At 34.6% G+C, this 71140-nt stretch overlaps 6 protein-coding genes and 1 long non-coding RNA gene across 11 annotated transcripts; 4 read left to right on the forward strand and 3 right to left on the reverse strand.

Moving 5' to 3' along the window:
• The first annotated feature begins 4252 nt into the window (after positions 1-4252).
• BZO2H3 (bZIP transcription factor family protein) lies at positions 4253-7162 on the forward strand. The gene is made up of 6 exons (XM_016349927.3): positions 4253-4695; positions 5397-5493; positions 5736-5955; positions 6073-6148; positions 6241-6366; positions 6538-7162. Exons 1-6 carry the CDS (start codon positions 4312-4314, stop codon positions 6934-6936), a joined length of 1302 nt encoding a protein of 433 aa, XP_016205413.1. The 5' UTR covers positions 4253-4311; the 3' UTR covers positions 6937-7162.
• Positions 7163-11552: 4390 nt separating this feature from the next.
• Positions 11553-12749, forward strand: LOC107645810 (Bacterial sec-independent translocation protein mttA/Hcf106). Its single transcript, XM_016349933.3, has 2 exons — positions 11553-12039; positions 12546-12749. The coding sequence occupies exons 1-2, from the start codon at positions 11725-11727 to the stop codon at positions 12687-12689; spliced, it is 459 nt and encodes a 152-aa protein (XP_016205419.1). The 5' UTR covers positions 11553-11724; the 3' UTR covers positions 12690-12749.
• A 287-nt stretch (positions 12750-13036) lies between these two features.
• On the reverse strand, positions 13037-34039 carry LOC107645813 (mediator of RNA polymerase II transcription subunit 14). Of its 2 annotated transcripts, XM_088491259.1 has the most exons (9): positions 33911-34039; positions 20428-20879; positions 19140-20195; positions 18520-18617; positions 18257-18431; positions 17132-18122; positions 16025-17025; positions 14601-15655; positions 13037-14231 (listed from the first exon to the last, which is right to left on the reverse strand). In XM_088491259.1, the coding sequence occupies exons 2-9, from the start codon at positions 20638-20640 to the stop codon at positions 13430-13432; spliced, it is 5391 nt and encodes a 1796-aa protein (XP_088347385.1). In that variant the 5' UTR covers positions 20641-20879; positions 33911-34039; the 3' UTR covers positions 13037-13429. The 2 variants fall into 2 exon arrangements, with proteins under 2 accessions (XP_088347385.1, XP_088347384.1); XM_088491258.1 differs by lacking the exon at positions 33911-34039 and having other exon boundaries at positions 20428-21030.
• On the forward strand, positions 27285-31112 carry LOC107645808 (uncharacterized). Its single transcript, XM_088490459.1, has 4 exons — positions 27285-27381; positions 28603-29042; positions 29645-29736; positions 30857-31112. The coding sequence occupies exons 1-4, from the start codon at positions 27285-27287 to the stop codon at positions 30915-30917; spliced, it is 690 nt and encodes a 229-aa protein (XP_088346585.1). The 3' UTR covers positions 30918-31112.
• Positions 34040-35413: 1374 nt separating the features above from the next.
• Positions 35414-40447, reverse strand: LOC107645812 (mediator of RNA polymerase II transcription subunit 14-like). Of its 3 annotated transcripts, none has more exons than XM_088491262.1 (6): positions 39879-40447; positions 38626-39644; positions 37997-38094; positions 37734-37908; positions 36606-37599; positions 35414-36499 (listed from the first exon to the last, which is right to left on the reverse strand). In XM_088491262.1, the coding sequence occupies exons 2-6, from the start codon at positions 39301-39303 to the stop codon at positions 35514-35516; spliced, it is 2931 nt and encodes a 976-aa protein (XP_088347388.1). In that variant the 5' UTR covers positions 39304-39644; positions 39879-40447; the 3' UTR covers positions 35414-35513. The 3 variants fall into 3 exon arrangements, with proteins under 3 accessions (XP_088347388.1, XP_088347386.1, XP_088347387.1); XM_088491260.1 differs by having other exon boundaries at positions 37997-38091; positions 39879-40435; XM_088491261.1 differs by having other exon boundaries at positions 38626-40446.
• A 4675-nt stretch (positions 40448-45122) lies between these two features.
• On the forward strand, positions 45123-47905 carry LOC107645814 (uncharacterized). The gene is made up of 3 exons (XR_002348371.2): positions 45123-45468; positions 46634-46933; positions 47312-47905. It is a non-coding gene; the product is annotated as an uncharacterized LOC107645814 (long non-coding RNA).
• Positions 47906-49261: 1356 nt separating this feature from the next.
• Positions 49262-52849, reverse strand: LOC107645809 (mediator of RNA polymerase II transcription subunit 14-like). 2 transcript variants are annotated; one of them, XM_088491264.1, is made up of 4 exons: positions 51379-52849; positions 50743-50837; positions 50480-50654; positions 49262-50345 (listed from the first exon to the last, which is right to left on the reverse strand). In XM_088491264.1, exons 1-4 carry the CDS (start codon positions 51610-51612, stop codon positions 49587-49589), a joined length of 1263 nt encoding a protein of 420 aa, XP_088347390.1. In that variant the 5' UTR covers positions 51613-52849; the 3' UTR covers positions 49262-49586. The 2 variants fall into 2 exon arrangements, with proteins under 2 accessions (XP_088347390.1, XP_088347389.1); XM_088491263.1 differs by having other exon boundaries at positions 50743-50840; positions 51379-52840.
• Between the last annotated feature and the right edge of the window lie 18291 nt (positions 52850-71140).

The following is a 71140-nucleotide window of genomic DNA, read 5'->3' on the forward strand; positions in this document are numbered from 1 at the left end:
GCCAATCTGCTGGATTGGGCCTTTTAACTCGATTTGGGCCTGGCTTTGTTATTTGTGCCCGGGTATGAACAAGTGTGTTGATGTATGTACAAGGTGGGATTTAAATTCCTTACACTTATTTAAACAGACGAGTAACTTAACCACTCAACCAACCCAATTTAATTTTATATACGTAAAATTATATGATAATATATTAGCACTATGGGTTTTTTTTTTTTTTTGGTAATTAGCACCATGATTTATTTGTTGGCTACAATACATTTGTTGTTGGATATGTTAATACCATAAGATTTAAGGTGCATTGTATTAATTTGTCTTATGTATTTATTTGTTTATTTATTTTGGGCAGAGGGCCCAACGACCCAAGAACAAGCTTTAACATGGAGTTGGAGTAGAACCATAATCAATTATTTATGTTACGGAATTGGATTTGGATTCCGGAGGCTCTACAAGGCACCTTCCTAATTTAATTTATTCACATGTTTCACCTTCCACACTCAAAAAATGTTGGATTGTGGTGGGATTCAAATTATTTACACTTGTTTAAGTGAGTGAGCTAATCACTCAACTAATTCAATTTGATTTTATATATCTAAAATTAAGCGAGTGAGCTAACCACTCAACCAATTCAATTTGATTTTATATACGTAAAATTATATGATAATATATTAGCACCATGTTTTTTTTTTTTTTTGGGTAATTAGCACCATGATTTATTTGTTGGCTACACTGCATTTGTAGTTGGATATGTTAATACTATAAGATTTAAGGTGCATTGTATCAATTTGTCTTGTATATTTATTTATTTATTTTGGGCAGAGGGCTCAACGACCCAAGAACAAACTTTAACATGGATTTGGAGTAGAACCATAATCAATTATTTATATTACGGAATTGGATTTGGATTCCGGGGGCTCTACAAGGCACCTTCCTAATTTAATTTATTCATATGTTCCACCTTCCACACTCAACAACTCAATCTCGAAAATGTTGGACTGTGGCCCAAACCGTAGCTTAGTCCAAATATTTTGAGAATAGAGCCCAAATAATGGCCCACTTAGTGTTAGTCTATGGTTTTTTGCCGAACTTTCCCTTTTTGGAAAGATGCAGCTAAGGGTTAGTTGGTAGTTGATACATCACCCATAACTAATAGTGTTAGTTAAATATAAAGTTATGTTAACTTGCATAGTTTATTTAACCATAGTTAATTGAATTGGTTTGTTATAACTTATAAGTAGCTTGTCAAAAGCTCCTTTATTAACTTGTATTTCTATTCATTAAAATATGATTCATGTTTTGGGATACTATTTTTATTTTCTAATGCAAAACTTTGGTCTTTACAAATCAACAAGGTCGTTGTAAAATATAAATACACATGTAAATGAAAATAAACGATATCTAAATTTGTTTAAAAAAAATTATAGATTAGATTGATCAAATGTACATGAAATCCAGACAAGCATAAAAAAGGTGAATACTTTCTGAAAAGTAGATACTATTTTTATTTTCTAATGCAAAACTTTGGTCTTTACAAATCAACAAGGTCGTTGTAAAATATAAATACACATGTAAATGAAAATAAACGATATCTAAATTTGTTTAAAAAAATTATAGATTAGATTTGATCGAATGTACATGAAATCCAGACAAGCATAAAAAAGGTGAAGACTTTCTGGAAAGTAGATTAATATATTGTGAGTTGAATACTTTAATAATTGATTATTTAAAAGCGAGGTTTGAAAGGTGGGGGCCACGGAGACACTTGTGTTTATCCATTTGAGTCAGTGACAACGCAACCATGACTTGGACACACGCCTCGCCGCATCGCTCGTTAACCCAAATGGTCAAATCCCAAACTAATTCGTTCCTTCCTTCTTTGTCACCAAAACTGGCTAATCTTTTAACAAATGAAAAAAAAAAATTTGTGTGTAATTTAGTATCATGATTAATTGGTATATTTTTTATTTTAAATAATTGTTTAGAGAATTAAATTTTATAATTTACAAATCGAAATATCTAATTAGTATATTTAAAAAATTTTAAAATAAAAAAAATTAAAATCTACAAATCTAAGAGATATTTTATTTACACCAAAAAAATATATATCAAATTTTTATATGAAAAGTATTAGGAGAAGTAATTTTTGTATTCTGTAACCATCAATTGGCCATCAATAGTATTTTTAATGGTGAGAGATCACTCACTTTTTTTTTATGGTTAAATGTTGGTCACAAAACACAAAAGTTACTTATTCCTAGACTTTCTCTTTTTATATTATTAAAAAATACCATTAAAATTACAACACTAAAATTAAAAAGCACCACACAATACTAAAATAAAAAAACACCAAAACTCGCTCCAATTCCAATTCCACCACTACACATTCCATTCCTATTCCTATTTAGGGTGGTAACATGCACCCTAACCACGGATACCCAATTCGATCTCATTTGGTCGGGTAGGGTTGTCAATCCGATCCGTAGTGAATAAGGTAGAGTGTGGGTAGAATTTTTGTGCGGATCGGATAGAGTGTGGGTTGAGTCTCAATCTACCCGCACCATATATATGTATATATTATATTTTTACATAAAAATATGTTTCAAGTGGATGTTGAACCAAAATCTTTCACTAAATGCAAATGATTCTTAACCACTAAAAGAAGATCGTTAATTGATAATTTAATTTTTTTTATGTAAAAATCAATTCTATGTTAAATTATGATCAAATTATATAATAATGTTACATTTTTTTTATAACTCGCAGGTAGAATTGAGTATCCACAAATTAAAAACGAATAAAGTTAAAATTGGGATATTTTCAACCCACAGATAAAATTAAAATTAACTTAAAAACATACCCTAATCTACCCTACCTATTACCACTCCTATTCCAATTCTCAGTTCCATTTCAATGTTGATACATTTATTGAATCTTCTCTAATGTTTATTTAAGAAATGTTAGGTCTAAGCATGCACACTTGACGTGCACTCTATGTTGGTAATTTTGGTATATATAACGAACAGACGAGAGACCAGAAAAAAAAAATCAGAGGGGAAAAGGAAAGATTCAAAAAGGGAAAGGGGTTTAGGATATTGAAAATTAAAGGCTGAAATTTTGGATAGGGCAGTATTGATATTGATATTGTATTGAAACATCATCCATAGACTCTAGGAGGATTTCTTAGATTTGTTCCAAAAATACAAACTGCTACTAACAAGTTGGTTGGAGAAAGCGATGGATGGAGCCACTGTTGAATTCCATAAAAGGTAGAGATGTGGATTAGGATGCACAAACACAACACCAACCAAAACGGATGAACCTTTCATGCCATATCACCGCCCATTCATCCCCCCAATATTAAATTCTCCTAAAAACTATAAAAATTAAATTTATTTAATAGTGATAGTGGTGCCCCCAAATATCTGAAATTAAACGTGACATTATTTTTGTGGTGATGATTTGATTTACTACACTACTAGTACTACGCTTTTACACATCCATACAACTTATCAATATCAAATAATGGTATATTAAAATTCAAATACTATTTATATCCAAAATTAACTTCTAACATTAGTGATCATATATTTATATATAAATATATATATAATTTAATTTATTTTTAAGATATATTTTATATTTTAATGTATATTTTATTTTAAAAATTTATTTTAATATATAATTAATATAATTGATTAAAATTAATGTGTTATTTTTATTAAAAAATAATATTTTTATATTAAAATTAGTTATTAAAATTAAATATTATGTATTTATATATAAATATTAAATATATATTTATTTAACTTATTTTTAATATGTATCATATATTTTATACTAATAATTAATTTTAGTATATGTTTAATATAATTGATCTTTATAATATATATATATATATATATATATATATATATATATATATATCATTTTTTTTTTATTAACATCCATTGTTAGCATGCTGCCTAGCTACGGCACCCTAATAAAAAATTAAAAATCTCAAAATATTTTTTGATTAATTATTTTTTAAAATTTAGTTTTGATGTATATTACATACAATCATCTAATTACATATATTTTATTAAATGATCATTTACATAATTCATATAAAATGCAATTTTTTTTTGCTAACGTATTAAATTAGATTAGATACAAATATAAAATTAATTTATTTAATAGAGTATTAAAAATTAAATTCTGTCTTTTATCCTTATCCATTATTATTAGTTACCCCATGATAAATTTGTATATCAAGCATATAAATATTGGGAAGAGAGAGAGAGAGAGAGAGAGAGAGAGAGAGTTAAGAATAAGATGGAAAGGGTGTTCTCAGTTGAGGAAATATCGGAGGCATTTATTCTGCCGGCGGCGAAGAGGATGGATGAGTTGACGGCGAAGTCAACGATGAACCGCAGCGCTTCAGAGTGGGCGTTCCAACGGTTTCTGCAAGAAGCTTCTTCGGCAGTATCAGCAACAGTGGCGTCGCCGTGTTCGTCGTCGTCTTCTGTGGTTGAGATCAAACAGGACCTCTCCCAAAACATGGAAACCAAGCCTCTTCAAAACGGCACCACCGTTGCCGTTTTGCCCAATGCCACTGCTTCTTCTTCTTCTTCTTCTGTCGCCGTTGATTCAGAGGATTACCAAGCTATCCTTAAGACCAAGCTCAAGCTCGCTTGCGCCGCCGTTGCTTTGACCAGGGTAACATTCTCCTTTAATTTCTCTTCTCTCTCTTATCTTTCTGTTGATAAAAACTCCAACTTTTCAGGAACACAACTTGATTTTTTTTTAAAATTTATTAGTTGTGTTTTTTTACTGCATAAATGGATAATCAAATTCAAGAGTTCATCTATACGAGTGTAGGTAAAATTTCATGAGAATTTGTTAGGAGTTTACATTTTTACTTGAGAGTTTGATAACAATGGTTTTTCTTTCGGCATAAATCATAAAGGATCCTTTTTTTTTTTATGGAAGGAATTTTAGTAGAAAAAGCAAAAGGTGATTCTTATGTAGACAATAAACTATTTATGAAACCAAAAAGTTTTACTTAAAATGGGCAAATAAGTTGGCTCTTCATGGAAGAAAGAGGCATCTCCAAAAGTTAAAAAGAAGAAAAAGTTTTAGATCAAGTTAGCCTTTTAATTTTCATTTGGACAAAATGAGATAATGTTCTTTTGACTATTAGGTATACAGAAAGCATAATAATTAGATGATGATATTTTAAAAATTAAGGTTATGCATAAATGCATGGATGGATGAGTCTGTACCTACATGAGATTCTATTTTAGATTTATGTATGTCAATCCTAGTCTTTAGAGTTGCAGTCATTCCTCATTTGCATTTCATTCCCTTTGTGATGAATACAACCAGTATCTAATGTTTTCTTCTGCTCATGGTAATAGGGATCTTTGGTAAAATCTCAAGTTCCTGCCTCATTTTCTGAATGTACATCACAGGCAACTAATCTTTCTCAAGTTGCATCTCATGCTACTTTAAAAGGTTTGAATTAGCACATTCATTTGGATTTGTTTATGATAGTTTATGCATGAATTAGAGCATCAACCTAAGGTAGTAGATTACATTTGTAAAGGAAACTATGAGTATGGTGAATGAACAGATCGAGGTTTACAGTTTTGTTTTTGCTAGAATGCTTAGAGGTTGAGTGTTGTCTCTCTGTATACATGTAACATCTGCATCTACTGAAATAAAAAGTTATATATCTCCTTGTATTTTCTTTGTAGGATCTGGCCCTTCTGGAAATGATTCATCTAAAGTACAAAATAAAGATGCCAAAGTACCAGTGGGGATTCCTTCCTTATCTGGTGTGCAAAATAAGCCTGCTGTTGCAATCAGATCAACCACAAGTGGATCGTCTAAAGACCAGTCAGATGATGAGGAAGCTGAGGAAGAGATTAATATGACTGAAAACATGGACCCTACTGATGCAAAACGAGTAAGGAGGTAAACAGCCGTAGAATTCATATATTCTTTATTTAGTTTCCTTTATTGTAAGACATTAATTTTGTGAAATTCAAGGACACTGCTTGTTATTCAACAACTAATAATGTTGTCTTTCAGGATGCTTTCTAACAGAGAGTCTGCAAGACGCTCAAGACGAAGAAAGCAGGCTCATTTAACCGAGCTTGAGACACAGGTATGTAGGTTTCTTGTAGATCTGGCTTATGCTCTCTGTATTAGCCATTGCAAATTAGTATTCATATTTTCTGACCTAATATTCTCTCTTAGGTTTCTCAATTAAGAGGTGAAAATTCATCATTGTTAAAGCGTCTAACAGATATTAGCCACAAATACAATGATGCTGCTGTTGACAACAGAGTATTGAAAGCCGATGTTGAAACCTTAAGAGCAAAGGTAATGCCTTCCATGAGCATCAATTGAAATTATGAAGTCTAATGCTCATTCAAATTTGTTCACTTGGCCTGGTTTTTCTGACAAGCTGAGGATTGAGCCCAATCAGGGCCTCGTCCTTTTTGCCATCTACAATGGCATTTATCATCTCTGCTTACATGCTCTCTTTTTCAGGTAAAGATGGCTGAAGAAACTGTCAAAAGAATTACTGGGTTGAATCCAATGTTTCCAGCCATGGCTGATTTATCATCAATCAGAATGCCATCATTTGATGGAAGCCCTTCTGAGACATCAACTGATGCAGCAGTTCCTGTTCAAGAAGACACAAATCGTCACTTCTTTCAACGCACTTCAAACAATCCTATGTCGAGCCATGATCATGGAGTCAACAATTGGTTGGCAGACGTATCTTCAGACGAAAATGTGCAGCATAACGCCACCGCATCGACTGGTGGGAACAAGATGGACCGAACATCTTCCTTGCCAAGGGTGGCTAGCTTGGAACATCTTCAGAAGCGAATCCGTGGCAATGCAGATTCATCTGCTCCTGTTTCTAATGGAAAGCACCAATAAAAATAGCGATGTTAAACAATCCCTTAACCGCGAAATCATTATTAAATATTAGTTCCACTATCTCTGTGAGCAAGGTTCGATTCTTGACACAAATTTACTTTGTAAATGGATTTGACGTTTCTTAGGATGATTGGGCATATGATGCTTTCAGTTTGGAGTACAAATGCACGCGTGTAGAGTTAGCAGCTTCACTTCAGAAATGCAGAATTGTATATCCGTTACTTCATATGTCTTTAGTTATTGTTAGTTTCTGTGACTGCATCAATGCAACCATGCATAATATTCCCTCTACTTGAGGCAGAAGTAATACTGATTGATACAAAGAAGTACCTGAGGATTAGAAGAATGAGCTATGATGTGAAGCTCAACAAATTAACATAACAAAATCAGAATATTTAGCAAGGAAGAACAATGACTCGAAGTGGCTACAGTTTGTTTTACTCTTAGATTGGGTGCAAATAGAGATAACTACTAGATTGGATAATGACTTACAATAAAATTAAGAGGAATGTTAAAAAAGCATCAGAATTTATTGTTTTTGATTATTAGTTAAATATTAATATTTAAAAATATAGATAATGTTGTAAAATAACTAAATAAATAAAGAAGAAGTAACAAATATAAAATATGAAAATATAATTAGATAACTTTAGGATTATTATTTACTACAATTATTATAACAATATAATTAATATATTAATATTGTAGTAAAGAATATAAGAGAGGGAGAATAGTATAAGAGAGAGAATGAAGAATATTTTTATTGTTGTGATCATATCATGTACTGAGGTTGTCTATTTATACATGCAAGGAGGCTACTATTTTTCACTATCATTAAATGTAAGGACTTTGATAATGTAGCCATTCAGCATGGAAAAGATGATCCGCTCATGGTCATCCATTTAAATGCATCTCCGGTTTGTATCTCAAGATATCTCACTATAGAGGGAGAATTATATCCAACATATATCTCCAATTTTCTTTGGATTTCCATTTTGGTGCGATTAGGTGGTGCAATAGGAACATATATCGCACATCCAAATATTCTTAAATGTGAAACATTTGGCTGCTGGCCAAAAGCTAATTGCATAGGAGAGAACTTATGGTAACTCGTTGGTCTCAAACGAATAAGTGCTGCGGCATGTAAAATAGCATGCCCCAAACCGAAGTTGGGAGATTTATTCTCATAAGTAAGGGTCTAGCAATCAATTGGAGGCGTTTAATAAGTGATTATGCTAACCCATTTTATGTGTGAACATAAGCTATTGGATGTTCAACACTTATTCCATTAGCCATACAATAAGCATCAAAAGCTTGGGAAGTAAATTCATCAGCATTATCAAGACGAATTGTTTTGATTGAATTTTCTGAAAATTGTGCTTTTAATCGAATAATTTGAGCTGGTAATCTCGCAAACGCCACGTTGCGAGAAGATAATAAGCACACATGTGACCATCTTGAAGATACGTCTATTAGGACATAAAATATCTAAAAGATTCACATGGTGGATGAATAGGTCCACATATATCACCTTGAATCCTTTCTAGGAATTCAGTGGACTCAAATCCAATATTTACTGGTGATGACCTTAAAATTAACTTCCCTTGAGAACATGCAGCACAACAATATTCACTAGATTTAAGAATCTTCTGGTTCTTTAGTGAATGTCCATGGGAGTTTTCAATAATTCTCCTCATCATGGTTGTTCCCGGATGACCCAATCTATCATGCCAAGTTATAAATTCATTTAGGCTAGTAAACTTATGATTTACAATGGCATGTGATTCAATTGCACTAATCTTGGTATAATACAACCCAGATAAAAGTGAGGGTAACTTTTCTAATATAACCTTTTTATTTAAATCATGAGTTGTGATACATAAATACTCATGATTTCCCTCATTCATTGTTTCAGTATGATATCCATTTTGGCGAATATCTTTGAAACTCAACAAGTTTCTTCAAAACTTGGTAGACAACAGTGCATTATTTATTATAAATTTTGTTCCTCCGGGAAACAAAATTATAGCTCTTCCAGAGCCTTCTATCACATTGATCGAGCTAATAATAGTATTAACATACTCTTCTTTTGGCACAAGATGGGTAAAATATATATCACTTTTAAGAATAGTGTGCGAACTTGCACTATCCGCAAGGCAAATATCTTCAGAATATGTCCTTGCCATTTTTCTTCAAAGACAAATGATAATAATAATAATAAAATGAGTAGAAGTACATGCACAGTAAAATTATTCACATGAATATTTAACAAACACATACACATATCAAACTATTCCGTCATTGATCAAATAGTAAATATTTCCTTCAGAATCCTTAAAGAAATTAGATACATCATAATGAGTGGTGGAATTTTCATCATTTGAAACAAAAATTGTTTCCTTTCCTTTGTCATCCTTTTTCAAAGATGTTTGATAAAGATCAACTAGGTGCCTTGGGGTACGACAGGTACGTGACCAATGGCCCTTTCCACCACAACAGAAGCATTTATCCTCAATTGATTTACTTTGCACATTGTTTCTTTCTTTATCCCACTTCTGGTGAGATTCTTTCTTGTGAACATAATTTCTTTTCTTTCCATAATTTTTCTCGTTATCAAAATCTTGCTATTTACCTCTTCTAGGTTATAATTTGCCGCATTTGCTTCAGGAAATGGGGTGGCGCCAGCTAGGCGCGCTTCATGATTTCTTAAGAGTAACTCATTGTTGCGTTCAGCAACAAGAAAGTAAGAAATTAGCTCAGAATATTTTTTAAATCCTTTTTCTCGATTGCTACTGCAGGAGCACATTCGAGGCATTGAAGGTCGAGAAAGTTTTCTCTAACATATCGGGCTTAAGGAAGTATTTGATGATTGTACCTATCTTCAAGGTCTTTCCACAAATCTGCAGGATCTTTTAATGTGGGATATTCATTTTCAATCATACTTCAAGATGACGACGAAGGAAAATCATGGATTTGGCTTTATCCTTCTGGGATGTATTATTTTCAGCCTTAATGGTATCTCTAAGATCCATTAAATCAAGATGGATTTTAGCATCTAATATTCATGATAAATAATTGTTTCCAAATATATCAAAAGCATTATATTCAAGATGAGAGAGTTTCGACATAATGAAAATTTGTTACCTGGAGTCTTCCTAAAATTTCGTTAGAATTTCGTGCTGATAACGTGTTGTAAAATAACTAAATAAATAAGGAAGAAGTAACAAATATAAAATATAAAAATATAATTAGATAACTCTAGGATTACTATTTACTACAATTACTATAATAATATAATTAATATATTAATATTGTAGTAAAGAATATAAGAGAGGGAGAATAGTATAAAAAAGAGAGAATGAAAAATGTTTTTATTGCTGTGTCCATATTATGTACTGAGGTTGTCTATTTATACATATAAGGAGGCTACTATTTTTCACTATCATTAAATATAAGGACTTTAATAATGTAGTCATTCAGCATGAAAAAGATGATCTACTCATGGTCATCCATTTCATCCTTATCGCAATAGATAAAATATATTGTTGGATTACTATATTAAAAGAATTGAGTTGATGGTTACGTGATAACCAAAAACGATAAATTCCAATGACTCTTAGTATTTTTCTAAAATTAATTACTAAAAATGCAAAAGTAACAATCAAGGTTTTTTTATTTTTTGTGTTCATGGACATCAAGTTTTTACTCGTCATGACTCTTGACAGTATTAATAGATCCCAAAACGCAAGCCCGTTACCTAAAAAATATGCCCCTTTCGTATGATCTGAAAAAGTCTTTTTTTTTTAAATGCATTTCCACTAAATAAAATTGGAAGCTCCAGACCAAAAGTGGTCTTTGATGTACTAAAATAGTATCTAAAATTTCAATTACACTAATAAATTTTGTAAATTTGTATTGGTGCAATTAAGATATTGAAAACTATTATTTCAATAACCACATAATCTGGTTTAACTAAAAAATTAGACAAGATAATATGTGACAAAAATATATGTGACAAAAATTAAATATATAATAAATTAAGAATGAATTTTTATTTTTTAAAAATTTTTTAAATATGGATTGATATGGATACTAAACAAGTAACAACACATAATATATAAACGTATTGATATTGATAAATTAAAATATTTTGTATTAGTGACTAATTTATTATCTATTTTTGTACCATAAGTTATATTTAATTATCATTAATATATTTTTTGAAAACATGTATTTAATTTTTTATTTTATTTTATTTTATTTTTATTTTTATTTTTATAATTTTATATTTTTATTTAATTATGATCGGGTCAACCGAATAGATCAGTGACTCATTAGTTGAACTAGTAATTCAGTGATTCGTTCGTATGAGTAGGTCAATTGTCGATTCAATTCTGATAACTATGAATTTTGTTAATATAAATTACATTTGTAAAATTTAAAAACTAAATAAAAATAATTGAAATTTAAAAAATTAAATTAAAATTTCCAAGTAAATACTAAATACAATGACCAAATTGAATATTAGCTGAAGATGGTTAAAGTTAGGTAGATATACTATACACGTGAGGAACAAATGATTTTCTTATTGTTAGTTGTGTTATCTAGGAAAGGACCCGCTGGTCAAATGATGCTGTCTTCATTTTAATTTTGAGAGACAGAGTCGTGTTAGGTTACTCCTACGCCCATTCGCATTTCTCATAAAAATAAAAATAATAATAAAAGAAAAAAGAAAATATCTTAGCAGAAAGCAGAGACAGAGCCACCAACCAAAACAAGAAGAAGAAGATGGAGATGACGAGTATGAGAATGAGGGCCGCAATCCCCTTAAGGCCCACACCCTCCATTAATGTTGCTCCTCCTTTCTCCGCTTCCACTTCGTCCTTCTGTTCCGCCAACGTTGCACTCTTCAGGAGAGCTTCTTTAGCTCTCACTGCTCCAACCACCATCAGAAAGAAGAGGGGTCTCACCTGCAACGCCCTCTTTGGCCTCGGCGTCCCCGAGCTCGTTGTTATTGCCGGTGTCGCCGCCCTGGTCTTCGGCCCCAAGAAGCTCCCCGAGGTTGGTCGCAGCATCGGCAAAACTGTTAAGAGCTTCCAACAGGTTCATCCTCTTTCCTCTCTGTCTCTCTCTTGTTCATCGATTCAATAGAGTTTAATTCAATTGTACCTTTTTGGAAGTTGGGTTCTGATAAAGTTCGTATCTTTGGTCGTTTCTCACGGGATCTGTGTTCCTTTCTGATGTGAGCTTATTAATATGCCTTGAAGTTAGGGTTTTGGGTTTTCATATTGATGTGTCCTGATCTAAACTAAACAAATGTTAAATGTGATGATTTACTCAATTGAATGATTTGACTTGTTCTGCAATATGTTGATACAACTCAATTGAGAGCATACAGAACACTTAACCCTAAATCTATCAAACATTATACAAGGGCCTTCAAAGAACTGATCCCATAGTAGTTGACATCTTCATATGGCTATGGATAAACTCATACTGATTATGCATTGTTTGAGATTGCCCCATGTTATCATTTGTTAACTGTTAAACATTTTTCTTCATTGTATACAAGATTGTTTATTTATTCTGTTTTTTGTTAATCTTTGTAGGCAGCAAAGGAGTTTGAGTCAGAGATTAAGAAGGATCCTGAGTCCCCAGGAGAGGGTCCATCAGAGGAAAAGCCTGTTGCTCTGAGTGAACAGGAGGAGAAGAAGCAAGGCATGGAGGTGTCTAGTTCTAAGGATAGTGTGTGAACCGTGTAGTGTGTATCAACATATTATGATTAAGTAATGCACCAAATTTTCACCATGGCATCAATTGTGCGTTTTGGGAACACCATTCTTATCTTATTGAGACCAAGTCTTAGTTCTTCATTTTTCACCTCGCATGATGGAAAAGAACTTTATAAAGGATAATATTAGCAAGTAGATAGAGTTTGGTGGGTTGATTTATTTAAGAAACCAATAATCTTGCCCCTCGTTTCCTTCTAATATTATCACTCACCATGGTAAAAAATGGGATGCAAAGAAGCCCACCTATTTTCTTCGCACAAAATTATCATTCAAATTCTAAAAGACCAAAAGCGTCACATGAGGTGATGGAAAAAAAAGTAAGAAAACTAAGTTTGGTTTACTGATCTATTCATTTGATATTGTCATCTGTACAAGAAAGAAAATCCACCACCCAAAAGCTTATACCATGACTACACTATCACCAAAAGATATTGTACAACCTAATTCCAATCTTAAATGTTCTGAAGAAAACTTCAAATACTGATATTATGAACCTCTGTTAGTAATCTAGTATTGGCGCCTGGAAAACGTCATTCTTCCATAAAAAAATCGGCTGTTATTATCACCTGTGCCCTTTTTCTCCATTACAGCAAAACCTCATTTCCAACGGAAACTGCACAACCTATAACTTAACCCATGCAGTATTGACAACACTACCCCGAAACTATATGTATAAAACACTGCTGCTAGCAGCAAAACAATCATGTTGCTCCAAAGTTGGCTGGAACCCCACTACCATCTTTTAGCCCTTGAAGGCACATGTGCAGATTCCTTTGCACACTGTCTGCAACCAATTTTAGCCTACCTTGACTTGCATCGGCTGGTGAGCTCCCACTAACCTCCACAGTTCGTGCCACCCTCTGTTTACACTTATCCCAATCGTCGACACGCAACCAACAGGCCCTACCTCCATGGCTACCTTCCATACCAAGAAAGGATACACTGGGACTTTCGCCGAAAGAATATCTCAACCTTACTGAAACACAGTACGGTAACCAAGCAGCACCGCCGGCAGCATTGACATGAGGGATGTGAGCAGAATCAAGAACAACAGTCAGTGCAAAATCAACAGAATTATGATTCCGGTCATAATGGATGTTGCTTCTGAAAGCAGATGAGCTCTCAGAGTTGTCATCTGTGGTCAACCCTGCGTGATTTTCAAGACATAATTCAATTCGTGGTTTTTGAGCTGAAACCATGTCCCCAATTTGTGCCTGGGATAATCCCTTTTTCCAAGCTATTAATTTCAAGAATTCTCTAAGAACTGAGACAGGTAAGGTGAGCATAGTTATGAATGATGCAACACGAGAAGCATCATAGGGCTCTGATGCAACCCGACGACTGAAGTAGTCACATATTTCACTTATTTCTGTTTGACTTAACTCTTCTTGTGCAGGATTTGAGTTTTGCTGCTGTTGCTGCTGTTGGTGATGAAAGCGTTTCACACTTAACACCTGAAGAAGCAGCTGAACTCTGTGGACACTGACAGCAAACACATAGCCCCTGCATATGAATGAACACAGATGCCATTTAGTGCACCCATTATGAATAGCAAGAATGAAACCAAAATATTAAAATGCAAGTGATTATGCTTTTTCTTTTTGGAATTTAATCACAATTTGTCATATATTCACCAAACTTGATTTTGGTTCCTCTGGTTCCAATTGCATATTATCCCAGTCGTTGAACATAAGAAATTAATAGGTGTACTGTATGAATATATGTTAGTAGGACTATGACCACAAACCCCATTTAGACACAGTAAACGTGATTCTTGTAATAAAGTTGAGCGATACACATGTGAGTAAAACTACAGCAGAAAATGTAGCACATAAACGAGTGAGATAGTATGGTAAGGCAAAAATTACTTACCCCACAAAAAAACGCAATGCAGGTTGCTCTGGGTCCAAGTTCAGAAGTGCACCTTCATTTTCCTTCAAAATGGATCCTAGAATCTCTTTCAAAAGATCTGGCAACTGGGCAAATAACCATAGTACTCCAAGATACTTAAGAATACCTCTGAGAACCTTCTTAAGTGCAACAAGAGGAACCCAGCCACCCCCATATCCTCCATCATCACCAAGGCCAATAATGGCTGTGTTCAGCTCACCTCTAACGTGGGCAGGGACAATTGCTCCAGGTGGCCTACGTAGAGAGACAGCAGAGTTCATCAAAGCTAAATTTGATGGCCCTGCCAATGCATTTCCCACACGATTTAAACCAGCTGCTGGATTTCCTGTCCTAGACATTGCAGCAGAAGCTGGCAAGTTTATTCTACTTCCATTTGCACCCATTAACTGGGAACTTGAACTAGGATTTGGATTATTTGAATTTGCCAGTCCGCCTGCCTGTTGTGCAGTGAAATTAGGATCTAATCCATTCAGCTCCTGGGCAACATGTTCCATGATGAAAGGGCGAAACTGGGGGCATGGTAATGACCCTCCAGAAAGACGACCCTCTTTAGGCGGTGTTGCAGGCTGCAACCACACCTGATCACCGGCAAAGCAACGCATGTCAACAGCAAACTGTTTCCTGTACATGATTCGTATCCAATACGGACCACGGAGCACAACAGAGACGTCGATAGGTAAAAGTGAACTTGGAACAATGCCCGGGCCACCTCGCCCAGCTGCAGCTAACATGGAAAGGGTTTGATTGGTAAGGCCACCAGGAGCAGACATGGCAGTGTTTCCCCCAGGACCAGAGGTAGGCTGGCCAACGTTTGAAGTTGAGCTACCAAGAAGTCCTTGTGGTTGTATATAACCAGTCTGTTTAGGTATGGAAGATAGAGCAGCTGCTACCCCTGGAACAGGACCAGCTCGAGCTGGCCTGGTTGCAGCAGCCAGAGCATGCAAGGGACCCGCAGTCAGCCGAATGCAATCCAAAAGCGATGAAACTTCAGCACCATTTATGAAATCTTCTAGAAACTGTACAAAGTAAAAGCATAAAAAACATTCTGATCAAATGATATTGTTGTATCTACACAAAAATACAATTTCACATGTTTCTGAAACCAGTTACTTCATGTAAGTAACTGGTTTTTTATCACCACTGAAATAGCAGAAAACAGATGCCATTTAAGCATTGCAAGTTAAAGGAAAGGAAACTGATAAATAAACTAATTTCAAGTATTTTCTAGTTCATACTGCAAAAATCAGCCAACAAAGCACAAGAAAGATGCTCCACAATAATGTCACTCAATAAGTAGCATAAATAATCAGAGTATGTAAGAAATCGACCAGCTGTAGTCAAAGGAAAGAAACAAACAGAAATCAGTTCACGAAAAACAAACCTACCTTAGTATGGGGCCAAAGTTGGTCTGGAGATACATGCATTGTGCAACCCTCTTTACCAGATTCCCACTCAACAACAAAACGAGCAAGGACAGCTGAACCAAAGCTAAACCACAAGCTCATCAGCCCAACTGCCTCAATCTTGAATGCTTTTCTCATATGTTCTGTAACTTTCTCTGCAGTGTCTGAAGCAAACTTTGTACCCGATACTTTGGCATCAGAACTTGTCTCTTCTGACTTCTCATCAGCTCTTACCCCAAGCAATTGCCGCATGCCAAGGGCAAAAGTTCTTGCATTAGCAAGCCTTTGTATATCAGCCACTAGTTTCTTTATACTATCTACCTCAACTGACTGATAGCTCAAAACAACACCATCTGGATCATAATGTATGTGTGAATCAATGTCAGCCGTATTGGCGATTCGAACACCTGAACCCCATGGCGTAGCACTGCTCCCTTTCTGAAGCTCCCATAAATCCCTGAAGTGCTGATCATTTATTTTAACATCCCAATGCATGCAACCAGGTCTGCCAAGTCGCAAGCATATATGTTGCCATGAATCACCTCTGGCAAATGGAAGTCGGAACCAAATGTTAGAGGATGCACTTCTTAAACCCACTTCTTCAACGTATGAGATATCTAATGAATCCATTTGGCTCGTCAGCCTAGCATGCTTAATGCAAAGTGAACAGTGCCTGACCACATGAAGCAGGGCTGCTATATAAATGCTAGATGGGGCATTCCCTTTATTTGCTTCTGCAATCAAACTTCCATAGCTGTATCCTTCAGCCCTAGATATCATTTCAGTAGGTACAACCCCTTGTGGCAAAGACAGTTGAGAGCCAGATGAATCCAAAATCTTTCTCCTCTTGCAAATTGCTGAGTTGTTTTCAAGACCCTGAAGAGATGGAATCAAATTCAACATATCTGAAGCTGTTCTCTTCCGAGATCTTTTATCGTGTTTGGGTATAACATCTTCATTGCCTGTGGATTCCATTGCCTGGGCTGCAAATAGTCATTTCGGCAGTGATGTGTGTTTTTAGGTAATATATATCACAGCATTCAAAAACATTATATGATAAAGTTGAAGAGAAGAAAGCAAGTATCTTACATACGGGAGTTGAAGCACATGAATTGGCTCCAGCAGCCTTGAGTGATTCAGCTTGAGGTCCATTAGGTTTGGAATTAGGAACAGATATGCGAGAACTAGTTGGTAGAGGAGATAAAAGTCGAGATGACCGACTTCCACCAAAACCATCATTAGAGGAATCACTCAGTACTCTAAGTTGATCTTCATCCATAGCAGTTGAGGACACAATGTCAACTGAATGCGGAGATTTAAGAGAAGCCAGATCCTGTTCAGACTTTGAAACAAATAACCTTTTCCCAGCTGCGCTCCTTCCTTGTCCTGTGGAAATCGATCCAACAGAATTGGATTGAACTGGGCCCTTCACACTGCCTGATGAGAACATGGAATCACTATAGTGGTTTGTAACACCTGAAGGTTTTGTTACATTGTTAACCTGAGATGTTTGCATGCCTCCTTCCCACTTTGGAGATGGGGTCCCAGCTTTTAGACTATGGAGGTTCATTGGGACAGAACCATAATGTGAAGGTAGGGATCCATGATTTTGAACAGAGAATGGAGATGCAGAAGAACCTTTCTCGAGTCCAAACACTTCATCAACAAGTGATGAAAAACCTGAAGGATGACCTTTTGCATTCTGTATGGAACTCTCAAGTCGAATATCAGAAAGAAACTCACGTACAGATTCTTGATTTGGACAAGCAGCATTGGGCAAAAGAGAGTGTAATTTTCCCCAGTCAACCAGGCTTAAATTCATTTCATCTTTAAGTGCCTGCAGCTGTCCTATATCAATTCTTTTGACCCGCAGCACCTGATTAAGGACACCAAATAAAGTATCTTTTCCAGAAGAATCTGGCTGAGTCTCTAACAGCTTAAACAAAGGTTTAAAATCCTTATCAAGTTCCATCATCAGGAAATAAGAGCTCCCACAGTCTGGAAACGCCATAATTAGCATTGCTGAACCGTTCAAAATGTTTTTGGGTACTTTAACTGTACTGAATCCATGCTCGAATACCTACAAGAATGCCCAATAAGCCAGTGGTCTTAGGTAAGTCATTTCTGAATAACCAACTTAAACTCGGTCCAAAATAGTTTGGGAATTTGTCTTTTTCTTTTAACAATAAAAGGAATGAAAACAGGGAAATATACCTCTAGCCCTAAGACACTTCCGATAGATGCAAACAAGTGCAATAAACTTTTGCTTCTCAAGCTTACAAATACATCAGCTGCAGTCATAGATCCCTGATTCAAAGCTTCTTCACATTCTAACAATGATGAAGAAGCAACTATGTTTTGCGATGATTGAAGAAGGAAACGGCCATTTCTGAATAACATAACAGGGACATAAATTTGAGAAACTAAACTCAAATGCCTAAGATATTAGGAAAAAGCATCTTAGAAAAGTAAGGTACCTGATATTAACTCCAAGAGTAAAAAAACATGAGGCATAGGCACGCACACGCAACACTTCATACCCTTCAGATTCCTTGCTGAAGCCTTTATCATCCTTCTACAGACAAAAGCAGCTTCATCGTTTAAAATTTAATGAATGGTTGAATGGGAAAGAGGTAGGATATAATATTACAAGATTTGTAAAAGGGTATCACAAATTCAGCCACAAATTGTATCTTAGCTTGCAAAATTTAAAGGCCAACTGTGTTTACTGGAAGATCAACTACATGTCAAAAGTGTTCAGCAGCAAAGTATTTACCAAGCAGCGGAAATTCCACACACACACACACATACATACATAACAGACAGAAGATATCAGAATCTAGCTACAGATAGTCCATGCAAGAATGATGAGAAGTCCTTATGGTGGCAAAATACGAAAGTAGTCAAATACCCGTAATTCACAATATAGTTCTCCAAAGTTACAAGAATGTTAACAAAGGAAAACCCCAAATTGGGGTGATACCAAACAAGAAGCATCAAACCACATATGCCAAAACCCAAAAGAAACAAAAAAAAATTGCCTGATGTAGCATATCAAATTGATACTCCAAATGTTCCCTAACAAATGTACACTAACCTGTTTATATTCAACATCAGGTCCACCCAAGTGAGACTGGAGTACAACATCATCTGCTGCTCGATAGACGTGGTTATTTTTTTCCAGTTCTCTTTTAATTTCCAGTAGACGAGTATACCGGTTGCAGCTAATAGCTCTTAACAGCAACCTCTCAACATCAATACAACTCTGGTCCAAGAAAAACTCTGCCTCCTTGCCTGTTAGTGGATCTATGACAAAATTGCTGTGTATGCACTTTATCTGAAGATCTGGCCCAGGTTCAATTTTTATGAATGGGCATGCACCTGAATCAGACATGCCAGCATTTTTATCGGACTCCAGCCAGTATATGATTTTTAAACCAGGAGTTCGAGGACCGGATGAATCAGATTCCCCGTCAGGGTTCTGCATGGAACCTGCCGCATCGGATATGAGCTCAAATCGAATTGCATCTTTCCATCTTCCCTGTCGAAGAGCTTGCACTTGCCTGATGACAGTATCCATAACAAGTGAAACACATAGATCGTGAAGAACCGAGTACAATATTGAAAATGGATTTTCTGCTGCCGCCATTCGTCTCTCTAGATCATCCCCGAGAACATGGCGTCGCATTAATTCTAGTTTGATAGGTTTATTCTTTTCACCAACAAGCAGCTCCAAATGTAATATCCTCCACATGGACAAGTGTCCCCTGTAACCAAGAGTCACTAAAACCTTAAACTCTCCATCCACTTTAATCAATGCCGTACCATCGGAAACTTTTATCTCGGAAATTTCCTTAGGAAGAGAAACTTCTAGCAATTTCGTCCGCACAAGAGCGTCCAGCTTCTTCAAAGCAGGCTTTTGCTGTTCTTCATTCAAGGTATACTGAGTACCAACATCCTCTATACATTTAGGCAACCGCTGGTAACTCCCCGTTAAGAGAATGTCAATGGCAGAGGGCACATCATAAACCGGAGCACGGGCTTGCTGAAGCCCCTCGTGCATAAAAAACAAAGAATCCGCAGCTTGAGTAAAACACATATCGTGATTTGAAACAGTCGAAGCTAGCTGCTGGCAGTGCTTTATCAAAGGAACCTACAAAGCAAAAAACCTATAAGCACATCCCATCCAACAAAGAAAGAAAAAAACTTCCTTTCCCTAATTTATATTCAACTCAACCAGTGCCCCAAACCACCCCGTAATTCTATTCATTATCAATTATGTATCTCCCAAATACAAAGTTTTGGAATTTGTAGAGACCAATGGATTGAATGAAGAGTATGCTATGCAAGAAAAAATAGCAAGATTTGATTTTTGGCGGGGTAACCTGTTGGCACCACTTGGAGAGCACATTGAGGCGGATCATGCGCTGCTGGGTCTTGCTGAGGAACTTGAGGATACTGATCTTCTTGTCTGTATCGGACAATTCGGTGGACCTGCATTTTTCAACCAGTTCTTTCAGGTTGCTGTATGAATCTTGGGCAGCTCGGGAAACCAGGGTCGTCAGCTCCACCGTCTGTTGCCCTAACTCCGCAGCCATGTCTGTCTCTCAATCCTCAGAAATTAGGGTTCTCTTGTCCGATCTGTGTTCCGTTCTATTCCGTTCCGGCATTAAATAGCTTCGAACGCTAGGGTTTTATGTTAGGTAGGCCGCAAATTTCCCCCAATTTGGTTCCAATTAGAGCGAGAAAGGAAGCAAGAAAGCAGGTATGAGTAGGAAGCAGAATAGGGCTTTCCCTCTCTCTCTTTCTCTCTATCTTGGTATATGGTTTCGTTGGACTAATAGTTTAGGAAGCGATTCGGGTATCCCGTTGTACTTGAGCGAAACTTCGATGTTCCGTTAGTCTCTACCATTCAGATATAATATAAATAATATAAATGGATAAGATCATCAAATTTGTGTTTGAGTGAACATGAAAAGAAAGACCTCATGGTGAGTGCGAGACCGGCTGTGTAGTTAAGAAGTTTTGATGCCCAAGATTTGTCTTCACTTACCATATATACTGATAGATAGGTGTGCACTGTGCAGAAGCTCAGTGTTCAACCAACCGTGGTTTAATAAAAACCGTGGTTTAATGAAAAGATTCTTTTTTTTTTTTTTTAGAAATTGTAATTTATATTTTTTTAAAAGATTTTTTTTAAATATTTTTTTACATAATAAATAAATAAATAAGTATTTTTATATTATTATATCTAAATATAATTGATAAATAAAAATTTTTTTATATGAAATACTTAAATATAAAATTACTTTTATTTTTTTACAAAATCTTTTAAAAAAAATAACTCAAAAAATTTTTTTTTTAAAAAAACTCACCCAAAATAAACCTGAGAGTTTTTAAGTTTGGTCTCCTCTGACCAAATCTCAATTCGATTCTTTCTTTCTTTTCTTTGTAGTCATGTGACCTTCCCCTTCTTATACCTTTCACTTATTTTTGTTAAAAATAAATATTTTAAAATTAATATTAAAAAAAAGAACAATTACTAAAACTTTAATTATATATTTTTATTTAATATAAAAATTTAATTACAAATTTTAAAATAATAAATTTTTATTAAAAAATAAAAAACTACAGAAACTAATAAAAAAATTAATAATTTACTTGCTCATGTGCTTTAAATCCATTTTTTTTTAGTTTTATTTCTAACATCCAAATAGTTCTAGCTTTGGTATGTGGTACTGGTAAGCAGTTGTGTTTTCACTTCAATGTGGAATCTTCCCTTTACCATTTCTGTTTCTTTTCTCCCTGGAATAAACTAATTGTTTCTTAAGATTGTTAAAGTGCACTGCAAAAACTTCATAAATAGAAATAATTAACAGAGTCCCAAAGTAGACATACTATTTATGCATTTAGCTGTCAAGAAAGTCACGATTGGTGTCTTTTCTTCTTTCCTTCCATATCTGAAAAGAATAATGAATATCGTGTGCGTTTTCATAATTAACTGGGGACAGAATGTGATGGGTAACCAAATAGTTAGAGCGTGAAATGTGTTGCTGAAATCTTTTTTGCTGAAAGTAATTTGTTACTTAGTTAATTTGTTACAACCAAATAATGGGGATTTGCAAGATTGAAATTCATAGTTTGATTGTGAAGAAAGGAAACCAGGAGTAGAAAGGAGAAGACTTAATAATAAATAAACAGAAGATAAAAAATTAGAAACGAATTGACAAGGAGATAATAGAGTCTGATAGCTGCGTAAATAATAAAGGGTATACACGATCTAAAACAAATAAAATGCAGTCTTAATATTAATTCAAAGCAAACCCAACATGAAGCATGAAATAAACCAAAGGAGAGGAAACATAGCCATATCGATCTCATAGAAGATATTAAACTATTAATTTAAATGCTTAAGATGGTAGAAGCATCAGGCTAACTAGCTAAGAAAATGCTCGTGAGAACCATCTGGGACTCCATGGATGCCTTAAGTAGCTTAAAGCCATGTACGTAACACATTAAAGGTTATATTACAAAGTCGGAATAGGTTACGTTTAAATGAGATGACGGTAAGAGTTGAGATACCTTGGTAATGCCCTATATACTTATCTAAATTTTTTTTGGTTAATGTAATCACATAGAAATTTTACGTCTAATATATCTTCATCGCCATCGCCTGATGAGGATCCCAGAACCAGGACGAACAATCTCGCGTGCTCCATGCCTCCCTCACTCATGTTGTTCGTACTCTCTCTTCCTTCTTTCATTTCATTAATTCATTTATGTTGCGAATTAATTGAGTGGGAAATTGCGGTGGTTCTAATTTTGCAGATAAAGTTGGTACGGACTGAAGCTGCGCTAATTGCAGGAGCAAAGGATGTTGGACTCTCCCCTTCCATCGTTGGTTCTTTGCCGAGGAAGGAAGTCGCTCTGGTTGAGGTACTCCATTATTTACTATTTTATCATCATGATTACATTAACCGTTACTGTTAAATGTTGTCACGATTGGTTGCCTGAAATTGTTTCACCCCTTAAATTCGAAATAGGATTGTGCTTAGATAATACTGTTTTTAAGCTGCTTCACAATATTTTTAATTATAATAAACATGGCCTCAAGCTCTTAGTATCCAGGTCTGCCAATGTAAAATAAATTTAAATTTATTCTTTGCACTTAATTCACTAGTGTGTAATTAGACTTCCAAACAAAGAAGTCTTTTCTCTTGGATTGTACTGCCTGAACATTTAATTTCAAGTCAGTTCTTTAATATCATTGTTTAGTATTAATTACAACTAATGACGTTCTCCCTATTGTTTGGTAGTTTATTGTGGAGCACTTCTGAACTAGAAGTAGTTCTCTTTATGTCTAATGTAACTTTGCTTTGCATATTAATGAAGCAGGTGCTAAGTTTTCATATGGTAAAGTGGCTGAAACAAAAGTTCTCAAGCGTTGAGAAGGAAGAATAGCAATACCAGAAATAATCTATCTTGACAGAGTCTAAATTTTATGCTCTCATGTTTGTAGAATAATTCTGTTAATAGTATCTACTTAGTGTTAGTGTATATATCACTATATAAAACTGAGATTGAGACAAGTGTATTCACTCAACTATATTGATATGTTAGTTGGTTATTTTAATCACAATTTATCTTAATTGTTGATTATCATTTTTTATTTTTAGATTTATTTTGTGATTACCATCATTTTGGGATGTGATTATGTTTTAAAAAAAATTAATTCTCATAAAACAAAATAGATTATAGTCACGGTAAAAACCGTGACAATAGATAAAGCTATGGTCACGATTTTAAGGTGAGGTGATCATAGATAAGTTATGGTCACCGTAAAAACCATGATCATAGATAAGGCTATAGTCACAGTTTTAAGGAAGGGTAACCATAGATAAGATTATAGTCGCGGTTTTAAGTTGGGGTGACCATAGAGGCTATCGTCACAGTGAAAACCGTGACCATAGATAAGACTATGGTCACGGTTTTAAGTGGGGTGACCATAGAGACTATCGTCACAATTTTTATGCGTGATCATAGATTAACCTATGATCACGGTAGAAAAACGCAGTCTAAAGTGCCAGAATATGAACACTACAACCGTGACCATAGAATCAGCGACCATAAATAAAAAAAAAACGTGACCATAGGTCAAAAATCATGACCATAAACCTATAGTTACCCTTTTCACTACTTAGACCTTTTTTTTGTAGTGATTGACTATTAACATTATTAGTTAATGAAATTAGATTAAATGAACCTCAAATTGAGGAATTTCAATACCTCAAATTCTCCTCTCAATTAAACTTTTATTTGATCAAATTTCATAAATTTATAATGTTAATAGTCAATTAAGACTCTTAGGTTGCGTTTGCTTTTGAAAACAAGACAAGACACTGAGAACTAGATAGAACTGACAGAAACACAAATTAATGTTCTTGTATTTTGTTTGGTGATAAATTAGAACAAATTATGAAAGAGTAATTTATTATCAATTTTATTATTCAAAAAATTTAGGAAAAAATTAATAATAAGAGTTATAATTAGTAAAAATTAACAAGAATAATGAAAGGAAAAAAATAAAAAATAAATTGTCTCTTATTAGTGTCTTCATTTTCAAAATCTCAATGGCAAAAAAAAAATCATTATATTCAATATCTTTGTGGGGTAAAGAAAGAAAACAAAAAGTAAAAAAAAGATTTTATTTAATAGATTTATTAACATTAATAAATAATGATCAGAAATATCTTTTTTTTTAACAAGAGGGCATATTTCCATAGAATTAATCAAAATGTCAAAAGCATAACACGTCTTCTTATTGATACTACTCATTTTAATACTAAAAAGCCTTCTCCTTTTTATCCTCATGAATCCACCAATACTATGCTTTTTTCTATGTTTATATTAGTATTATTTACTTTGTTGGTTGGAGTAATAGGAATCTCTTGTCTCTGTGTCTTTCCTGATTAGATAAACATAAAATACACTAATTCGGTGTCTCTTGACATAATGTCTCTGTTCATATCTCATATGTCAAATACGATTTTGTGTTTCTGTGTTTCTGTCTCAGTGTCTCGTGGCTGTAAACAAACGCATCCTTAGATGTATGCTGTGGTGTCGCTTAACGTGTCATATTAACAAAGTTTTTACCCATCAATAAAGAAAGTAACGAAAAGACTACCATGAATAATTTAAATCTTTAAGGAACAAGTTTCATTAATAAAAAATTTTTGAGGACCAATTTGAAAAACGAAGGATCTTTTAGAGATTAAGTTGACCATTTACTCATATTTTAAATATGAACTACAATGACATTTTTATTTTTATTTTTTGTTTTTAAACTAATGCTACAAGAATCATTTAGTCTCTTAAAATAGAATCTACAAAAAAGACTTTAAATTTTTCTTAAGGTTTAACTTTGTTTAAGTTATAAAGAAGGTATTTTAGTTTTTTTAAATGAACTAAAAGTGTAATTAAGGTTTTTTTCTTAAATCAAATTTTAATTTTCAATTTCTAATACAATCAAACAAGATGAATTAATTTTTAAAAAATTAACGATAAAAAGTTGTTGTTCCGAGTTGTAATCTAAAATCATGGTGGATTTTGAATATGGACGTGAGATCCAAACACTTAAAGTTAAGGATTCTAACTTGTTTGTCGAGACGGTAATTATTTTCGACCCGTGTGGGCGATGCCATGTAGATTGAACTTGTCCTTATTGAGTCGATTTAGATGCAGTTTATTTTGTGATTTATATATTTTTTATTCAGTGTGTAGACTAGACCCATATTTAATGGGTGTATGTATGAATAATTGCTTTATTCTTTTTAAAATTATTACGAGAGAATTTTAGTTTTTAGAGTTCACATTTACTATGTCTAATACAATTAAATAAATTTTATTTTAAAAGCATATTTCAGTGTTTTTGAAATTAATGATAAAAAATAATTAATTTTTAAATGAATTTAATGGGTATTTTAGTCTTTTTGCAATTAAATTCAAATTTTAATTTGTAATATAATAAAAAAAACTTAAACATAAAAGAGCATTTTAGTCCATTTAATATTAATCCTAGAATACTAACTTTTAATAATATTAAAAAAAGCTTTAATCCTTTCGAAAAATTAAAGTATAATTATACCTAAAGATTCAAATAATATGCTATTTTCACAGGTTACACATGTGTCTTGTTGTTTTTATTCACGTTTAATTATTTTCATCACGGTTTTAAAATTGTTGGTGATATTTTTATTATTTTTGTCATTTAAAATTATTTTTGTTGATACTTAAATTTTTGAAAATATTTTTAGTAATTTATTTTTATTTTTTTACTTTTTGGTGACATAGCTTGCTTTTTATTAGATAGACTAATTTGTTTATAATTTTTTACAAGATATTATATACTATATTTTGATTATCCAAAATTTTTTTAATTGATTAAGAGACAAAGTTATATATTTTCCGTTTAAAAAGTGAATTTATGTTTTAAATTAAATTTTTTCTGCCTTTTGATAAACTATGTTTTATCCATGTAAATGTTTTTTATTTAAGAAAAAAAAATCCAACTCAATTTTATCTCAAATAAATTCAATAATGTCCATTTTCATCGCATAAAGGCATAATGAAAATTATTCATAAAAATTTGTAGAGTTCCCTCTAAGTTAGTCAATTAGCCATAATCACTCTTGTAAAGCTGTTCTCTGATTAAAAACAAAAGTTGAAAACTGCTGTACTTACAATACATATGTTATTATAGCAAAGTTCTGAAACTTAACTGATCATCGAACCGTTCTAAATATTAATTTATGGTTCAATCAGTTCGATCGTAATTCAACCGAAAATCCGTTTTTAATAAAATAATACATAAAATATAGATACACACAGTAAAACATAATTATAATCTAATATAAATCTTAAAATATTATCCAAAATAAAAATATTACATAAACCACATTGTTATTATCTCTTTCAAATACAAATTCAAAAGTCAAATTAAAAAAAAACAACCATAAAATGTTATATGATAAACTATTCCAAATTCTTCACAATTCTACACCACACAGTAATGAAAAATCACAGTTCACGGATAACTAACAACAATGACAGTTAAAAAAAATTATCTAGAAGAGAGCAAGCTGAGCAGTGAGCATACAAGGGGACAGGACACGACTGGAGGAGCTGACGCGACTAAAGGAAAGGAGCGTGGTGGAACAGAGCTGGCACGACGGAATAGTACTGCATGAGGGAGGCAGGAGGCGAGACCAGTTGCAGCAGCGACGATGGCTATGCGATGGAGGCAGCTTCCAGAAGTTGCAACGGCGACGGGACGGAAGTGAGTGAGTGAGGGAGCGAGGGAGGAGATCAATGAGAGGAAGGAGATGGAGAATGCACTACAAGAAAATGAAGCATTTGTAACAAAAATTAGTGACTGTTACATAATAACAATATTTTGTAACAACAATACATTTTGTTACAAATTATGTTGGCTTTTGTAATGAATCAGTATTTTGTTGTAAAATTTTATAATGTTTTGTGATAAAAGATGAAGTTGTTACTGTTCGGTAGTCGGGTACCGGACGAATCGGATTAGTGTCCTGGTTGATGAGGGGGAGATCTCGCCTGGTCATAAGTTGCCGGGTTGGAGTAGACTACATTCCGAGCACTTCGTGTGAGGAGGGGGGTGCCACCTGCAAAGACGCTCCGACGCTCTAGTCAGCTAAGTGTGCAGGCGAAAAAGGGTTGAATGGTATGTGACGTACTTTGGGGGAAGGGTAGGACATTCCCCATATATACGTGTCAGAGGTGGGCCCATCAAGGACAGGCCCACCTTCCTCGATGCTTCCTTCACACAGCTGTAGCAAGGCTGTCAGGGACGCGTGTTCGGGTCGGCGGCTGAGCGCCTCGCTCCAGACCATTCGAGTCAGGTGGTTCTCGGGTCGGGCCGGCCCGCTAGTGGTTTTGGGCCAGGCCGTAACAGTTACAAAAGTTCGAAATATTTTGTAGTAAAATATTCATTTGTTTCAAAAGCTACAATTGTTTTGTAACAAAAAATTAATTTGTCACAAAATTTAATATTATTTGTAACAAATTATTTGTTTCACAAAATAGAAAGATATTTTTGTAATTAAAAAAATTATTTTAAAATATTAAAATTTTTAAGGATGAAAAAATTTGTTTTTTAATTTTTTACAAAATAATTTTACTTTTATTTCAAAAATTTAATTTTTTAAAATATTATTTGTATTAATTAATTATTTTTTATGAAAAAATTTAAAGAATTATTTTTACCAAAGATAAGAAGACTAGAACGCATGATCCAACCTCTTAAGTGAGTAGAAAAAAAAATTAAAGATTAAATGATTAATTTTAATAATTAGAGATGTTATTTTATATTTTTTTTAAAAAAATTAATATATAATTTTACTAATAATCAATTTTTAAATATAGACTAAAAACAAATTTTTTAAATTAAAAGAATTTAATTGTTAAAATGAAATGAAAATAATTAAAACTTAAAAATAAAAATAAATATAAAAAAGTAAGAACCTAATTCTAAGTTTCTAACCCTCACTCTCTCATCACTCTCTATGCTCTCCTCTCATCTCCTCCCACAGTTTCTCAAGTGCTCAACAATGGAGCTCCTGGAGGAAGAGGCTGCGCCGTCAGCAATGCCTCGTCTCTGCCACTCCTTCGCACTCGCATCTACCAGCGCCATCTTCTTCTGCGTCGCCGTTCGTGTTCGTCATCTCCTCTACGTCGTCGTCGGTTCCTGCTCCGTCATCCACGGTGTTGCTTCTCTGCGTCATCGCCGTTCGTGCTCGTCTGCCATCGCATTCTCTGCGTCGCCGTTCCTGCTCGTGCTGCTCCTCTGCTTCTGCTACCCTGGTCCCTGGTCCTCTGTCTCTGCTACCCTGGTTCATCTCGACCGTTCTCCTTCCTCCACGGTGGTTCATCTCTGCTGCTCGTCCCTTGGTTGCTGGTTTTTTATCTGCTGATGGTAAAGGTTATTTGAATATTGATGCCTATAATATTGTTCTTTAATATTCTTGTTGTCTATGAACGTATTGTTCTTTTGTGATTTTGTCCATGATTATGTGTTATCAATTGATTTTAGGGATAAACTTACAAATGTTGTTCTTGTTATTATTGTAATATATAAACCTACTGAGTTCCATATGTGGCTGAAAGAAAAGAAAAAGAGGTATGTGAGTCTCAATTTTGGGTAATTTTAATCCTTATTATTTGGGGTTTTAACATTGAGTTATGTTATATTTTAACTCATATAATTGAACTCATAATTGCTGTTGTAGGTAAGGATTTTGAAATCTAGAGCTTTTGAAATGATTTGAACAAAATGAATGGGAGTGAAACTAGAAAAGGATAATGATGTGGGCTTCTTTATTTGAGAATTCTTTTTGTAGGTAAGGATAAGGAAATATTAAGTTTAGTTGTTTGAAAGCTTAAAGGTTAATGAGAAAATTTTAACGAATATGAAGAAAGTGTTTCAACTAACTCCCTATTATGTTTTGTTTTCCTAAAATGTGACCAGTCCAACTAACTCTGATTATAGTTTTTTGTGCAATTGTTTTTCTACTGCAGGACCCTTGTCCCATTATTTCATATATGCAAGACATTAATTACCATCTAACTGGACCACTGCAAGATTGGATATCTAAATCAGAAGATTTTGTGTAAGTTGTCTACCAAATGCTAATACACTATTCTTTGAATTAAATTTATCAATTTATTTTTTTCATGTTAATTATAGTTTCTTTTCTTCTTTAAGTGAATATAGTGAACACTTGCAAATTTTATAGGTCCTTCTTTCAAAATTTGAATTGTACTCAAAGGTTTTTCTCGCAGTGCTGTCATCATTGCGGTTGGCAGCGCAGTACTAAGACTGTCCAGTTTATTTGTTTATTCATTGATTTATTTTCTTCGTTATTCTTAATACTCCTCATTGGTCTATTTCAATGATATTTCATCATTACCATAAGGAAAATAATGTTCTGAGAATATCTTTTCATGTTTGTCTATGAATTATTCTACAATCTTTTTGAAGCATGCTCAAGTTATATTTAGCTTTAGTACTTAGAGAAAATTTAATTAGTTGAATTCATAGGTTACAAAAGAGCTAAAGCCAAATGAAGTATTGTTACTATTATTATATTTTTATTAAGGTTCAAGTGCCTGGTATCTTAGTATTTACTTTGAAATGCGGGTTGTTTTATTTCTGCTTGGTGTTTTGATCAGTCAAGTCAGAGCAGAGGTCTTTAGTCCCTTTGTTAGATCATCCAGAGAAAGCTGAACTTGAGTCGGTACCTGACTGCTCAGATTCAACTGTCATAACTAAACTCTAGTGCATCATGCTAATCCAAACTGATCTTTGGTAATAATTTTGTTGTTGGTTGTTTGAACACTTATCTTTATCTTTAACAAAATTGTTTTGTAAGTGCTATTATTTTAATTAGTTATGTTTTAGAATTAGGTATATATAGTAGTTATTCTTTGAGATTGTGGGGGATGGTGCTAGACTTTTATAGTTAGTGGAAGTCATAGTGAATCTATATGCTTGAATTAAATATGCCACTCCTATCCTTTGAGATTATAGGGAATGATGCTAGACTTTTATAGTAAGTTATAACTTATAAACATGCTTGCATTGCATAAGTAATGTATTTTTGGCTAAATGAAAATATGCTAGAGGAATTGTTTGGTATTGATACTAAAACAGCACGCATAGTTATTTTATGGTTTGCTCTCTTCACTTGACATATTCTTATAAAATTTTGCTTATTCGTGCTACTGCAGGATCTTGCTCCTAAATGTGCCTTTGCTGATGTTGTTCTTTGCACTTTGGTTCTCAAATTGAGTTTATTTGCCTCCAATTGAACCCCAAGGGTTAAAATGAAAAGTAGAATACAATAATCTTGTTTTTGTTATAGTATTTGTAGACTCAATGACATTATGAGTCTTTGTTTAAATATATTTCCATCTTTTGATTTTGAATGTACATAAGTTTTTTTTCCTCCTCATGTAAATGGAATAAGGATTATCGGTTGCTAAATCGGTCGCTATTTTTGTAATTTTTTGTAGTGATATATCAATTAATTTAAAAAAAATACAATTTGGTAAATTATGTGTGTAATTTGTATTAAAAAATTGTTATAAAATAAATGTTGTGCTTTTGTAACTAAAGGAATGAAAGATGTTACAAAATCAAGTTATATTTTGCAACAAAATTGTGATAAAAAAATTATATTGTTACAAAAAATATCTCATTGGATAAAATTTGTTATTGCTTTTGTAACATTTTTGCTTTTGTATTAAAAATTTGTTACAAAATTTTACTTTGTATTGTAATAATTTTATTTTTTGTTTTAAAATTTTTTTGTAACGGGACATAATGCAACAGTTATTTTTCAGATTTTTTGTATTTTTTGTAACAATTTTTTTTGTTACAAGTCACAATTGCTACTTTTTCTTGTAGTGATGAGGCGGTGAGATAGATGAGGCATGAGGGTGCTGTTGAGTGTTTTGGATTTTTGGTAGCTTAGTTAAATTTTCTCTTCTTTAGACCAAAGACTTAAAAAGTCGACCGGATCCGAGTGTGGTTTTTGAAACTTACGTTTATAGTATCTATTCGATTCGTTGTTTTCACCTGGTTACGGTTCGATCGGCTAATTTAAACTGATTTTTAGGATCTTGTATTACAGTAATAGCTAAAAGAGAATATATATATATTTATACAAATTAACTTACCTCTTTATCTTATAATTCATCATATATATACACAATGTTTAATATTGTTGACAATTATAATAATAATAATAAAAATAATAATTTATTAATTCAGCTATGAAGTATATTTAGAACTTAACATATGTTTAATTATTTATGTACTTAATTTAACAATATTTTTCTATTGATACTTTAAATATTTCTAATAGTATGTTTGATAATTTAGTTTTCATGGTAATACATATATTAAAATGGCTTAAAAAATAAAAAGAATTGAAATGGTAGTTTATTTCAATGTTTGTTTTCGAAACGCAGATAAACAAATTAAATAAACACTATTTTGACACTAATGTTTTGCCAGTGAATCAATATGTTTTTTCTTTAGTTTGTTAAAAGAGAAATAATTTAAACATACAATTAATTAATAATAATTATATTTTTATACAAATTATAGAAGTATTTCGTATATAAATAATATTTCTATATGGATGAATTTTGTATATAAATTTTTAAATTTGTTTCTAATTAAATAGAATTGTGAAAATAAATAAATTTAATAATATTTATAAATAAGTAATCTTCAAATAATATTATTCAATTTTTATATTGATTTTGTTCACATATTAACAACTTATTTTTTTAATCTTATTTTTTAATTTAAATTTAATTATTTTATATATTTTACATGTTAAATAATTTAAAATATTTTATTTGTTTATAATTTTTTTTTAATTATTAATATTAAATTTATAATTCTAAAACTAAAAAAAAATAATTTTTTAAACTCAATAGAAAAATGGTAGAATGATAGTGTCTGTTGAGCTGCTAGTAAAAAGATAAAGCCAATTAAGTGTGTTACATATCTAATTAATCTATTTTAAAAAAAGGCTAATAAAAAAATTAAAAAATTAGTATTAATTTTTTTCACACAATATATTTGTTTGTCAAGCTCACAAAATCTATATTTTAAATATTTTATATATTTATCTTTCATATACTCATATGTATGATAAGGTAAGTTATGTTAAATAATCTATATTGTATGACTCCAATTTATATATATGTATATATATGTCATATTTTATGATGGATCAAATCTTAACCAAATAGAAAATAAAGTTAATATTTATGTAATTTTTTATCATATCTCGATGATATTTTAATTGTTCTTACAAAAAAAAAGAAATTTAATAAAAAAATTCATATAAAAAAATATTGATATATTTTTTTAATAACAATTTTTTTTTATTAAAATGTGTTACTTTACTATATTAATATATTACTTGGAATACTTATATTATTTTAAATAATATATACGGTTTAAAAGAACATTTAAAATTTATTATTTGTATTATTAATATTATTAAAAATATATTATTATTTTTTCTTAAAATAACATTTTCTTTTCTTTGGTTCATCAAATAAGATGACAACAAAAATATTTTACCTAACTGGATCTACGAAATAAATATTATATTCATTTATTTCTATATTACATACAAAATAAATAACTAATGTTTAAAAAAATTAATTACATAATTATATCTTAATAAATTATAATAAATGAATAAAATGCAATGCTACATATATATTTGTTTTTCATACAACAAAAAAATATTTTTAAATATATATTAAATAGAATAATTATTTATTAAACTCATTCTTATGCAAATAAAAATTTCTTTTAATTTTATATCTGTAATATTTTATACCAATTCATTTTAAATTTTAATTACTTTTTGAATAATTAATAAAACAGTAATTCAAATAATTGTATAAATATAATTTTATTTTAATTTTTTATTTTATTACTATTTACGTTAACATCAAGAATAATTTGAAATAAAAGATAATAAAATTATTGTAACTGTAATGTATTATATGCTTTGACTGCACTCTCTATTTTGTTAAGAGTGCATTAGTTTTTGGCGGAATAACCTGTTGGCACCACTTAAAAAGCACATTGAGGCGGATCAAGCGCTGCTGTGTCTTGCTGAAGAACTTGAGGATACTGATCTTCTTGCTGCCCTAACTCTGCAGCCATGTCTGTCTCTCAATCCTCAGAAATTAGGATTGTCTTTTCCAATTTGTGTTCCATTCATTGCAGCAGCAGCATTAAATAGCTTCGGAAGCTATAAAAAAGAACAAATGCGAGAGCAGTTCCTTTCGCTTACACACTCTTCATCCCTTTTATGTCATCACCTTTGAGGGCGTGCTATGCCTATGTTTTTTTTGTTTTGGTTTTTTGGTTTTATTAATACTTAGTTGTGCCTTTTGCCTTCAATCAGCTCTGACTCAATGCTCTCCTTCTTTCTTTACTCAGCGCTTTATGTAAATCATTGGAGAGTGCAATAGATTTTACGATTACAAGTGATTATAAAATTTTATCACAATTTACTTAAAAACTAGAATGCATTATAAACCACTTGCAATTAGTAATAGACTAATAGTTTATGAAAGCCAATGAGTAATAACTCAAATGGCATAGTTTTTCCATTATCAATTAAGACGTTGCGAGTTAGAGTCTTCTATCTTTGGTAAAAAAAAAAATAGTTTATGAAAAAATTATACCAAAAGATGAAATACATCACATTGCTACGAATTTATGAAGAAAAAAAAAATCTGTGAGTAGATGCAGCAATTTATAAATGTGATTGTGATGTATGTTATCATGATTGACATAATTATGATTTAGAATGGTCAAATATAATGTACTTGTTTCAATATCATTAAATTGATAAAAAATCATTTTTTAATAGTTTTTTTAGTGTATTTGACAAATTTTTAATAATAAAAATAAAAATATTAAAAAAATAAAAAATATATCTTTTTTGAAAAGTTACAATTTACATCTTTTTTTAAAAATTTTCTTTTCTTAAAAGAAAAGATAGTATCACATAAAAAATGAACAAAAAAAATACTTTTATCTTATTTTACCCAAATATAATTAATAAATAAAAAAATCTTTTTACATGAGATATCCAAACATAAAATTACTTTTATTTTTGTAAAAAAATCTTTTAAAAAAATATAATTTTAAAAAAAATCTTTTTAGGGAATGGACCAAAATAATGGCTCATTCTTAAAACGCTCCTTGTTAAGTATGGAGTGTTGTACACCTTGTTAATTCATTAAATCCAAACTCTTTATTTATTATATTTTATTTAAATGGTCTAGATTTAAAAAGGTAACCTATTAATCAGTTAACCATTTTTTTTATAAATTTTAGATTTTCTTGTAAGTTTTAAATATTAGACTGAAATCTAAAACAAAAAATAGTACATAAATATTAAAAGTAACATGTCTGTACAAAAAAAAAAAAAAACTGAACTTTAAAATTAAAATAAATAATACATAAAAAATTAGTTAAAAATCCAAGCACCACATCCAAAAAAAATATATATTAGAATCTTAGAAAAAATAATATTAAATATATATTATGTATATAATATTAAATAGATCGAGAAAAAGCTTTTTATTTTTATATTTATAATTTATGATAAAAACTCACATTGAGTTGTCAACATGTAAATTTTATAGTTGAAAATGATTCGATAATAATTTAGTCAAATTTTTTAAATCATCTAATAAATCTCAAATATCAACTTCAAATAAAAGAGAACTGCATTATTGACGTAAAAAATAAGTGGCTTATTAAAATATATCAATATAGAATGGTTCTACAACGTACATGATCAAGTCCTTTTGGCAGTTAAGTTTAATTAAGCTATTTCAATATTTTATTGGCACAATAAAAATCATTAAAATTGTGTAAATTTTCAACAACAAAACGAGCAAGGACAGCTGAACCAAAGCTAAACCACAAGCTCATCAGTCCAACTGCCTCAATCTTGAATGCTTTTCTCATATGTTCTGTAACTTTCTCCGCAGTGTCTGAAGCAAACTTTGTACCCGATACTTTGGAATCAGAACTTGTCTCTTCTGACTTCTCATCAGCTTTTACCCCAAGCAATTGCCGCATGCCAAGGGCAAAAGTTCTTGCATTAGCAAGCCTTTGTATATCAGTCACTAGTTTCTTTATACTATCTACCTCAACTGACTGATAGCTCAAAACAACACCATCTGGATCATAATGTATGTGTGAATCAATGTCAGCCGTATTGGCGATTCGAACACCTGAGCCCCATGGTGTAGCACTGCTCCCTTTCTGAAGCTCCCATAAATCCCTGAAGTGCTGATCATTTATTTTAACATCCCAATGCATGCAACCAGGTCTGCCAAGTCGCAAGCATATATGTTGCCATGAATCACCTCCGGCAAATGGAAGTCGGAACCAAATGTTAGAGGATGCACTCCTTAAACCCACTTCTTCAACGTATGAGATATCTAATGAATCCATTTGACTCGTCAGCCTAGCATGCTTAATGCAAAGTGAACAGTGCCTGACCACATGAAGCAGGGCTGCTATATAAATGCTAGATGGGGCATTCCCTTTATTTGCTTCTGCAATCAAACTTCCATAGCTGTATCCTTCAGCCCTAGATATCATTTCAGTAGGTACAAACCCTTGTGGCAAAGACAGTTGAGAGCCAGATGAATCCAAAATCTTTCTCCTCTTGCAAATTGCTGAGTTGTTTTCAAGACCCCGAAGAGATGGAATCAAATTCAACATATCTGAAGCTGTTCTCTTCCAAGATCTTTTATCGTGTTTGGGTATAACATCTTCATTGCCTGTGGATTCCATTGCCTGGGCTGCAAATAGTCATTTCGGCAGTGATGTGTGTTTTTAGGTAATATATATAACAGCATGCAAATACATTATATGATAAAGTTGAAGAGAAGAAAGAAAGTATCTTACATATGGGAGTTGAAGCACATGAATTGGCTCCAGCAGCCTTGAGTGATTCAGCTTGAGGTCCATTAGGTTTGGAATTAGGTACAGATATGCGACAACTAGTTGGTAGAGAAGGAGATAATAGTCGAGATGACAGACTTCCACCTAAACCATCATTAGAGGAATCACTCAGTACTCTATGTTGATCTTCATCCATAGCAGTTGAGGACACAATGTCAACTGAATGCGGAGATTTAAGAGAAGCCAGATCCTGTTCAGACTTTGAAACAAATAACCTTTTCCCAGCTGCGCTCCTTCCTTGTCCTGTGGAAATTGATCCAACAGAATTGGATTGAACTGGGCCCTTCACACTGCCTGATGAGAACATGGAATCACTATAGTGGTTTGTAACACCTGAAGGTTTTGTTACATTGTTAACCTGAGATATTTGCATGCCTCCTTCCCACTTTGGAGATGGGGTCCCAGCTTTTAGACTATGGAGATTCAATGGGACAGAACCATAATGTGAAGGTAGGGATCCATGATTTTGAACAGAGAATGGATATGCAGAAGAACCTTTCTCGAGTCCAAACACTTCATCAACAAGTGATGAAAAACCTGAAGGATGACCTTTTGCATTCTGTATGGAACTCTCAAGTCGAATATCAGAGAGAAACTCACGTACAGATTGTTGATTTGGACAAGCAGCATTGGGCAAAAGAGAGTGTAATTTTCCCCAGTCAACCAGGCTTAAATTCATTTCATCTTCAAGTGCCTGCAGCTGTCCTATATCAATTCTTTTGACCCGCAGCACCTGATTAAGGACACCAAATAAAGTATCTTTTCCAGAAGAATCTGGCTGAGTCTCTAACAGCTTAAACAAAGGTTTAAAATCCTTATCAAGTTCCATCATCAGGAAATAAGAGCTCCCACAGTCTGGAAACGCCATAATTAGCATTGCTGAACCATTCAAAATGTTTTTGGGTACTTTAACTGTACTGAATCCATGCTCGAATACCTACAAGAATGCCCAATAAGCCAGTGGTCTTAGGCAAGTCATTTCTGAATAACCAACTTAAATTCAGTCCAAAATAGTTTGGGAATTTGTCTTTTTCTTTTAACAATAAAAGGAATGAAAACAGGGAAATATACCTCTAGCCCTAAGACTCTTCCGATAGATGCAAACAAGTGCAATAAACTTTTGCTTCTCAAGCTTACAAATACATCAGCTGCAGTCATAGATCCCTGATTCAAAGCTTCTTCACATTCTAACAATGCTGAAGAAGCAACTATGTTTTGCGATGATTGAAGAAGGAAACGGCCATTTCTGAATAACATAACAGGGACATAAATTTGAGAAACTAAACTCAAATGCCTAAGATATTAGTTAAAAGCATCTTAGAAAAGTAAGGTACCTGATATTAACTCCAAGAGTAAAAAAACATGAGGCATAGGCACGCACACGCAACACCTCATACCCTTCAGATTCCTTGCTGAAGCATTTATCATCCTTCTACAGACAAAAGCAGCTTCATCTTTTAAAATTTAATGAATGGTTGAATGGGAAAGAGGTAGGATATAATATTACAAGATTTGTAAAAGGGTATCACAAATTCAGCCACAAATTGTATCATAGCTTGCAAAATTTAAAGGCCAACTGTGTTTACTGGAAAATTAACTACATGTCAAAAGTGTTCAGCAGCAAGTATTTACCAAGCAGCGGAAATTCCACACACACACATACATACACATACATACATAACAAACAGAAGATATCAGAATCTAGCTACAGATAGTCCATGCAAGAATGATGAGAAGTACTTATGGTGCAAAATACGAAAATAGTCAAATATCCATAATTCACGATATAGTTCTCGAAAGTTACAAGAATGTTAACAAAGGAAAAACCCCAAATTGGGGTGATACCAAACAAGAAGCATCAAACCACATATGCCAAAACCCAAAAGAAACAAAAAAAAAAAATTTGCCCGATGTAGCATATCAAATTGATACTCCAAATGTTCCCTAACAAATGTACACTAACCTGTTTATATTCAACATCAGGTCCACCCAAGTGAGACTGGAGTACAACATCATCTGCTGCTCGACAGACCTGGTTATTTTTTCCCAGTTCTCTTTTAATCTCCAGTAGACGAGTATACCGGTTGCAGCTAATAGCTCTTAACAGCAACCTCTCAACATCAATACAACTCTGGTCCAAGAAAAACTCTGCCTCCTTGCCTGTTAGTGGATCTATGACAAAATTGCTGTGTATGCACTTTATCTGAAGATCTGACCCAGGTTCAATTTTTATGAATGGGCATGCACCTGAGTCAGACATGCCAGCATTTTTATCGAACTCCAGCCAGTATATGATTTTTAAACCAGGAGTTCGAGGACCGGATGAATCAGATTCCCCGTCAGGGTTCTGCATGGAACTGGAACCTGCCGCATGACCCATTCCACCCTCGGATATGAGCTCAAATCGAATTGCATCTTTCCATCTTCCCTGTCGAAGAGCTTGCACTTGCCTGATGACAGTATCCATAACAAGTGAAACACATAGATTGTGAAGAACCGAGTACAATATTGAAAATGGATTTTCTGCTTCCGCCATTCGTCTCTCTAGATCATCCCCGAGAACATGGCGCCGCATTAATTCTAGTTTGATAGGTTTATTCTTTTCACCAACAAGCAGCTCCAAATGTAATATCCTCCACATGGACAAGTGTCCCCTGTAACCAAGAGTCACTAAAACCTTAAACTCTCCATCCAACTTAATCAATGCCGTACCATCGAAACTTTTATCTCGGAAATTTCCTTCGGAAGAGAAACTTCTAGCAATTTCGACCGCACAAGCGCGTCCAGCTTCTTCAAAGCAGGCTTTTGCTGTTAACTCCTCGTTAAGAGAATGTCAATAGCAGAGGGCACATCATAAACCGGAGCACGGGTTTGCTGAAGCCCCTCGTGCATAAAAAACAAAGAATCCGCAGCTTGAGTAAAACACATATCGTGATTTGAAACAGTCGAAGCCAGCGGCTGGCAGTGCTTTATCAAATGAACCTACAAAGCAAAAAACCTCTAAGCACATCCCATCCAACAAAGAAAGAAAAAACTTCCTTTCCCCTTTTAGTTCCAGCTCAACCAATGCCCCCAAACCACCCCGTAATTCTATTTATTATCAATTATGTATCTCCCAAATACACAAAGTTTTGGAATTTGTAGAGACCAATGGATTGAATCAAGAATAGTGCTATGCCAGAAAAAATAACAAGATTTGATTTTTGGCGGGGTAACCTGTTGGCACCACTTGGAGAGCACATTGAGGCGAATCATGCGCTGCTGGGTCTTGCCGAGGAACTTGAGGATACTAATCTTCTTGTCTGTATCGGACAATTCAGTGGACCTGCATTTCTCAACCAGTTCTTTCAGGCTGCTGTATGAATCTTGGGCAGCTCGGGAAACCAGGGTCGACAGCTCCAGGGTCGACAGCTCCACCGTCTGCCCTAACTCCGCAGCCATGTCTGTCTCTCAATACTCAGAAATTAGGGTTCTCACGCCGCAAATTTCACCAATTTTGTTCCAATTAGAGCGAGCAAGGAAGCAAGAAGCAGGTATGAGTGTAGGAAGCAGAATAGGGCTTTCCCTCTCGCTCTTTCTCTCTTACAGAGATTCCCGTAGAGCAGCTTTCTTTACAACACGTGTGTTTTGTGGAGTAGCTTAGCGCACTCAAGGCTGGCGCAAGAAATTGATGGGTTGGCTAGTTTGCTAGGCATAAGCAAGGAAAAATCATTATTCTTGAACCCTTTTGGTTTTCTTTCTTAACGCAGGGAAGGAGTACAAGGAAGGGATTCGAACCTGCAAACAGTGGAACAGAATTTTTCTTTTCTTTTTTATAGTGTAACCTAAAATTTAAAGAAAAATATTTGTTGATTATTTCTATTCTCAGAAAAAACTGGAAAGTAGAAATAATACTAACATTTGAATCAAATAAGTATGTTAAATAAGGCTTGGTCTTGGCCTTTTTTACCTAAATGCGCATTTAAAAAACATTAATTCTCAAAATGCGTATGGCTGAAAATTTTTCTGTAAATACGCATAGTCATTTTGTGGCCGCTGCCCGTGAAATGGAAATGAACTCCATTTCAACTATGGTGCCCACGAAATGGGCCACCAATGTCATGCCAACCACACACGAAATGGATATTCCATTTCCATGAGGGCAGCAACGAAATAGAAGGTGATAACTTCAGTTGTATAAAATTTATAGTGCTTGGTTTGATTGATTAGGTGTTTAATAATTTTATACTTAAACATAAATAATTAAGATTAATGTTATAATATTGAGTTAGGATGATGCAATGATTGGCCAAAAACAAGAGTAATATATATATATATATATATATATATATATATATGCAAAAATAGAATAATTTGAGAATAGATATAATTTCAGATAAAAAAATTAGTAAAAATATTTGATATGTGCTGAATGCTATTTAATGAATTAGAAATTTGTATTTTTTTAAAGTAGTTTTTATATTATTATATTTATTAAATATTGTATTTTTTTAAATAATAATTTTTTTATGCGAATAAAATTGGATATGATAAAATTAGATGTAGAATTTAAGGTGCAAGTAAAATTTGAAAAGAAAAATTGTTGCTAGCGATTAATACGTTATTATGAATTACACTAAAAAAAATTAAATATTGATATCAAATTCTATATTGTTAAAAACATATTCATTAATTCATATACCTTTATATTAATATCAAATTTTTAATCCATTAAATAGCATTCAGCACATATCAAATATTTTTACTAATTTTTTCATCTGAAATTATATCTATTCTCAAATTATTCTATTTTTGCATATATATATATATATGTTACTCTTGTTTTTGACCAATCATTGCATCATCCTAACTCAATATTATAACATTAATCTTAATTATTTATGTTTAAGTATAAAATTATTAAACACCTAATCAATCAAACCAAGTACTATAAATTTTATACAACTGAAGTTATCACCTTCCATTTCGTTGCTGTCCTCATGGAAATGGAATATCCATTTCGTGTGTGGTTGGCATGACATTGGTGGCCCATTTCGTGGACACCATAGTTGAAATGGAGTTCATTTCCATTTCACGGGCAGCGGCCACAAAATGACAATGCGTATTTACAGAAAAATTTTCAGCCATGCGCATTTTGAGAATTAATATTTTTTAGATGCGCATTTAGGTAAAAAAACCCTTGGTCTTGCGTATGATATCTTGTGTGATCATATGTAATTTTAAATATTTTTTTCTGTTAAGATTTTTTTTAAATTATTATATTTTTATTTAAAAAATAAAAAACCGTCACTTTATTTTAAGCAAGTAGCATGTCTTTAGAAGAGTCAAATTCAAAGAGGTTTTAATAAAGAGAAAAGGATGTTTTTCTCTTGTAAGATATTTAAATGATTAAAAATATTATTTGTATACTAAAATCAATTATTAAAATTAATTACTATATATTTATATATAAATATATATTTTTTAATTTATTATTAATATATATTTTATATTTTTATATATATTTTTTATTGATAGTTGATTTTAATGTACATCTAACATAATTATTAAATAATATATTTTTTATTATAAAAAATAAATAACATTTATTTTAGTCTATTTGATTAAAATTTATTTTTATATCTAATATTTATATGATTAATAAAATATTTCAAAAAAAAGATTAACTATCTAATTTTATTTAACTTTTTTTTAATTTCTTTAAATTTTTAATAATTATAAAAAATATAATTCAGAATGCACTATATTAGCTATAATTTTTAACTATAAATATTTACCATCTTCAATAATAATTAATACTAAAGTAACAATTCAACTATTTAAAAATAAAATCCTAATTAATCATGCTAAAATAAAGTCAAATACTCAAATTATCCCAACAAATTTTATTATCTTCATAATAAATTATTTAACTACTAATCCAATGCCAAATAAATGAAATCAGTATTTAAATACCACTTAAAACATTAATTTTTATGTTTTTATTATATATATATATATATATATATCCCTTGGATAGATAGAGAGGGCAGAGTTTTTGGTTTTTTCATGTTGTCAAAGAGTTGAACAATGAAAATAGATGGCGAGTGCCTGAACGAATTGATCGGGTCATGTAGGAACAAGGTTCAAGTCTATCGGTCTGTTAGGATGCCTTAGCTGCCTCAAATTTATCCCGACGAGAACAAGAGTAATAATACTGTGTATAATGCTACAACAGTGGGGATAGTAAAAAAAATCATACAAAAAGAAAAGGGGGATACGAAATAACTATAGCGAATGCATCGGATGGACGTGAAGTGATTGATATTATACTTCCAGGACCAGAACTTCTTGTCTCGGAAAGTGAATCTATCAAACTTGATCAACCATTAACGAGTAATCCTTATGTTATACTATTTCATTCTCGACGATGAATCGATTTGATAGCTTAGCTTAGATATTGTTATTGATGATATTATATTGGTTATATATATATATAATTTTAATTAACTTTATTTTTTTACTATCATTATTTGCATAAATCTTCTTTTATTGTAAATTTTGATTTTAGGTGTAATAAAAAAAATTGCGTCATGCGTATTTAACTAAAAAACATTAAAATGATTTTTTTTATTTTAAGAATAAAAATTAATTCTTTTGGACTGATCTTCCAAGCAAAATTACTTTTTAAAAAAAAAATCTTTAAATTAACTACATAATATACAATGTTAACGACTTAACGTACCTTGAATCTAGTACGAGAAGTTCAATTCTATATTTTTTATGAATTCACAGCAGTATTTTTTACTCTTAGTTATATTCAAATTTCACTTTTATTATCCCAACAAAATCAGTGAATTTACAAATTTTGTTGAAATTCAAGTGAACTTCATTAAAACTTAATGAGATCGTTTATGGGTGTGACAAATTTATTTTTATTTTCGTATAATTTAAATCGTATTGATATAGTTTAATTTTTTTTCATTTGATTCATATCATTTAAAACTGTAAATGATAAAAATTTTAATTTAAATTTTAAGTATATATATTTTAAATTATTCATTTAATTTAATTTAATGAAAATAAACATAATTGTATTGTTATAATAATATGACTACAATAATATAACTACATTTATTTTATTCATATTAGCCATAGTTATTCCCAACTGATTTACCTTTTTTTGAATTTTAGGAATCATGAAGCTACTTCTTTTATATAATCTTTATAACAAATCAAACATGGAGCCTTTTTATTTATGCATATATGATAATATTAAGGTTCATGAATGCTTTGTGGCTAATAATAACGAGCATTTAATAATTGAATCGGGTTGATTTAATGATTAGTTCATTAATCTAATTAAATAAGTGTCGAGAGTTCGAATCTCGTCTTGTATATCAGGAAACTCTTAAATGAAATGTTAATTTTTAGTTGTAGTAAAACTTGTGTATCAATAAATGATAATAAAAAAAGAAAAATATTCTCTAATATATGATAGTGTAGTGATTAACTCAAGCTACTCATGGAAATTAGACTTCACTTAGAAGTTAGTGATGGTTAGTCTTCAGTTACATACTTTTTTTTTTTTTACTAAAGATAGAAGATTCGAATCCGTAACCTCTTAATTGAGTATGGAAAGACTATGTCATTTGAGCTATAACTCATTGACTTCAGTTACATACCCTTGAAGCTTCTATCCATGTAGAATGTAATAAAAATAAATATTAATAAATTTAAAAAAATAATAAAAAGATAACTTAATTTTGTAGATATGACATCTAAAATAAATTTATTTATGAGAATTATTCATAATCATAAAAAAAAAATTGGTTTATAATTTTTTATATTTATTTCAAATTAAATACTATTTAAAAAATAAACAAAACTAATAATATTTATCCATAACTAATTTGTAAATTTTCATTTTCCTTTTATTACACAAAACAATAATGTATTCATATTTTTTTTAGGTATAACAATGTATTGATTTTTAATTATACTTAATTTAAGGGTTTCATATGTGTAATTGAACTCATATTTTTAAAAATATATTTTATATTTTAATATATATTCTACTTTTATAGCTAATTTTAATAACTAATTTTAATATATCTAATATGAGTAGTGCTAGGGAGCCAATGGCTTAAGCGTACAATGTGTACAATGAGCTAAATCTTTGGTTTATGAATAAAATGAACATCACCTATACTATCCAGAATAACCATCCGGATACCAGGGATATAAACATCTCATGTTATAAAAAGCTAATTTTGGGTTCACCAAGGATCGAACTCTTCACCTTCCGGATCTGCAACTCTAATACCATGTCCTAAAATCACTCATCCCAAAAGCGTAACCTGACAGGATAATGTAACACTAATAATCATATCTCTAATACTTTCTAAACCTTCATTGTACACATTGTACGCTTAGATCATTGGCTCCCTATACTTTCTCATCTAATATATATTCTACTGTGAAGAACAAAACCCTAGTAGAGCGTTTTTCCCTCCCGAATCAGTGAGCTTCACCAACGCCACCGCTACTGGAGCTGGCACCGGCGCCGCCGTTACTCTAAACAGAAGATTTGTCTCCTTCTCTTCTCCGATTCATGTTCGCACTGCTTCTCCCTGTGAATTTTCTTCCAATCTCACGTTAAGGTTTGAGTTTTTTCCCAAATCAGTGGAGGCTTCACCAACGCCACCGCCATTGGAGCTGCGCCGGCGCCAACGTTACCCTAAACAGAAGACTGGTCTCCTTCTCTTCTTCAAGTTCATGTTTGCATTGCTTCTCTCTGCGAATTCTTTTCGAATCTCTCATTAAGGTTTGGGTTTTTTTTGTGCTTTCTACATCACATTACACTAATTTTCTACAATAGACTGCTAATTTGATTAGTTAATTTTTTATTTTGCTTGATTTCTTATATGCTCTGTGATTATGTTGCATGCAAATAACGTGTTTGATGATTTGCCTCAATAAAGAGTTTAAGCTTGTGACATATTTTTACATGCTTAATTTGGCTTGAATCTGACAAAAACATATGCTTACATGCTTAATTTGCCTCAATAAAGAGTTTAAGCTTATGGTTTCTTTTTTTGAATCTGACAAAAACATATTTTTATATGCTTAATTTGGCTTGAATGACTGCTCAATCTTCCTCATCTTCACTTCTTTTCTCATTTAGAATCTTCTTATATAACTTGCAAAGCATTTAATTTTATTTCTTATCTTGTTGCATATTAAGGATCTTGTTCGGTTTTATGTTGGTTGAAATGAAGAAGTTGTAGTTTAGGAACTTTTGATATTAGCATAATAGTAGTAGTAGTAGTAAAGTTCCTAATTGCTACTTCATTTTCATTTATGCCTGAAATCAATCTCTTTAAAAACATGCTAATTTTTGTTCTGTTTCTCTGCCTTCTTTTATTATTATCTTTAATTCTCTGCCAATCTGTTGTTGAAATGCAATACAACAACAAATTTAGATTTCAAGAACATTGAAGGAGTTTTTTTTATGGGTTCTCAGTTTTTCATTCCAAGTCTAAATTTAAACCTGGCATATTAGAGTACAATTATTATTCAAAGAGTAGAAATTATTCTTATTTATTAATTTGATTGTTAAAAAACTAAAACAATTCCTACATTGCATACTCCTTTGGCTTGATTTTGTTCATATTAAGATGTTTAATCTTGCATTTTTTTTGTTTGGATTATTCCTTTTCAAATTGATATATGGATTACGGTTCAATTAGATTATGGAATTATTATTGATTCATGCTTTCTTGATTATGACAAGTTCCAACTAGTTTTTCTGACATACATTGGTTTGGCCCTATTTTTGTACTTGTTATAAGAACAAAAAGTATTAAAAGTATATAGTGTACCTGTTAGAATCCTCTGAGCTGTTCTCCAAAATTGAAGGGGGAGCCATTGTTGTTGTTAGTTTTAATATGATGTGTCACTGATCTATCACTTGCGTTTGACTCTATCAGTTGTATATAACCTGTGTATGGCTCAATATAAAGCCAAGATTACCCTCCAAGACATGGTCCCTTTCAGTCATGTCATCTATGACTTGCTCCATTTCCTCCATCAGGTGATGGAGTTTCATTATCCTTCTTTTCTTCTCTAAGTAATGTTCAAAGCACCTCTTTATATGGTACCTACTCTACCTCAATGCATCCAGCATGTTCTCTGTTATGGAATTCATGCGCTTCAACTTCGATGCTGAAGAAGAAGCAGCAGCCATTTCTGAAAAAGTTCTTGATCACAAAACAATAGCTCGTCTTCAGGTTCGTGTCAGCTCTTTGTTATTTGCTTTTCATTTACCACTAAAACTCTGCTTGTTGACTATTTGGTATTTATGTTAAACAAAGTAGAGGGTAGATTCAAGATTCACATGTACATAACTGATAAAGAAGAAAAAGAAAATGGGGGCAGGGAAGGGAAATTACATGTGACAAAAAGAGAGGGACTTAAGAAATAATTAAATCATTGAGAAGAGAGTTGAAGGAGAAGGGTGTGTGAAATTGAAAATAAATTTTATGACTACGATTTTATTTATTTTTATGTTATTAATATGGTTAATTGTTTAAATTTATTCAGGCTGCATGTTTCTTTAACACACGTTATTTGACAAATTGATTTCACATCTTTGAAACCAAATTCAGTTGGCAGATGCAAAGGATGTATTGGAAGGCATTCAAGATGTGAAAGGTGTTAGTTTTCCTATATTAACTCCAAACCTAAAGTAAGATATATATGCTTTAAAAATTATTATTTCCATCATAGTAAATTATATAATCAGCCATTTGACTGGTTTGAACTCTGCGGTTTGAATTCTGTTTATTTTTTTTTTTGCTGAACTCTGTGATTTGAATTCTGTTTATTTTATTTCTCAAATAAATTATTGCTTCAACTTGGTGGGTGCTTTTCTCCATATATATGCATGCTCGATTGATTGTTTTTTAGCATACCATTCATGATGGAGGAGATGTTCCGGTCTATGAGTGATATCAGACTATCAGAAATGGAAGTGGATCCACCACCAATCTTCAGTCAAAGGTCTGATTTCCAATTCTTGCTGCAACACATTGAAAGCAATTCTCAGTAACCTAGCAAAACTTTAGTGTTCATACACAGTTATACTTTCTTATTTCTATTGATTTGATTTGAGTTTGGTGTGAGGAGTGTAAATTGAGTGAAGAGGTGAGGGATTGTAATTATTTTTTTTGTATCTATTCCTTTTCATTTGTTTTCTGGAAGTTCCCTATTTTTTATTCTTCTAGGGCCTTCTTTTCAAGAAGAAGGAATACCACAGTGAAATTTGATATTGCTGTACAGTATAAATTTTGAAAGGAATGAAATGAAGGAAAGCTTATTTTTGTTATGTATATTTGATTTGATATTGTTTTTAATACATGTGTTTAGAAAGGTAGAGATTGTTTTGTATAAATTCAATTATGAATTATGAGACAAATTATGGATTACGTAATTTTTTAAATTTAGATAAGTATTTGTGCTAATTTTAGTTGTAATATTTGTTATTTGGGATATTTTAGTAAATTTAATTGTGATAATGTTAATTTTAATTAAAGATATTTGTTATTAGGGGTATTTCAGTAAATAAAAAAAATTAGAATTGATAATAATTTTAATTAAACATATTTGTTATTAGGGGTATTTTAATAAATTTAATTGTGATAATGTTAATTTTAATTAAAGATATTTGTTATTAGGAATATTTTAATTGTGATAATATTTTAGTAAATTTATTATTAGAGGTATATTTTGTAAATTTAAAAGAAAAATAATAATATTCGATTAGTTTTATATTTAACTTTTTAAAAAAAATAAAAAAAATCCAATATTAGGGGTATTTTTGAAAATAAAAATAAATATTTTTATCTAAAAATGATTATATTGAATTTATCTTGAAATATATTTATATGTAAATTTTTTTATGTATTTATTAAATTTAGTCATGAACCTTTTAATTTGAATAAGGATAATTTTGACATATTAAATATATTTAATATTAGAGATATTTTAGCAAATTAAAAAAATTAGAGTCAATAATAATTTTAACTAAATATTTATTATTAGGAATATTTTAATAAATTTATTATAAAAAATATTTTGTAAATTCAAAAAAATTTAGAATCAATAATAATTTAACTAAAGATATTTGATATTAGGGGTATTTTAGTAAATTAAAAAAAAACTAGAATCAATAATAATTTAACTAAAGATATTTGTTATTAGGGGTATTTTAATAAATTTATAAAATTTTAGAATCAATAATAATTCTAACTAAAGATGTTTGTTATTAGGGGTATTTTAGTAAATTTAAAAAAATAGAGTCAATAATAATTTAACTAAAGATATTTGATATTAGGAGTATTTTAGTAAATTTAAAAAATTAGAATCAATAATAATTTTAATTAAAAATATTTGTTATTAGAGAGTATTTTAGTAAATTTAAAAAAATTTAGAGTCAATTGTAATTTTAACTAAATATTTATTATTAGGGGTATTTTAATAAATTTATTATTAGAAATATTTTGTAAATTAAAAAAAATCAATATAAAAATATAACATTTAATTAGGTTTATATTTAATTTTTAGTCATTAATATTTTAATTTAAATAATTAAGAGTAATTTTGATATATTACATAATATGACCAAGATATTTAAACTCAACCAAACAAAAATTTAGGAGTGAATACCCCATCCGACCCGAACAATTATCTCGAAAGGACAACGAGGCCCCCAAGAAAAAGAAACACCCAATCCGGCCCCTGATAATTTTTTTTGGGACTGATTATACATAATATAATATTCCAATGCATCAAGTTTTATAAACAAACATAGGAATCTTATATTCCAAGTAATTTCATTCCTAGGCATTATATTCCTAGGAATAATATTCTTGGGAATAAAATTTAATCTTTGAACCACACACACCTTGAAACAAATAACCTTTTCCCAGCTGCGCTCCTTCCTTGTCCTGTGGAAATTGATCCAACAGAATTGGATTGAACTGGGCCCTTCACACTGCCTGATGAGAACATGGAATCACTATAGTGGTTTGTAACACCTGAAGGTTTTGTTACATTGTTAACCTGAGATATTTGCATGCCTCCTTCCCACTTTGGAGATGGGGTCCCAGCTTTTAGACTATGGAGATTCAATGGGACAGAACCATAATGTGAAGGTAGGGATCCATGATTTTGAACAGAGAATGGATATGCAGAAGAACCTTTCTCGAGTCCAAACACTTCATCAACAAGTGATGAAAAACCTGAAGGATGACCTTTTGCATTCTGTATGGAACTCTCAAGTCGAATATCAGTGAGAAACTCACGTACAGATTCTTGATTTGGACAAGCAGCATTGGGCAAAAGAGAGTGTAATTTTCCCCAGTCAACCAGGCTTAAATTCATTTCATCTTCAAGTGCCTGCAGCTGTCCTATATCAATTCTTTTGACCCGCAGCACCTGATTAAGGACACCAAATAAAGTATCTTTTCCAGAAGAATCTGGCTGAGTCTCTAACAGCTTAAACAAAGGTTTAAAATCCTTATCAAGTTCCATCATCAGGAAACAAGAGCTCCCACAGTCTGGAAACGCCATAATTAGCATTGCTGAACCGTTCAAAATGTTTTTGGGTACTTTAACTGTACTGAATCCATGCTCGAATACCTACAAGAATGCCCAATAAGCGAGTGGTCTTAGGTAAGTCATTTCTGAATAACCAACTTAAATTCAGTCCAAAATAGTTTGGGAATTTGTCTTTTTCTTTTAACAATAAAAGGAATGAAAACAGGGAAATATACCTCTAGCCCTAAGACTCTTCCGATAGATGCAAACAAGTGCAATAAACTTTTGCTTCTCAAGCTTACAAATACATCAGCTGCAGTCATAGATCCCTGATTCAAAGCTTCTTCACATTCTAACAATGCTGAAGAAGCAACTATGTTTTGCGATGATTGAAGGAGGAAACGGCCATTTCTGAATAACATAACAGGGACATAAATTTGAGAAACTAAACTCAAATGCCTAAGATATTAGGAAAAAGCATCTTAGAAAAGTAAGGTACCTGATATTAACTCCAAGAGTAAAAAAACATGAGGCATAGGCACGCACACGCAACACCTCATACCCTTCAGATTCCTTGCTGAAGCATTTATCATCCTTCTACAGACAAAAGCAGCTTCATCTTTTAAAATTTAATGAATGGTTGAATTGGAAAGAGGTAGGATATAATATTACAAGATTTGTAAAAGGGTATCACAAATTCAGCCACAAATTGTATCATAGCTTGCAAAATTTAAAGGCCAACTGTGTTTACTGGAAAATTAACTACATGTCAAAAGTGTTCAGCAGCAAGTATTTACCAAGCAGCGGAAATTCCACACACACACATACATACACATACATACATAACAAACAGAAGATATCAGAATCTAGCTACAGATAGTCCATGCAAGAATGATGAGAAGTACTTATGGTGCAAAATACGAAAATAGTCAAATATCCATAATTCACGATATAGTTCTCGAAAGTTACAAGAATGTTAACAAAGGAAAAACCCCAAATTGGGGTGATACACTGATACCAAACAAGAAGCATCAAACCACATATGCCAAAACCCAAAAGAAACAAAAAAAAAAAATTGCCTGATGTAGCATATCAAATTGATACTCCAAATGTTCCCTAACAAATGTACACTAACCTGTTTATATTCAACATCAGGTCCACCCAAGTGAGACTGGAGTACAACATCATCTGCTGCTCGACAGACTTGGTTATTTTTTCCCAGTTCTCTTTTAATTTCCAGTAGACTAGTACACGGGTTGCAGCTAATAGCTCTTAACAGCAACCTCTCAACATCAATACAACTTTGGTCCAAGAAAAACTCTGCCTCTTTCCTGTTAGTGGATCTATGACAAAATTGCTGTGTATGCATTTTATCTGAAGATCTGGCCCAGGCTCAATTTTTTATGAATGGGCATGCACCTGAGTCAGACATGCAGCATTTTATCGAACTCCAGCCAGTATGTGATTTTTAAACCAGCAGTTCGAGGACCGGATGAATCAGATTCCCATGACCCATTCCACCCTCGGATATGAGCTCAAATCGAATTGCATCTTTCCATCTTCCCTGTCGAAGAGCTTGCACTTGCCTGATGACAGTATCCATGACAAGTGAAACACATAGATCGTGAAGAACGAGTACAATATTGAAAATGGATTTTCTGCCGCAGCCATTCGTCTCTCTAGATCATCCCCGAGAACATGGCGCCGCATTAATTTCAGTTTGATAGGTTTATTCTTCTCACCAACAAGCAGCTCCAAATGTAATATCCTCCACATGACAAGTGTTCCTGTAACCAAGAGTCACTAAAACCTTAAACTCTCTATCCACCTTAATCAATGCCGTATCATAGAAATTTCGAACGCACAAACTCAGGCTTTTGCTGTTCTTCATTCAAGGTATACTTACTGAGTACCAACATCCTCTATACATTTAGGCAACCGCTGGTAACTCCCCGTTAAGAGAATGTCAATGGCAGAGGGCACATCATAAACCGGAGCACGGGCTTGCTGAAGCCCCTTATGCATAAAAAACAAAGAATCCGCATTTGAGTAAAAACATATCGTGATTTTAAACAGTCGAAGTCAACTGCTGGTAGTGCTTTATTATAGGAACCTACAAAGCAAAAAACCTATAAGCACATCCTATCCAACAAAGAAAGAAAGAAAAAACTTCCTTTCCCTGATTTATGATGCTTCTAGTTTTCAGCTCACAGTGCCCCAAACCACCCCGTAATTCTATTCATTATTAATTATGTATCTCCCAAATACACAGTTTTGGAATTTGTACAGACCAATGGATTGAATGAAGAGTAGTGCTATGCAATTAGTGGAGGGTTATGAGTGCTGGCACTTAGTGTTGGAGTTATGTACTATAGAGTACTTAAAGAGTACATATTCAACTTATTTAATTTGAAATGTTTTGTTTTACTGTTAGTATTTTCTTAATTACACATTATCTATCAAATATTTTTTATTACATGTAGGTACCTCCACCTTCACTCACAAAGCTGCTGCCGCATAAAAGAAGAGTGACTCCCGATATCAAACTAATGCAAGGAACTAATTCTAAAACAGCATCAAAGTTTACAAAATTTATGAAATTTGTCCTCATTTTGGACTTCAGAACACTAAGAAAAAAATAAAAATTAAATTATGTTGTCTTTTGTAGTTCAATTGATAAATGTAATCTAAAATTGTGTGTTTTGAAATTACTTTATAGCTGTTTTGTGGTTGAAATTTGTGTGTTGTTTATGCCTTTTGTCATATCTTATATAGGAAAATTCTAACGTGCTGAACGAAAGATTCTTCAGCACTTGCTGATGCAACGTGTCATACCTGTGTTCGAAGTCGTGTTTTGTATATTGGATGAGTGTTATCTGATCGTGTTCAGTTGTGGGTCCCCTGTTTTAGAAAATGTGCATTCTAACTTATAACAGTTATAAGTAATACTATTGACTTTAGTTAGTCAAAATAATTATAATATTTATTTATTTTATATCCGGTGGTTTTGAAATTTGGACATAGATAAACTTATCTGATCACCAAAAAACAGGTTAAGGAAGATTTTGGAATCATTTTTGCATGAAGAAAAGATAAAAATAAAACTGTTAAAAAATTTGAAAGGACAGTGGGCCTACAGATAGAAAAAAAACTTAGGTTGAACCAAAATTGTTAAATTTGTATTCTCTCCGATGATGTAATTTTAGTTAATAACGAGAGTTATAATTACAAGTACATCAGCGATGTGAGATGATAAAATATGGTTTCGAAATTTTAGATATTGAAAAAATTGGATATAAATGATTAGGCTTTTTATTTATTATTTTTTTAATGATTATTAAAAATAATTATAAAAAATTGTAAAATATTATACTCAAGTGTAATAAAATTTTGAAATTGTTATAAAATATAAAATGTCATTATAATAATGTTAATAAAATATTATGTGAAATTTGAGATGGAAATATTTTTCAATATATAAATTAAATGTAATTGTCTATTATGAAATATCATTAGAAGGAACACGTAATAAGTATATACTATACGAGACTGTTATTTGTTATCATTTGAATTTTCAAATATTAGTACATATTTTAAAAAATTAAATTTCTTAACTCATTTGTTTTTCTTAAATATTGGAATGGATTCATTTCTTTTTTTATTATTTAGAAATTCATTTTTATGTTTCTTAAGGCAACAATGATCCAATAATATTTTTTAACTTGCACAACATACTCTCTGGCCAGACAATGTCTTGACATACGTCCATTCTGAATAAACAGAACAAAAAAAATATATTATTATCATATTAAATTTATTTTCTTAAATTAAAGTTATTATCATATTTTAATCTATTTCTTAACCACAACTTATGACACACTATGGTCGAACGTAAGATCTCATACTGAACCATCTGCCATCCACTGCAGTTGTTCCAAAAATAATTAATGAAATACTTTAACGGAATACGTGTTCGCCCCACTAAATGACATGTAGCGTCAACAGCTGCTGAAGGATTTTTCTTTCAGCATCATAGAAGCTCTCATCTTGTATATAAGGCTTTGTTTTGGAATCTTTTAAATAAGACTTTTTGTTTTGTGACGGTAATGATGACATTTTAGACATCACTCTTAGTTTATCATGTGTTACAATGATTATTGTCTTTGACTATGGTTGACCTATGATTTACTTATGTAATCAGATTCAAGGTTTATTATTTTAATTTATTTTGCAATTTAGAGATTTGATAGATAAATTACAAATTAGTTTATTATTGATATTTGTAGATTTGTAATCAGTCTCTTATTTATTTTTACCATTTTATTTGTACAGATTTAGTCACAACTTTTAATTCACAGAATCATACCTATTTGTAATATCTTCACTGAATTTGTAGGTTTAGTCAAAACTTACAATTTACAAAACAGATTTGTATTGAAAAAAACATAATTGTAGATTCGTAGTGACATTAATTTAATTTTATTCATCACTTTTCTACACCTAAGGCATGGCTACAACTACAAACAAAACAAGAAAAAAACTCAAAATACTATTTCATACTTTTAAAATCCTAATTTCAGCTTCTATTTCACTAATCTTCCAACACACGTTCATTTTCTAATACTCAATACTATTTTCAGTTTCATGTCTGTCAGTCATGTCTTCTTCTTCCACACCGTTTGTCTACACAAAAAGTCCACATCATCTATTTTCAGAGGTCTATCACAACAAGAACCACAGAATAAATTATGCATGTATTACAAGAAGAATATGTAAATTCAAGAAGGAAGCAATTCAAGAACTCACATTATAGTTTGGACATCCAAAAAATAGTCTCTCTGATTTTGCTTCTGTTCTAAATCAACGAAGAATGGGACGCATTCCACAACCACACCAGTGTGGAACCTTTCCAGATCTAGCTCGATTTAAATTCCTATCTAAACTTCCATGTGAATGAGATCTTTTGCAGCTTCCGAAATCTTGGCCGGTGCTCCTCATCTTCTTCTCCAATACCCAAACCACGATATCAACTTGGGAATTTGGCACATGTTAGGATTTTATATTCATTAAAAGGGGGCTAAATTGAGTCTAAAAATTTTTTCGGCCACTTGTCAAGTCCAAGTGTCACTTAACGTTCCAGGTAAGCGTGCCGTTAATGGAGATTAACAGAGGCTAACGTGAGTCATTTATTCAAATTTAAGGTTTAAATTAGGTCAATTAAAATTTCAAAGATCAAATTGAGTCTGTCTCCAAATTTCAAGGACAATTTTAAATATTAATTGTGGTTACGATCATTAAAATTGTGCTTGAGTGAACATAAAAAGAAAAACTTCATGGTGAGTGCGAGACCGGCTGTGTAGTTAAGAAGTTTTGATATCTGTGATTTGTCTTCACTGACCATATACACTGATAGATAGGTGTGCACTGTGCAGAAACTCTTCAGCCAAGCCGTGGTGCTACTTTCAACTAAATTTGGAAGTTTTTAAGTTTGTCTCCTCTGACCAAATCTCAATTCGATTTTTTCTTCCTTTTGTGACCTTCCCCTTTCTATACCTTTCACGTATTTTTGTTAAAAATAAATATTTTAAAATTAATATTAAAAAAAACAATTAATTATATATTTTTATGGCTTTTTTACCTAAATGCGCATCTAAAAAACATTAATTCCCAAAATGCGCATGGCTGGAAATCTTTCTGTAAATGCGCATTGCCATTTTGTGGCCTCTGCCCGTGAAATGGAAATGAACTCCATTTTAATTATGGTGCCCACGAAATGGGCAATCCATGTCATGCCAAAAAAATATCATGCGAGAGTGATGCAACAGGAATAGTTACCTCATCCACCTTCAAATTGTCCAATCTAAGCCGGTGCCTTTGTAGGCGTTGCTCGGCGTAGTCATTCTTTCCTCTCTTGCCCACCCACCTGCGAAAGAACAAAATGATCTTATAACCACATTTAAAAAATTACGCAGAGGAAATAAGAACACAAAGCACAAATACAGAACATATGGAAGAAAAATTTATTACGTTGTAGCTAACGAAAACGTGTATGGGCTTGTCACGTCTGGTGCCCAGAAAGGAAGCCTGAAGTATATCCAAGACATCAACAGTGTATGACAACCAGACATTCCCTCGACGTTATAATCAGTCGCTAGGCACATGCCTCTATACAACCAACAAAGCACGGCACTACCCCAACTATATGTACTAATGGCTTCATAGTTTGCCAGGAGAGGAAGATAACGTACGTGAACCGTGTTGTTCGCTTTGTCAGGAAGTAAAACGCCACCCAATAAATACATAATGTAACAACGTGCATACCGTACGAGGGCCTCCTCGGGAGAGTCAAGAGGCATCTGTTGTAGTCTACTTCTGAGCCACTTCAGTTTTATGTTATACTTCGTGGTCCCAACATGTCCGTCAGGAACTTCTCCAAAGAGTTTCTCACACCATTGCCAAATATCTCTCTGGTGGAACTTACTCTATGACCTCAGAGTGCCGCTGACCGGTTCACCGTCGATTGATAACCCCACCTGCATGGCAACATCCTCCAAAGTGATAGTACACTCACCCCATGGGAGGTGGAATGTATGGGTCTCAGACGCCATCTCTCCACAAGAGCGCTAATCATTGGGTTGTCGTACTCAAAACGTTTTATCAGAGACGCATAATAGAAGCCGGCTCTTCTTAGATACGGCTCCAGCATCTGCCTCCTAATCTCCATACTCGGATCTGCTTCGTCTACAAAAAAAACATCGACCAGCGTGCCATGCGGAGTCAACATACGTGCCGGCTGAAATTGAAATAGATCAAAACACAATTATATAGTTTAAAACAATTATTTAAATTATTAACAAATTTTTTTTATTTTAATTAAAAAAATAAACTCACCTTAACATGTAAATGAGCATAAATATGAAATTCATCCAACCTATTAAGATTTTCTTCCACATTAATTCCAATTTCACTCATTTTTTTAATAATTAAATTACTCCTCAACTTCTCTTTTTTTTCACCGAAGCAACCCACTACTTCACTTCTCCTTTTTACCTTTGCTTTGGTCCCCTCCCCTCCCACAACCTCCTTTTATATGCTTCAAACTCACAACCCAACAATAAATTGCCTCACTTTCACCCAATGCATGCTCGTACAGGAACTGCAAACTTGCTGCTTCGACTCTTCCCCCCCCCCCATTTCGTGCTTGCCACACTTGATGATGGCCATTTCGTGTGTGCCTACCATGAAATGCCCCAACTCGTGGATGACACACTTGATTTGGTCCATTTCGTGTGTGCCATCAGTGAAGTCCTCCATTTCGTGCTTGCCATGCGTGTAATGGTCCAATTCGTGGACACCAAGCTTGAGTTGCTCCATTTCGTTTGTGGCAGGAACGAAATGGTTTGTGTCAGTGTCCTGATCCCATTTCGTGGACACCCTCCTTGAAGTGTATACCATTTTCATTTCATGGTTGCTCCTTGCGAGTTGGGGGTGCGCATTTGCAGAAACATTTTCAACCATGCGCATTTTGGGATTAAAGTTAAAGCCATGCGTATTTATGTAAAAAAGCCTATTTTTATTTAATATAAAAATTTAATTATAAATTTTAAAATTATAAATTTTTATTAGAAAATAAAAAACTACAAAAACTAATAAAATAATTAATAATTTACTTGCTTTTGTGCTTTAAATCCATTTTTCTAGTTTTTTTTCTAATATCCAAACAGTTCTAACTTTTTTTAAGGTTAGATAATTTGAAATTCTTAAGTTTAAACTAAGGTGCTATTTGATTAATATGATTCTATTTATTATTAAGTTTTTTTCATTTGAAATTTGAATTCATCATTTTTTTTCTTAACATATTTTTGAAGTTGTTTATTATTTAAAATTAAAATTTAAACTTTGATAAGGGTAATAAATGTTAGAATAAACTTAATAAATATTAATATAATATATCTGTTAATATACTTTTTCATAAGTAAATATATATAATAATAATTATTGGATTAATTAATATCATAAATATTTTATATTTTAATTGAAAATTTTAAATCAAATTTTATAAACATTTTTTATAAATTATATATAATGCAACATAATTTTAAAAAAATAAAATTACATATAAAATATTTTCCCAATCTTGATTATATATAATAGACTAGTGTTACGATGGGTAACCGGAGATTGTTGGGCTGGACTCGCTGGGTTGGCCCAATCGTCCGAGGAAGGAAGCCTTCGTGCGGGTCTACGCCTTGGGGGCCTCCGTCCGACTTGTGAGTATGAACGAATGGGGGGTGGTACCTGCAAAGACACTCCGATGCCAAAGTCAGCAAGGGTGTGAGCAGGTCTAGAAAGTATTGGAGCTTCTAAGATACCTGAGAAGTGTCAGTGTATTTATAGGGATGGACCAATAACCACCGTTGGAGTAGTTCCACCTTTTAAGGGGAATAACTGTCCCTTTATCTTAGGGTGGTTGAGATATGGCTCTTGGAAGTGGTTAGAGAGATTCTAGGGGCAGTTATCCTCTTGAGGGAGGGTTTATCTGCCAGCTGATCCTCGTACCGACTTCTTTAGAGCAAGTCGTGAAGATAGCCGACTTCGTGGCATCTGGTTTGTGTAGTGTGAGGCTCAACTCTTTTGGGTCGGGCCTTTTTACTTGGATCCTGGGCCTTAGCGTTGGGCCAGGGTATGAATAGTGCCCCTACTCGAGCCCAATTTCTCTTTTAGGATTGGGTTTGAGTATTCTACTCGGGGTCGTAGCCGACCTATGAGGGAACCGACGTGATTTTGCGCAACCGACGTGACTTTTCATGACTTTTGATTTTCACAGTTACGTCTAATCGAACGTCGCGTCCGTTAGAGGTTCGCGTAGGTATTAATTACCTTGGTAACGGTGCACCCATTAATGACTGCCCATTTTTACCATTATGCCCCTAACGTGTTTATAAATACTTTCCCTCTCTTTCGTTGTTTCGTTTCTGCAATTTTTCAAATTTTTCTCTTCATCCGTTCGTGCAGTATTCTTGCATTTGAAGGCTTTCATCTTCTCCAACCTTATTCTCAGATAAAGGTTAGATTTTTCTTCTTTTCCTTTAACGACATGCTTTTTGTTTGCATGCTTTTATTTTTTTTTTAGATGGATAGGTTGATCCATAGACCTCTGTTTGATTCCGTACTTCCCCCTTAGAGACTGTGTTTTTTATTTTCTTTTCTTTTTTCCTTTTGTAGGTTTTACCAACCCTTTTTCCAAAGAAAGAAAATGTCTTCTGTTGAAAGTCTTGCTCAGTGGGTTGATGTCACAGTCCTGGGGGAGGAACCTTGGGTCAACACTGATTTTCTTACTGATCTTCGCACTCGCCACCGGCTCTGCACCTCTGATGAGGATGAGCCGAAGTATGAACTACTTGCCCCGGGTCTAGAAGACCGGGTCTGTTTTGGGAGAGCTTTGGAGGCAGCCCCTCATTTCTTTTTCATGTATGAGAGCATGCTTACCCGCCTGGGCGTTTTCCTTCCCTTTTCTGACTTTGAGATTGATGTTTTACGCCACTGCCGTATTGCACCTATCCAGCTTCATCCCAATTCCTGAGGTTTTCTGAAAATTTATCAATTTGTCAGCCATGCTTTAGACTTTCCGACTTCCCTGAGGATTTTCTTTTTTCTCTTCCATATGACTAAGCCCTTCAGTGGGCAAAATAATAAACAACAATGGGTGTCTTTCCGGGCCATACAAGGTCGGAGGGTCTTCACCCTTTTTGATGAATCTTTCCATGACTTCAAAAATTATTTTTTCAAAGTGCAAGCTGTAGAGGGTCACCACCCCTTTTTCTTGGATGAGAATTCTTCTCCTCGCTTTCCTCTATACTGGCTGGAGGCCTCCCCCTGTGAGAAATATGGTCTGGATGACCTGAATGAAGTGGAGGCAGCCATTGTGGGGTTCCTCCGAGAAGTGTGGGGGAGGGCCCCATATTTGGACACTAAAAAATTTCTCCAGGGGGCGCCATCCTTCGTTCAGTCGCAACTAGGTAGCTTTTACTTATCCACTTTGTTTCCGACTTGTGGTTACCGACTTGTAGTTACCGACTTATTTTACTAATTGTTTCTCTTTTGCAGAGATGGCGAGGAAGAATTCAAATGAGTCTTACCAAAGGGTTCAGGAGGCCAAGGCAAGGTCTCGCGCTAGGACCGGTGGCGCCAGGGTAACTAGCTCCTCTCTTCCTCCTCCTACCTCTTCTTCCCGTAGTTTGGGGACCCCTTCTGAACCTATTGTTATCTCCTCTTCTGCTTTTTCTCAGCCGTCCCCTCCCCCCCCGATCCTCCCCTGAGCCTGAAAGGAAGAAGCGCAAGGCTTTAGAGCCTAGCTCTTCTTTCGAGGGTGAAGCCAAGGTGGATGCCCCTGAATTTATCCGGAAGTACATCCATCCTCATGCCCGTATAGGCTTGGATGATATTTCTATCCGGAACCACCTCACTATTCTGGCTCAAGAGAGTATCAGGGCGGCGGCGGTGTGCACCAAATTTCTTGATATTTTCGAGAAGACTCCTCTTAGCTCTCTTGGTTCGTCCTCGAGGGCTAAAGAGTTGGAGGAGAGACTTCTTTTATATCAAGAACATGAGAAGAAGTTGAAGGAGGAGGTCGCCAAACTAAAGGAGGAGAGGAAGGGTCTCCAGGAGAGGGAGAGCAAGTTGCAGGCCCAGTGCAACATGGAGGTCGGTTTAAGGCTGAAGGTGCAGGAGAGCTATTCAAGCCTTTTTGAGGACCTTGTAGTTGTGAAAAAAGATCTGCTGAATGCTCAGACTGCCTATGCCGAGTTGGAGGACTCTATTGCCGAGGGATCTGAAGAGGCCTGGAGGATTTTTAAGGAGCAAGTCGGAGTCATTGCTCCTGGCTTGGATCTCTCTCCTTTGGATCCTGACAAGGTCGTCATTGCTGGTGCTATAGTGTCTCCTCCTGCCCCCCAAGTTGTTTCTGAGTCAGACTTGAAGACTCGGGGGCAGAGGATTATTGAGTCCCCTCCTCGCTCAAAGGATGCTCCAGCTCTTCAAAGGTTCCTCCGACTTCCTCTTCATCTCCTATGGATGCCTCTCTCCCTGGTCCTGACGCTGCTCCGACTACTCTTCCTGGCTCTGGTGGTGATCCGTCTACTCCTCTTCCGAAAAAATAACTTTATTGGCTATATGGGGGCCCGGCCTGTGAGTCCCCCCTTTTTTAAACTCTTTCTTTGTTTGTGTTGGTGGTGATTGAACAATTTCTTCTGGCCTTTTAAGGCCGTAAACAAAACACTTTTTTGAAATACCATTTTTTAATAAGGGTTTAAAATTAAAAAAATAAATACCCTTTTTTTGGATAAGGGTTTTAGTTACCTTATGTGTGCATGCTTTTCTGATTTTGCTTTTTCGGAGTCCCTTTGATCTTTTCTGAAAACCTTTCCTTTGGCTTGTCTGTCTTTCCGAGCCTTTTCGCCTTAAGGACTTTAGGACAGCTTTTAAGCTTTTTCCCTAGGTTTTTTTTATCTCTTTTTGGTTATTCCTTATACTCAACCTTGTTTTGTTGAGCTTTTATGACTTAGGCTATTTTTGCGATTCGTTTTTGTTTCTTACTCGGTTTTTCATTTCGACTTATGAGTCAGAATTTCTCCGAGTTTCTCACGATCAACTTTTATAACCTCTTTACGCCGACTTGTACCTCGTCGTTTTATCCTGACGACCATCTAGGTCGGTTCATGAGATTTTCACGTTTTGTCGAGCTTAAGTCGACGCATTTCGTAGAAAGAGAAAACTAGAAGGAATTTATAAGAGATATTTGTAAAATGAAAAAAGATCTTTATTTATTGGGGAGGTACCTTATTGTTACTAAGGGTTTTTGACAGCCTATTTTCCCTTAGCCTCTACTATGATGCCTCGTTAAAAACCCTTCTCCAGAAAAAACCCTTTTACTTTTGGGAAAAAATCGTGAAGTTGGGAAAAGAGTACATCAGGGAGTAGAGTTCGCTTTTAACTGTAGTACCTTTTCATATTACAAGCATGCCACGACCTTGGTAACTCGGTGCCATTCAGGTCGGTCACTTTATAATAACCTTTTCCTAAGACCTCATTGACTTTGTATGGTCCCTTCCAATTAGCAGCGAGTTTTCCTTCCCCTGATTTGTTAACTCCAATGTCGTTTCTGATCAAGACCAAGTCATTTGGGGTGAAGGTTCTTCGAATGACTTTTTTGTTGTATCTTGTAGTCATCCTTTACTTCAGCGCTGCTTCTCTTATCTGGGCTTCTTCTCGGGCTTCGGGGAGCAAATCGAGCTCCTCTTTGTGCCCCTGTATGTTTTCGATCTCATCATGGAGAATCACCCTTGGACTTTGTTCGCTGATTTCTATTGGTATCATGGCTTCTACGCCATAGACTAATCGGAAGGGCGTTTCTCCAGTGGCGGATTGGGGCGTTGTCCTGTAAGCCCATAATACTTGTGGGAGCTCCTCAGCCCAGGCTCCTTTTGCATCTTGTAGCCTTTTCTTCAGCCCTGCCAGTATGACTTTGTTGGCTGCCTCGCCTTGTCCATTTGCTTGCGGATGCTCCATCGAGGTGAACTGGTGTTTAATCTTCATACTGGCCACCAGGCTTCTGAAGGTAGAGTCGGTGAACTGGGTTCCATTATCTGTAGTGATGAAACATGGTATCCCATACCTTGTGATAATATTTCTGTAGAGGAACCTTCGACTTCTCTGGGCTATGATGGATGCTAGTGGTTCTGCTTCTATCCATTTTGTGAAGTAGTCTATTCCCACAATCAAGTATTTGACTTGTCCCGGGGCTTGGGGGAAAGGGCCTAACAGGTCCATCCCCCATTTTGCAAAGGGCCATGGGAAAGTTATACTGATTAGTTCCTCAGGGGGAGCCACGTGGAAATTTGCATGCATTTGGCATGGTTGACATTTTTTCACAAATTCCCTGGCATCTCTCTGCAAGGTCGGCCAATAGAATCCAGCTCGGATTACTTTCCTGGCAAGCGACCTAGCTCCGAGATGATTTCCGCAGATCCCACTGTGGACCTCCTCTAATACCTCGGTGGTTCTCGAGGTCGATACGCACTTTAACAATTGTGTTGATATCCCTCTTCTATAGAGAATATTTTTCACCAGAGTGTAGTGTTGTGCTTTCCTCTGGATTTTCTTAGCCTCTTTTTCCTCCATGGGGAGGATGTCGAATTTCATATATTCAACCAAGGGGTTCATCCATCCGAGGTTTAATCCGGTTACCTCAAGGACCACTTGCTTTTCCTCCGTTTTTACCACAGAGGGTTCCTGGAGAGTTTCCTGGATTAGGCTTCTGTTATTCCCTCCTGGCTTGGTACTTGCTAACTTGGATAGGGCGTCTGCTCTGCTATTTAGATCCCGAGTTATATGTTTGATCTCGGTTTCCGCAAAGCGCCCAAGATTCTCCAGAGTTTTTTCCAAGTACCTCTTCATATTTGGGTCTTTTGCCTGATACTCTCCACTTATCTAGGAGGTCACCACTTGGGAGTCGCTATGTACCATCACTTTTGTAGCACCGACTTCTTCTGCCAGCTTCAACCCGGCAATCAGAGCTTCATATTCTGCCTGATTATTTGAAGCTGTGAATTCAAATTTGAGGAAAACCTCTATTTGGGTTCCCCTTTCGTCCACTAATATTATGCCTGCACCGCTTCCTGTCTTATTTGAGGATCCATCTACATAGAGTTCCCATGTAGTTGGCTTTTCCTCTTGGTCCCCCGCGTACTCAGCTATGAAGTCGGTGAGGCATTGAGATTTGATTGCTGTCCGAGTTTCGTACTTCAAATCGAACTCGAAGAGCTCTATTGCCCATTGAACCATTCTCCCTGCAACATCCATTTTTTGGAGGATTTGCTTCATGCGTTGGTTCGTGCGGACTCTTATTGTATGCGCTTGAAAGTAGGGTCGTAGCCTTCGTGAGGCTATTACTAAGGAGTAGGCAAACTTCTCTAGTTTGTGATACCTTAGCTCGGGGCCTTGTAGAACTTTGCTGATGAAGTACACTGGATGTTGTCCGACCTCGTCTTCTCTTATCAGAGCCGACGCGACAGCTTTGTCTGCTACAGACAAATATAGGACGAGGTCTTCTCCCACACTGGGTCGGGTCAGTATCGGAGGCTGACTCAAGAATCTTTTGAATTCTTGGAACGCCTCTTCGCACTCAGGTGTCCATTCGAACTGACATCCCTTTCTTAATAAAGAAAATAGTGGAAGGGATTTGAGTGCTGATCCTGCCAAGAACCTGGAGAGGGCTGCAAGTCGGCCATTCAACTGTTGAACCTCCCTTAATCAAGTCGGGCTCTTCATTTCCAGGATAGCTTTACACTTATCGGGATTTGCTTTAATCCCTCTCTGCGTTAGCATAAAACCCAGGAATTTTTCAGCTTCTACCGCGAAGGCACACTTTGCGGGATTTAGTCTCATCCCGTGTAGCCTTATGGTGTCAAAGACTTACGAGAGGTCTGCCAAGAGGTCGATTTCTTCCTTGGTTTTTACTAGCATGTCGTCGACGTAGACTTCCATTAAGCTTCCAAGGTGAGAAGCAAACACCTTATTCATCAGCCTCTGATATGTGGCCCCTGCATTTTTCAATCCAAATGGCATGACCACATAGCAGAAATTAGCTCTGGGCATGATGAATGATGTCTTCTCCTGGTCTGACCCATGCATCGGGATTTAGTTATACCCCGAGTAGGCATCCATGAACGACAAGTATTGATATTCCGAGCTGGAGTCTACTAGGGTATCAATACTTGGTAGTGGATAAGGGTCCTTTGGACATGCTTTGTTTAAGTCGGTGTAGTCGACACACATTCTCCATTTGCCATTTTGCTTTTTGACTAGCACTACATTGGCTAGCCATGTTGGATATTTGACTTCTTTGATGAAGCCGGCTTCTAAGAGTGCCTGTACTTGTTCTTCTACTATTAGGGCTCGCTCCGAGCCGAGCTTGCGTCTTTTTTGTTGTACAGGTCGGGACCCTGGGTATACCGAGAGCTTGTGGGACATGAGCTCGGGATCTATCCCGGGCATGTCGGAGGCTTTCCAGGCAAAGAGGTCGGAATTGTCTCTTAGGAGTTTAGTCAACCCTTGTTTTAGGGTTTCCCCTAGGTTGGCTCCTATGTTGGTATTTTTTCCTTCCTCTTGGCCGACCTGTATTTCTTCGGTTTTTCCTCCCGGCTGTGGTCGCAGCTCTTCTCTGGCCCTTGCACCGCCGAGCTCTATTGTATGAACTTCTCTGCCTTTTCTTCTCAGGTTCAGGCTTTCATTGTAGCATTTCCTTGCCAATTTCTGGTCTTCCCTCACCGTTGCTATTCCCGCTGAGGTCGGAAATTTCATGCAAAGGTGGGGAGTAGACACCACTGCTCCGAGTCGATTAAGGGTAGCTCTGCCGATTAAAGCATTATATGCTGACCCTACGTCGATGACTATGAAGTCTATACTAAGAGTTTTGGATTTTTCTCCTTTTCCAAAAGTGGTGTGAAGGGGTAGAAATCCCAGTGGTCTTATTGGCGTGTCGCCTAATCCATACAAGGTGTCAGGGTAGGCTCTTAATTCTTTCTCATCTAACCCTAGTTTGTCAAAAGCGGGCTTGAAAAGGATGTCCGCCGAGCTTCCTTGATCTACTAGGGTTCTGTGGAGATGGGCATTTGCTAGGATCATGGTTATTACCACTGGATCGTCGTGTCCAGGGATTACTCCTTGCCCATCCTCTTTTGTGAATGATATGGTTGGAAGGTCGGGTGACTCGCTCCCGACTTGGTAGACTCGCTTAAGATGCCTTTTGCGAGAGGACTTGGTGAGTCCCCTTCCCGCAAACCCTCCTGAGATCATATGGATATGTCTCTTCGGAGTCTGCGATGGTGGGTCTCTTCTATTCTCATCGTCTCACTTTCTCTTTCCATGGCTGTCCGATCTTTCTATGAGATATCTGTCAAGCCGGCCTTCTCTAGCCAGCTTTTCTATCACATTTTTAAGGTCGTAACAGTCATTTGTCGAATGACCATATATTTTATGGTACTCACAGTAGTCGCTGCGACTCCCCCTTTTTTTTATTTTTAACAGGTCTGGGAGGTGGCAGCCTTTCAGTATTGCAAATCTCTCTGTATACGTCCACTATAGAAATTGTTCATACCCTGGGTCGAGCTATCCGACCTGGGATGATTAAATGACAAAGCGACCGACCTCTTCAGGTCAAGTGAACCGACTTCTTCTTAAAGAACTCGGCCAAATCGACAGGAAAGCCCATAAAGGGCCCCAGTAGAGGAACACGACCCAAATTCAAAGGTCGTCCAAGCCTATAGAGATAAGGGCGGTTCCCTTGAAGATAAGCTGACCTCAACTCAAAGATAAAGATAAGATAAGATAACCAACTTATCTTATCTAGAAAGGTCACTCTACAACTATTATAAATACACTGGAACACCCAAGTATAACTCATACTCTGATTCTACTAAAAACCTGCTTAATACCCGTACTAACTTAAGCATCGGAGTCTCTTGCAGGTACTCCCCACCCTTCGGTGGCCAAGGATCAGCAGTGCAGTCAATCCAATAAGTCGGACACAACAGTTTCGGCCGCCCTCAGCCAGCCGGACACGTCATCTCCGACCAGTACAGACGATCTCATCCGAGATCGACCTCCAGTTTCAGGTAACCTTTGGAACATTGGCGCCGTTGCCGGGGAACCTGGAAGTCATCCCATCACCATGGCGGATAACCGTGACAACGACCACAATTTAGATCTAGAAAATAGAACGCCGCACAAAAATGCGGACACCCCACTAGAAGATACCCCAGAATCCAATGGAGACAAAAATACATCTAAACCGGGAGCAATAGAATCTCTTCAAGATCGCTTGAAACAACTTGAAAAAGAAACCCAACAACAACGAGAAATCGGAAAGGATCTACAAAAAAAGGTACGGCGACGTCGAGAGTTGGAAGAAAAATTACAGCAATTAGAAGCCGATCTCAAATCGAAGGCCCCTCGGATCACTCCTAAGGAAAGCTCACGTAAAGAACAGGATCCATTCACCAGGGAGATCATGAAAACCAAAATCCCAAAGGACTTTAAACTCCCAGATATGACTTTATATGACGGTACCAAAGATCCCAACCACCATCTCAACAATTTCAGAAGCAGAATGTACCTTACCGACGCCTCAGACGCCGTTCGCTGCAAAGCTTTCCCAACAACTCTCACGAAGACAGCAATCCGATGGTTCGACAACTTACCTCCAAAGTCCATCTCAAACTTCAACAACCTGGCCAAAAAGTTCCTGGCTGGATTCTCCATCCAGAAAGATAAAGCCAAGCACGCCCCCAGTCTACTAGGGATCAAGCAAGGAGATCGGGAGACCTTCCACAACTACATGGAAAGATTCAACAAAACATGCATGGACATACAAAGCTTACCAACAGAGGCCGCCATCATGGGACTCATCAATGGCTTGCGAGAGGGACCATTTAGCCAATCTATATCAAAGAAGTACCCTACCTCATTAGACGAAGTACAGGAGCAAGCAAAAAAATACATCAACATGGAAGAAAACGTTCGGTTGGGAGAAACCTCAAAATTTGGGAACACCTACCGAGATAAAGACAAGGAATCCAAAAAGAAAGAAGATCGACAGGGGGAGAAAATCAAAAAATACCATAATTACACCCCTCTCAGGGCATCCCTGGTCGACGTATACAAAGAAGTCTGCCACACAGAGAAAATCCCCCCAGCACGACCACTCAAAGGCAAAAGGGGAGGGGAAACTGGAAGGAATATTGTGAATACCATCGAGTTCGAGGGCACTCCACCAACGAGTGCTTCGACTTAAAGAATATCATAGAAAAATTAGTGAGAGAAGGAAGATTAGATCGATTTCTGGCTACCCGAGATGATGACCAAAGAAAAAGACGAAGGGACGAGGATGACGGACGAACTGAACGATCACCTCGGACACCAGAAAGACATGTCCACATGATACATGGCGGATTCGCAACAGGAGGGATCTCCAAATCCTCTCGCAAAAGATATCTCAAAGAAGTATATCATGTCGAAGGAGAGGAAGAAGTGCTCAACATCCCAGCGATAACATTCACTAAGGAAGATGCGTCGGGCGTCATCGCAGGACATGACGATCCCATGGTTATCACTATCATATTGGCAAACGCCAACCTACACCGCACCTTAATAAACCAAGGGAGTTCTGCCGACATCTTATTCAAAATAGCCTTTGATAAACTCGGCTTAGAAGCAAAAGAACTTAAAGCATATCCAAACAGTCTGTTCGGGTTAGGAGATACCCCGGTTTGACCACTAGGATACATACCACTACATACAACCTTCGAAAAAGGGGACCAATCCAGGACCCTCAAAATAGATTACATCGTAGTCGATGTAAATTTAGCTTACAATGCTCTCATAGGTCAGACAACACTCAACCAACTCGGCGCAATAGTCTCGACCCTACACCTATGTATGAAATTCCCAACTCCGAAAGGGATAGCCACGATAAAAGCTGACCAAAAGATGGCACGTCGCTGTTATAACGAAAGCCTAAACCTCAGAGGCAAAGGAGAGGAGTTTCATACAATTGAAATAAGCGGAGCCCAGCAACGAGAAGAACTCCGTCCACAACCAGAAGGCGAGATAGAAAAGATTCAAATTGGAGAAACCTCGGACAAAACGACCGATATTGGCACGATCCTAAGAGGAGACTCAAAAGAATTATTGATACAATTCTAACGAGATAATGTCGATCTCTTCGCATGGAAAGCCACAGACATGCCAGGCATAGACCCTAAGCTAATGTGCCACAAGTTGGCGGTCTACCCAGGATCTCGGCCGGTGCAGCAGAGACGAAGGAAACTCGGGCCAGAACGATCCAAAGCTGTGGACGAACAAGTACAAGCACTACTGGAGGCAGGATTTATAAGAGAAGTCAAGTACCCACTATGGCTAGCTAACGTCGTCTTGGTGAAAAAATCAAATGGGAAGTGGCGAATGTGCACCGATTACACCGATCTCAACAAAGCCTGCCCAAAAGATCCATACCCACTCCCAAGCATCGACGCTCTGGTAGATGCTTCCTCCGGATACAGATACCTCTCATTTACGGACGCATATTCGGGATACAACCAAATCTCCATGTATCCACCAGATCAAGAAAAGACCTCATTCTTAACACCAAAGGCAAACTACTGCTACATCGTGATGCCTTTCGGTCTCAAGAACACAGGAGCTACTTATCAAAGGCTAATGAATAAAGTCTTCTCAGATCACATCGGAAAAATCATGGAAGTTTATGTGGACGACATGTTGATAAAGACACAGAGCGAAGATACATTATTATCCGACCTGGCTCAAGTGTTCGACACCATAAGGAAGCACAACATGCGACTCAATCCCGCAAAATACACCTTCGCAGTAGAAGCAGGCAAATTCTTAGGTTTCATGCTCACACAAAGGGGAATTGAAGTAAATCCAGACAAATGTCAAGCCATACTCAACATGAAGAGCCCAACCTGTGTCAAAGAAGTACAACAACTCAACGGGAGATTGGCCGCCCTATCCCGATTCTTAGCAGGAGCTGCGATAAAATCCCTCCCCTTCTATGCTACGTTAAGAAAGGGAAAACAGTTCGAATGGACGACAGAATGTGAGCAAGCCTTCCAAGACTTTAAGGAGTTCTTAGGACGGCCACCTATGCTATCCCGACCATGAGAAGGAGAACCGCTCATATTGTATCTCGCAGTAGGGAACTGGGCAATAGCCTCGGCACTAGTCAGAGAAAACGAAAATGGGCAGCAACCTGTCTACTTCATTAGCAAGGCACTACAGGGATCCGAGCTGAACTATCAGAAAATAGAAAAATTTGCCTACACTCTTATCCTAACATCTCGACGACTCCGCCCGTACTTCCAGGCTCACACCATTAAGGTTCGAACTAACCAGCCCATAAAAGGAATATTGCAGAAAACAGATCTAGCAGGCAGAATTCTACAATGGGCAGTGGAGTTGTCAGAGTTTGATCTCTAATATAAAGCTCAGACGGCAATCAAATCACAATATCTGGCCGACTTTATCGCAGAATTCACAGATTCCCTAGAAACCCCCACAGAATGGAACCTGTACGTGGATGGTTCTTCAAATAAAACTGGAAGCGGCACAGGCGTGATAATAGAAAGCAACCAAGGAACCCAAGTTGAGCTCTCCCTCAAGTTTGGGTTCCTGGCCTCAAACAATCAGGCGGAATATGAAGCATTATTAGCTGGTTTGAAGCTGGCTAAAGAGGTCGGAGCTCAAAAACTCAACATCTACAGTGATTCACAAGTGGTTACATCATAAATAACAGGGAGCTACCAAGCCAAAGATCCCACCATGAAAAAGTATTTGGATAAAACCAAAGAGCAGCTCGGACAAATCGGGGAGTATAAGATCTGCCACATACCCCGCGAACAAAATGCCCGAGCTGATGCACTCTCAAAACTAGCCAGCACCAAACCAGGGGGTAACAATAGAAGCCTCATCCAGGAAATGTTGCAGAACCCGTCAATCTCGGAAGAGGAAAAAGTCCTGACTATAACAAGTCAGGACCAAGGATGGATGACCCCTATAGCCAACTACCTCAAAACAGGAACACTCCCCACAGAAGAAAAGGAGGCAAAGAGGTTAAAAAGGGAGGCACAGTACTACACCATCATAAACAACATCCTGTACAAAAGAGGAATCTCAACACCTTTACTAAAATGCGTGCCAACCTCCAACACAAAGAAAGTGCTAGAAGAAATACACGGCGGTATTTGTGGCAATCATCTCGGAGCACGAGCTCTCGCTAAAAAAGTACTCCGGGCGGGATTTTATTGGCCGACTCTACAGAA

The sequence above is a fragment of the Arachis ipaensis genome, chromosome B6, assembly GCF_059453495.1.
Source record: "Arachis ipaensis isolate K30076 ecotype BB chromosome B6, ASM5945349v1, whole genome shotgun sequence".
Lineage (NCBI taxonomy): Eukaryota > Viridiplantae > Streptophyta > Magnoliopsida > Fabales > Fabaceae > Arachis > Arachis ipaensis.

What these genes read in the sequence shown, in the direction of transcription:
- BZO2H3 (XM_016349927.3), top strand. Translation starts at nt 4,312, where the DNA reads ATGGAAAGGGTGTTCTCAGTTGAGGAAATATCGGAGGCATTTATTCTG. An exon ending in GATGCAAAACGAGTAAGGAG is followed by an intron (nt 5,956 to 6,072) that starts GTAAACAGCCGT and finishes GTTGTCTTTCAG; the next exon opens with GATGCTTTCTAACAGAGAGT. An exon ending in TAACCGAGCTTGAGACACAG is followed by an intron (nt 6,149 to 6,240) that starts GTATGTAGGTTT and finishes ATTCTCTCTTAG; the next exon opens with GTTTCTCAATTAAGAGGTGA.
- LOC107645810 (XM_016349933.3), top strand. Translation starts at nt 11,725, where the DNA reads ATGGAGATGACGAGTATGAGAATGAGGGCCGCAATCCCCTTAAGGCCC. An exon ending in CTGTTAAGAGCTTCCAACAG is followed by an intron (nt 12,040 to 12,545) that starts GTTCATCCTCTT and finishes TAATCTTTGTAG; the next exon opens with GCAGCAAAGGAGTTTGAGTC.
- LOC107645813 (XM_088491259.1), bottom strand. Translation starts at nt 20,640, where the DNA reads ATGGCTGCGGAGTTAGGGCAACAGACGGTGGAGCTGACGACCCTGGTT. An exon ending in ACTCTTGGAGTTAATATCAG is followed by an intron (nt 18,432 to 18,519) that starts GTACCTTACTTT and finishes TATGTTATTCAG; the next exon opens with AAATGGCCGTTTCCTTCTTC. An exon ending in GCATTGCGTTTTTTTGTGGG is followed by an intron (nt 14,232 to 14,600) that starts GTAAGTAATTTT and finishes ATTCATATGCAG; the next exon opens with GGGCTATGTGTTTGCTGTCA.
- LOC107645808 (XM_088490459.1), top strand. Translation starts at nt 27,285, where the DNA reads ATGAGGGAGGCAGGAGGCGAGACCAGTTGCAGCAGCGACGATGGCTAT. An exon ending in CGGCGACGGGACGGAAGTGA is followed by an intron (nt 27,382 to 28,602) that starts GTGAGTGAGGGA and finishes CCTAATTCTAAG; the next exon opens with TTTCTAACCCTCACTCTCTC. An exon ending in TCTAAATCAGAAGATTTTGT is followed by an intron (nt 29,737 to 30,856) that starts GTAAGTTGTCTA and finishes GTGCTACTGCAG; the next exon opens with GATCTTGCTCCTAAATGTGC.
- LOC107645812 (XM_088491262.1), bottom strand. Translation starts at nt 39,303, where the DNA reads ATGTGGAGGATATTACATTTGGAGCTGCTTGTTGGTGAAAAGAATAAA. An exon ending in CTGATGTTGAATATAAACAG is followed by an intron (nt 38,095 to 38,625) that starts GTTAGTGTACAT and finishes TTTTGTCTGTAG; the next exon opens with AAGGATGATAAATGCTTCAG. An exon ending in ACTCTTGGAGTTAATATCAG is followed by an intron (nt 37,909 to 37,996) that starts GTACCTTACTTT and finishes TATGTTATTCAG; the next exon opens with AAATGGCCGTTTCCTTCTTC.
- LOC107645809 (XM_088491263.1), bottom strand. Translation starts at nt 51,612, where the DNA reads ATGCATACACAGCAATTTTGTCATAGATCCACTAACAGGAAAGAGGCA. An exon ending in CTGATGTTGAATATAAACAG is followed by an intron (nt 50,841 to 51,378) that starts GTTAGTGTACAT and finishes TTTTGTCTGTAG; the next exon opens with AAGGATGATAAATGCTTCAG. An exon ending in GAAGAGTCTTAGGGCTAGAG is followed by an intron (nt 50,346 to 50,479) that starts GTATATTTCCCT and finishes GCATTCTTGTAG; the next exon opens with GTATTCGAGCATGGATTCAG.